Source organism: Fundulus heteroclitus, chromosome 4 (assembly GCF_011125445.2).
Source record: "Fundulus heteroclitus isolate FHET01 chromosome 4, MU-UCD_Fhet_4.1, whole genome shotgun sequence".
NCBI classification, from domain to species: Eukaryota; Metazoa; Chordata; class Actinopteri; order Cyprinodontiformes; family Fundulidae; genus Fundulus; species Fundulus heteroclitus.
This window is the reverse complement of record NC_046364.1, coordinates 5889882-5961159: the sequence shown is the minus strand read 5'-3', so window position 1 is coordinate 5961159 and position 71278 is coordinate 5889882. Positions and strand designations below refer to the sequence as shown.

Genomic DNA, 71278 nt, shown 5'->3' with positions numbered 1-71278 from the left:
CAAATGTTTACTGTATGCTTTTGAAAGATAATGGTTAGGCAACAGGAAGGAATTTATGGTTTGTTGTTCTTGTTAATCTTCTAAGTGAATGAAAACGGTGGAAGAAGAAAAAACTAAAATCTGTAAACAAAGAAAATTTCCAAGATGGCCGCCTTGTGCAAGTCATCTGCACTTTGCTCCTGTGCCGTGCCTTTAAATGTCTAGAAAATCGCAACATAAGAACAATTCATTATTAATTATTATTATTAATTATTATTATTATTATTATTATTATTATTATTATTATTATTATTATTATTATTATTATTATTATTATTATTATTATTATTATTATTTGGAGCTACTGATCTGTCCAGTATAGCAGAAAAATGTTACAAATTATTCTCAATTACCCTCAAAGTGCATTAAAAAAAACAGATTTTTACGGCGTCCCTAAAGTGACATTAAAGTTTAAATTTAAAAGAAAAAAACTGTACGGTCTGGTGCCCAGCAGTTATTCTTGTGTGGGGTGCACACAAGAAACGTTTTTATATATATATTTCCCTCCAATGTCTCTTTAGAGGCTCAGTAGTTTTTCAAGTACATTGAATATTTAAGTATTTTTTAAAAGAACATTCTCCAGCACTTTAACTCAAATAATAAATTGATTTGATTACTTTTACTGGACCAGTAGGATCTGTAGGTTAAAACCTGCTCCTCATTACCTGCAAACAGATTGTGTACATGTATACAAAAACACAATCTGAAGAAGTAAAATTAGCAAATAACATGTAAAACAACTGCATTACCTGAAGTTCGTGAAGCAATGTTTTCAAATGTATCTGCTACACAACTCTTTAATTTTAAACATTTTTATCCAGTCAAAAAATAAACTATCTTTCCCCACAAAATGCCAGAAACTCCAAAAAACAAACAAACTAACAACACCCTCAGGGACTTTTGAGCCACTAATAACCCTATAAAAGTGCTGTTGTGTAATAGTAGGAGCCACGGTTAACTAGGGCGGTGGACAGGAAATAAGTGGCCTCAGGCTACCAGGTTGCCCTACCTGTCCACTGAAAAAAGGGTGTGGCCCTAGGAGGAAGGTGGTCAGTAGATCAGTCGTGTCCTACTTATCCAGCTAAAAAGGTCTCAGAGGAACTCTAAGCAGGGTAATATGTTAGATTCAGAGGTCTTTAGAACCATAGCTAGTATGAGTTTTAACCCAAAATAGAAAAGGATGGAGGAGGGGGTTTAGTTCAAGTCCGATAACAACGAAGGTTACCTCAAACCAAAGCTGAAAGAGCAGAAACGTCACAGAATGAAGGTTCTGCACGACCACGGATTTGTCCCAAAAACTTGTTGCTCGTATTAATTCAGCATTGTTTAAAATTTCCCTTCAATAACTGAGCCTTTCAGAACACGATTAAGGTTTAGTGTTAACAGAGTCTGGGGAAAAGTAGAAAGAAACACCATCGTTGTTGGGGCTTTACAATCTTCCTACAATTTTTATACTTTTTCCTGGATTATTTTACCAGAGTTCTCATTCTTTACAACGTTTTAAGCAGAAATAGAAAAGATCAATGTGATTTTATAGCATCCATTTCCACGAGGTTTACGATTTAAATCTAAACCTACAAACAAATAAGAAGAAATCACGGACCGTAACAAGTTGAGAACAATATAAAAGTGATAAAAGTCTGAAAACTATTACTTTTCCATTTTCAGACCTGGAAAATAAACAACTTGATTCCAGGAACCAAGTAGACACCCTGAGAAATACTGGCCACATGAAAAGTAGGTGGTCATGCCATTGTTTTAGAAAAATATAGCAAGTTGTATAAATAACCTTTATATCTTCAATTTGGAAATGTTTTTAAAAATTTGCGTTTTTAATTATTATACGCGAGGTGCAAATGAAGAGCAAAAGACCTGATTGGTGTCGACAGTGGTCAAAAACGTCTAAATAACAGTAATAAGGGCATTTTTCCATAACAATGAACCTAAAGAATTAAAATAGGGCTCTGAAACTTTGCTGCAAAGAGAACAGTAGCTGTTTGGGATGGCTGCTAAGGCTCCAGCAGGAAATCCCATTTAAAGAACATTAGCAAACCTCCAGGCATCCCTGAAAATTTGATGAAGGAACTAAATTCTGAATCAAGCCAAAGCAGGCAGATGGAAAAAGAGCAGATAAGCAAGCATGATGAGATGTTCATTAGCTGACAGATGGCTGGATGGTGATGGATGGACCACATCGAAGCAAATATTATCTTTCGTGGAAACTTGTATGGAAATCCCAACGTCGCAAACGAGACCTGTACCATAATGTTTGCCTTGCAGGAGTCTAGTCCTTTCATAAGCAATTTAAAACAAGCCCCCGCTGATCCTGTATCCCATCTGCAGGTCTCAGCGGACCACTTCAAAGCTGGAAGTCACTGCAGTCTGGCAGCTACTAAAGGAAACTGTGAAGCTCACCATCAAGGCCTCACACCAGGAACAGGCTCTATCCTGGGGTTAAGGATTAGGTCCACCTTCTGAGCGAAATAAACAAAGCCATGTGAGTTTCCCACTCATCTGTGTCTCCCAGCTAATTAATGAGACTCTTACAGAATAACTCCAGCCCCCAAAGCCACTGTAAATAGCACATTATCCTGCAGGACCCCACCCAACCATATCAAACACTCCTTAACGAGCAGTCGGGGAAGACGGAGAAAATAAATACAGAATTTCCAGAGGCTCTTATTGAGCAATTAGCGTCAGATTTCTGTTCATTCCCAATGAGCTGAACCAATAATGGATTCCTTCACACGATGCCCTGCGTCACTCTCAGGGTGTCCTGTATGATCTGCCAGAAACAACGCGGAAATATCAAATATTCTGCTATTCTGGTGTAGTTAAAAACATATTAGCCCAGCTGCTTTCTTACAAAACATCTTACAAACCGTTGAACAAGAAAAACAATGAAATATGCCAACACTTATGTGAAATCTTACCCCGTGTTTGCCATTCGTGGGTCAATTCGATTCGGCTCTCATAACAATTGGTTGTATAAAAACCCAAAGCAGTTGAGTAACATTGGATTAAATCTTTCATTAGATCTCTGTCGGGGCTTTACGGGATCCCGGGGCACGCACAGTTCAGGCGTTGTTAAAGCTCAGCTCGCAGCAGCTTTTCTTGGCCTCCTCTCCAAATAAATTAATCATGTCCATTCAGACCTGAAGTCAAAGTTAAATGATGTAAATTTAATGAAGATTCGCTCATATAAACAAAAGAAAAAACATGAGAAAAACAAACTGATGGTTTAATGTGCTCAAAATGTGACTTTTTTTTTTAAAAGCTACATTATTGTGATTATGTACTTATGTTGAGAGAAGTTTCGACTCAAATATTTTCACGGCTTACATGTTTATGTAGCATATTTTTGCCCCAATATATTTTAATCTTGCATCCAGTGCCCTATGAGAAACCATGAAGCCACAAACGGCTACCTGCGTGTTCACACTGGCTTTTACTGTAGCTTTAGCTTTGCGCTACAATGCAGATAACGAACAGCGCTGATGCCAGAGAGGCTGGCTGACTGCTGACGAGGAAGCACACTGAGCGAGGATTCCCAGGATGAGGATGTGCCAGGAGACAGATGGGTAGCAGAGCTGTTGTATGGGAGCAGCTTAGAGATGGAAAACTGCTTTATCGCTTGTTTGTCCTCTAGATTATTCACAGACGCAAGTACATGGGCAGCAAATACAGCTGCAATTGAAAGATGGATGTTTTTTTTTTTGACCGGCTCTTTAGCAATGCCTCTGAATCCGGCAGGCAGCCAACATCCTCTCATCCAAAGCGGCTGGGAAGCCTATATCCTGATGCTGCGGCGTATTAAACGCTCATAAAGGTAGTCAAGACCAGAGCTGGGTAGTAACTAGTTACATTTACTTGAGTAACTTTTTGGACAAAATGTACTTCTAGGAGTAGTTTTACAGCAATTCTTACTTTTACTTGAGTAAATATTACGAAGAGGTGTCGCTACTCTTGCTTGAGTACAATTTCTGGCAACTCTGTCCACTTATTTCAATCAAAGATGCACCAAAGAGACATTCATATACAATTTATATTAAGGTGAGACTTCTTGTTTGTGTTCAGGCTTTGTTGTTTTAATATTTTTTTTCTATCTGCTGAGTTCATCGAGTCATTTACACGTTAAGTAACCTTACAGTAAAGAGAGGATATTGTTATTGGAAGTCCTTTGCACTGTCCTAACTTACTGTGTCTACATTAACTGATTGGTTTCGTACGTTTATGTTGAAAAACATTGTTTAAAAAAAATGTGTTTCTTCAGCCTGAGTTTTTTACTTTGCGATTGTTATTGTTTTTCCAAAAGTTTTTTGTTAGCCGTTAAAATACCATAATGTGCACCTAATTTAAATATTTTTCCTGACAAATTACATCTTTTTCAAATATTAAATCAGTTGTTATGCATATTTACTCATTACTGGAGTAGCCTTCTTAATAAATACCTTTTTCATTCTTACTTGAGTAATTTCTTGATTGGGAACTTTTAACTTTGACTTGAGTGAAAATATGTTGAAGTGGGACGGAAGCTGCTCTCCTCCCAAGTGCCACTTGATTCCCTGAATGAAGATATTTCCCTTTTCTATTGTTTCATCCAAACAATAGAATTAAAAAAAACATTTTATTTGAATGTATACTGTAATGCCATAAATTACTGCTTACTTGGTTGAGCTAGTGAGATCTGCCACAATGATGTAATCTCAGAGAACGTTGAAACACATTAATCATCGGTGCCGATTCTTCCCGAGCACATCCAGCGTGTTTTTATTTGACAGTTTCTCATTGTCTCTCAGTAAAGGCCCCTCTCAACCCGGCTAATTTTTATGGTGTCATGTCAACATCAAACCACTGCAGCTCCAGATGTTTCCTACAAATAAAGCTGTTTTTACAGCTTTACCCTAACTGTTCTGTTGTGGTTTATATCTTATGCCGAATACACACGACAACAAGGGTCAAAGTGCAGAAGAAGACGAGTGGAAAAAATGCACAAAATCTTTGGTTTGCAGTAATATTAGAGTTGGTTTGGATAAAACCCCCGATTATGGCAAACAACAGAGCATACATGGGAGAACTTCTCACTTTTCTTGACACCAACTTTACCTTCTTGGTAATTATTGGCGTTTCAGATTAATTTATGGACATAAACAAACAAAAGCTTTCGCTGAGAGGTTTTAAAGAGCCAAAAAACAACAAGAGAAGAAGATCTGGTTCACTTTATTAGAGAATACGTTAATAGAAAACCTTCAGTTCAGAGTTAGACAATATAAAACAAGAGCTGTATCAAGATCCGTCTGTGAAACCGGAAACCTCGCCTACAATCTCTGTAATGTTGCTCTTACTATTATTTCTCAGTCTCTGGAAGTTTATTCATTGGATTAAGACCAAATTTTATAAACATTTCACTCGCTACCATACAAGAAAACCGTAATCCCTGACCATGACAAGGTGCTGCTACACGTGATATTTGAGAACATATTTATTTATATTTAGCTTTGCTAAGTGTTAGGCTTTATGGTTGTTCATGCAGAAAGGCGGGATATGCTAACAGACCCCTTACCCATCTAGTGTTGACCTTTCTTCATTATAAATGTTTAAATAAGCTAGCTTAATTGAGATCCTTTATCTTATCTGCTGAAGGACGATTCACTGCACTAAAGATCTAATTCCAGAAAATCCATGTTTAATGAATACCATGAATATCAAAACGACAAATATGTGTCTCGCTGGTGGCAACACAGTCTGCAGTTCTGCCCCATCGAACACACACAACTGTGATGCTCCTCCGTACAATGCGACACATCCCTTTCAGGGCCGTTTCCATGCAGGTCTATGATTGCTACTCATTGAACCTTAATACACAGAGCAGCAGACGTGTGACAGCAGATCCACAAAGGGAACAAAATCCAATTATCTCCTACCGAGTGAGTATCACATGTAGGATCTCAAACTCACAAAGCCAAGGTAATTGCTGAAGGACGCTACATGGAAGCCTGCGGTAATACAATGGGAGGCCCCTGTGAAAACAGGACTACATCCGAGCTTTCAATTTATTTAAGTTGGTAGAAGTCCATTAAGAGGGAAGGTGAGTATTGGTCGAGTCCATCGCAGCCTCTTTTCCCCGGAGACCGCCGAGCGTCTGGACCTGTCTGGTTTCCAGCTCCTGCTGCCGCCGCGGTTAGAGCTGAAACTGAAGCTGAAATCTAGACGACTCGCTTCTCAGACCCTCCTCAGAGAGGAATTCGAGCTCTTTTCTTGAAGTTTTAGTGTGAATTTTTGTGGGGAGGTTGTTGTTTTTTTTGTCCTATTCAATAAAAGCTTCTTAAACTGAGCCTCCAAACTCAAAATCATGATCGGCCTCATCAAATCAATGCTCTGCAGAAACAAAAATCATTTTTGCATGATTGTTAATAAAAGGTTGAGTCTCAATCCTTTGTGGTGGACGCCTCACTTCAGTTTAAATCTACTCTGTATCAGAAATGTGAGAGCTCTCTGTGCCTCTGTCTCATAAGAAGGGAGTTAATTAGTCTCTGCCTGTTTCCCATTGAAAGTGCTATTGCTGCCATTACGTCTGCATACAGGCTTTGTTTTCCATAGAAGGTACTCCTCTGTCAGTGTTTCTGTTTTTAGTCGTGTCTGTTCCTTAGGCTAAACCAGGGGTCACCAACACGCCCGCGGGCACCAGGTAGCCCCCCCAAGGACCACATGTGGTGCCCACAAGCCTGTTCAAAAAACAAAAATAGCACAACCCTCCAGTGAGCTGCATCTAAAATGCTATTTTATTCAGTTGCTCTTTCTTTTTAATCATACCTGTATTTACTTAGATTTAAAAACGACAAAAGCATTGAAAACATTTATTTTACGTAGAGTTAAGGTGAGCATGGACTCTTCCAGTTCAAACGTCAGTACTGGTAGCCCTTCATATGACACAGTACCGATGAAGTAGCTCCGTTTTAATAAGGTTTGTGATCGCTGGGCTAAACAATTGCTGGAGAAAATGTTCTCTTCATTTGTCTGTCCAAATAGAAAGTTCTCCTGGCCCGGCTTGTGTTTTCTTTTTCCTTGCCTGCTGCTGGAGGACTTTTTGTTCAAAGGGAGTGGTTTCTTTCCACCGTCGCCACATGCTTGTGCAGGATAAGGGATTTCTCCAAAATCATGAAAAAAAACTACTTAATACAAACATCTGGGATTCTTGCAACTTGCATTGAATGGTCCACTAATTGCACTTTATCGTGCTATAAGTTGGACAGTATGTAAAGTACTCTTGTGCAAATTTAACCATGATTACAACGCAGTGGAAACTGTTCCGCTGTTTTAAATTTGGGAGACGACATTTGGTGCCGTTTGATATCAAAAGCTCTCAAATTACCGGTGCGACTACTTTGCGGTTCACCTGCCTTTGTGCTGAATCCCACCACCGAACACAAACTCCCAGGTCCTCCAGCCTCTCTCTGTGTCAATTAGCAGCCAGTGAGATGCTCGACGGTGTGGGAAATGGGAAAACACCAGCTGGGACTACGGTCGGGTGAATTAATATTCATGTTCTACATATTCCCAGGTGATTCATTTAACACACCTGATCAAATCAATAATTTATAGGGGAAAGGACCAAGAAAAGGTAAGAAAGAAATAATCTTTTTATAATCACACAGCAGGCACACACGTCTGGAAATAAATTTAAGACCAACTCATAGTTTCGGACGTATTAATTGATGCCCGCACTCATTTCAGACATGCGTCCATGTTGTTCTTCAGCGGTTTTTCCTGATTTGTTGGCGTTACCTCTTAAATCTGAGGCTGTTTTTGGTACATGTATAGTTGGCTTGCTTGCAATAAACAGGCTGCACTACGACGGAGGATCCCCAGAGCTTCACTAACTGGTGCAAACAAACGTGCATGTTCAAAGAAAGCGCAAATTGTCCCTCACGCAACTCCGGCACGCGTGCTGTGCCTTCCATGGCGTCGCTTAAAGCTCACTCACAGGGAAAAAGGGCTGAACTGACGTTTCTGATCTGTTCAGCTCACATCAATCTCATGAAATACGACGACAACAGAAGAGAATCGCCACCACAGAGTTTCACAAAACGTGCTCGTGTTCCACACAGATTGGAGAAAACAGGAAAGTGAAACAAAGCATGAATGCAGTTTGATTTATGGTCGTGTTTTATCAAACGTGACTGGGGTTGCTGTTGTTCTGCTCATTAGGGCCGTCCTGCATCTCAGCGATCACTGCAGCACAACTGAAGGATTTCCCCGTACCTCCGCGCCAAAAGAAGGAAGACTAATGCACTCTGAATCAGACATCCACTTAAAACAGCACGGCCTTGGTGTCTGCACCAATCTATCACAGCTGCACGCTGTCACCAGGAGGAGAGAAAAATCTGCTCGCTCTGAGCGACAGTGAGAAAAGCCAAAAGGTTCCCTGACATTTCTGAGCGTGTCTGCAAAGAGGGCAGAGATACAAAACAACACAAGACGACCAAACCACACCGGGGTCCTGTCCCAATGCATCATTCTGCATCCTGTAATCGGCAACAAACCTCTGGGTTGCAAAATGCAAGATGGAAAAAACAAAAAAGGCATGCACCGAATTTAATAAATAGAAAATAGCAAGGTTACATTTCAATGGAAAATTTTTGCACATTAAAAACGTGTTTCCATTCATCTAATAAGCAAAATACCGAGCACAGCCGACACGGGGAGAATGAGGTACGTTATCAAATATTCAATTAATCCTCCTGCAGACGGCTAATAAATTTCCACACACAAGCAGAAAATCATCAAAGAAGACTTTGCTGAGTCCGTCCACTGCTCTGAATCAATCATGCATGCTTCCAGGTTACCAGAAATCAAGTTGCAGGGAAGAAAGCTTAAGCACTTTGAAGGCAAGAACGAGCTTTACATGAATAAAAAAAAGTATCAGGATGAAAGTTGTGCTTGTTTCTCATTGATCCTGCGTCCAAACATCAAGCAGGAGCGGGAAGAGCGGAAAGAAGAGGTAAGAGGACCTGTCCTCAACTCACCCTTTTCTGGTCCTCCAATCCATGCAGCACATGCTTCCTCCTCTGGTGCTGGTGTGGGCTCGCCTCTCCTCCTGCCTCCATCTTTCCCCGAGCTTCACCGGGAGCGAAGGGAAATACCTGCTCAGAGTATTCCGGTCCCCTTCCCAACTATTCCCCAGTTATGGCGCATGAATGTCAAATCCAAAAGCAGGGAAGAGCCTCCTGTCCATCAACTTTGCCTCATTAAGAACGGGACTCTCAGTGTGCGGAGGGACCCGACCTCAGCCACACGCTTCTTCTCAGGCATAATGGTTCCTGATGGCTCCGGTTTGTGCTTGCCAGTCCCGGGGAGCAGAACTGGAGGGAGCATCAGGGCAGGGAGCCGGAGACAACCGGGAGGAGAGTTTGTCCGGGAAACATCACAGACGCTGCGGACATTTGATCCAAAATGACGCTGTGGTCATCCTGACCCCTGCCCTCTGCTTGGAGACTCAACCTGGGTGCTTCTCTGAAACACAAGTTTTAGTAAAATTAAAGAAATACGATCTTATAAACCACAAACACAGCTCACATGCGACATGTAAATAATTTAAAACTTTTTCCTGCGCGCAGTGATCGAGCGCCTGCCAATGACCGCCTGATTGCTGCAGGTGTGAGCCCCACGATCACCAGAAATCACGCTTAACGAGACAACTTTGCGCGTCTGAAAAACAGCCGTGATCTTTGCGGTTCCTTTTTTTTTTTTTTTTTTTGGAGAGAAATATGAGCAGCTATTCAGCCTTGACCTGACATGAAACCAACAGTTACGACGCGGAATAAAACTGACTGCGGAGACGCCGCAACATCCCTGCAGGAGAATCAGCGTTCAGAGCTGACGGGGGGGGGGGGGCACGAGCGGCCAGGTGTTCCCGCAGGTGTTCCCAGCGTCCTGCGGACTCCCCGTCACGAGCGAACACGACCAAAGACACGACAGGGGACAGAGATTAGAGCCACGGACGAAGAGATGCTCACCCAGCGCCGCTCCGGCTCCTTCAGAGGTCGCTCCCTGACTCCTGCGCGGCGCGCTGCGCTGCAAGCGGAGCAGCCCGCTGCTGCGTTCAGGGGCTGCCGGACAAGTTAGCTGCGAGGAACGATCGAGAAATTTGGAGTTGGTAATGCCTATCTGAATTTTTTTTATTGAATTAAATTTTATTTATATAGCGCCAATTCATAATACATGTCATCTCAATATTCTTTCCAAAGTCAGATTCCATCAGATCCTCCAGGTTGGTCAAAAAGTTTCCTCTCTAAGGAAACCCAGCAGGTTGCATCAAGTCTCTCCAAGCAGCATTCACTCCTCCTGAAAGAGCGTAGAGCCACAGTGGACAGTCGTCTGCATTGTTGATGGCTTTGCAGCAATCCCTCATACTGAGCATGCATGAAGCGGCAGTGGAGAGGAAAACTCCCCTTTAACAGGGAGGAGAACCTCCAGCAGAACCAGAACCAGCCTCAGTGTGAACGCTCATCTGCCTCCACCCACTGGGGCTTAGAGAAGACAGAGCAGAGACACAGAAAAGCACATTTGAGCATAGTTGATTTGCATCTAAAACTTAGCAACAGGTAAGTTAGGGGGAAAAAAAGTTTAACTGCATATTTGAAGAATATTTCTCTATAACTTGATACCATCCTTGTAGCATGAAGGGTTTGGAAAATGCAGAGAAAAATGCATTATCATCAGCATATATTGGTGACACATTTAAACTGGGTTAGACGTCATTCCCAGCAAGTTCCTAATTTAAAGCTAAAAGGAGCATAACAAAGCAGCAGCCATTAATTCGTGCTTCAATATCTTCATCCTCCGTTTGCACTGGAAGTTCACTGGAAAGTTTCTGATGAAGCAACAATCCATGTGGATAAACTATGGCTCCACATCACAGTTTATTGGTTTGCAATATTATATGCACCATTTTGTAATCCTGTCTTGCAATTTAAAATGTTTTAAATCTTGCGGTAGTTGTTTTATCACAACGGCGATTTAAAATCATAAAAAGTATGCATTTGACTTGTCATTTTTCCACTAGTGGTGCATGCCTAAATATTTTCTAGTTGGAGCTTTAAAGCCAATTTTGGTCATTCATCATAGGGCTCAAATTTTTATAGCCTTTGAACTTTTTTAGGGGGTCAGACTCGAGGTAAAAAATACCCTTTGATGATACTTTTCACAAATTATAGTTGCAAATCTTTTAGATAATATCTCTTGTTTGAACATATTGCTGAAGGACATTCTTGCAGATTCTTTGCAAAACATCACAAGTTTAGTCCGATTGAATGGTGAGGTGAGCGTCTGTGAATGTAACTTTTAAATCTCGTCTCAAATGTACAAATTAGATTAAGGTTTGGGCTTTGACTGGACCATTTTACGACATGCATATGTTTTAGTTCAAACCATTCCTTTTGTAGCTCGGTTGCACATTTAGGATCCTGTTGGAAGGAGAGTCTTTTGCAGCCTGAATCAGGCTTTCTACCAGGATGCGTGTAGTTGCCCCCATCGATCATCTCATCAGCTTTGGTTTCCTGTCGGAGCTCAGATTTGGGAGCAGCACCTGAAGGCATCACCGGGGTCCCGCTTGCCCTCTTTCTAGCAGCATCACATTACGTCACAGAGGGCTTCATGCTCTCTTCTCTCAGCATCCTTGAAGCAGCCCGCACGTTGCCGTGGTGATTCTGGATAAGGAGCGCTCTGCCGCCCCCTACCGTCGGAGTGGCGCTATGACCATTAAAATGCTGAGAGCTGTAGCAATTTTCAGGTATTAAAAAGGTTTTAGTCAACCTCTATCGTTACAACGTTGTGCAAAAAAAGTCTTCAGACAATCAGGATGTATTACGCTTTTTAGAAGCCAGAATTTCACCTTATCCTCAGGAGGAGTTCGCCTTCCCTTATTGACCATTTTCTCTTTCCCTGCAGACTGACATTATTTATCTAAAGCTTGGCTCTGTCATACATAAAGGAGCCTAAACCTAAGTGCATCTAAATGAACATATTCTGATACGGATCCTTACAAGATTTGTTTCTAGCAGCTGCCCTTTTGACCTAATTTGTTTCTGTTCCTTTGATTGTTTTTTAAGATTTTTGACAAAAAATGCACAGCCTTTAAATAGTGTTTTTCCAAATTGGATTCCCAATGAATTGTAACCCAAAACTCAAAGATTGTATTGTTATTTTTTTTTTCTTTGTCGCTTTTTTGACACTATTTAAATTTCCTTCGGGTTCAATAAAGTATTTTTTATTAAATTGAAGTACATGTCTATTTTTTATACATTTGTGCATATTTTTAATCTTTTCATCTCCTTGTCTAAATTCCATACAAATGTTAATATCTGTCTGTGAATAATAACATTAGAAGCTTTCTGTTTTACACATGCAAAACTTTGCCATCTTGGCTTTTAGAGTAGATGGCTAGGCTTTTCTAGTAGATTCAAACAACAAATTGAGACTAGACTCTACTGAAAACATCCCAACAGTTCATACTGAAAATTGGTTTAAGCTTTTTAATTGATCTTGAGCAAGGCAAATTAATTTATACAGCACATTTCAGTATAAAGACAATGCAACGTGCTTTACATGATTTAAATGTAGGAAAATAAAAGCAGAATAAAAGCTTTTTAATCCACTAATGGATAAAGGGTCAGACACCGATTCAAGCAGCCAAATTAACCCTCTGACATTCCTCTGTAAACTGGTCAGAAGCTGGACTGAAGTGGTCAAACGCCAAAGAAAAACTTTGAAACACCTATAAAAAGCCAGCACTACCATTCAATATCGCTCATAAAGATGACAAAGCTTGGCTGTTTAGACTTTTAGTAACAACAAACAGGGGACAATTAAAGCTTTTTGCACATTATTGTATAAAATGTATTAGAAATTACACTTATTCAAATTTGATCATATAGGTTTGAAAAAACATGTTACCCTTTTAAAACTTTTGTATATTTTAGTTTGTCACCAGATCAAAGTACAGTAGATATTACTACATATAAACGATACGTCCATTAGGTAAACCATACAGAAATATTATTTTTTAGGTCATTTAAACAGTAACAGAAATAAGAAAGACTATCACCTTAAAATTATTTTACTTAGCAGACAACAAATGCATTCATGTTAGTAATTTTACACTTTTATGTTTCTGCTTAATCGAGTTTTACTCATATGAGGATTTTTATACCATAGTGCACCTGTAATCAATCATATAAACATTGTAAAACACCTTTTTGTGCTAATTACCACTATAATAACACAACTACAACCAAAGCATTTGCACACAAACTCCCAAATTACATCATTGTGATGCAAATAGCAGATTTGTGCAGAACTACACCTTATTAATTCTTCTCCAGACAGAAAATAAGATAATTACTAAATAAAACAGCCATTAATCAAATCAAATAACTTTAGATTTACAACAAACCATGCATGATGTTTAACTGGAAGGTTGTGTTGTCATTTTATTAATTTCTAATCTGGTTACAACGTGCGCTCATGCGTGTAACAGTGAACAAGGGGGGGGAAAATAATTATCCTCCTCCGTGGAAATTAAAAGATTTGCTTAATCTGTGAAAGAAATTAATGAGCTCACACAGATCTACCTTGTCTGGACATGTAAATTGTTGTAGTCTTGCATTTAATCACCTGGCCCAACTGCCTTATACATATTTTCAGCACAAATGGACGCTTTTATAGGGGATCTCCCTGCCTCTGTGTTGTCAAATGTCCCAGGTTCATGTGATTTATAGTTGATTGTTTTCATTCACAATAAAAGAACATGTGATGAAACGTTTAGATAAGACCAAAGCTGAAGATTCTGCAGCATTGGCAACAGACTGTGAGCCTGATGAATAAATTTACTGAAACATACTTTGGAAGGGAACTGATTTAAAGAATCTTATATCTATGAACTAGTACGTGCGTAAAAACTCTGATGATACAAAGTCAGCCAAATTAACCACAGAGACCCAACAACAGGTGTCTGCTATTTGTTTCGTTGCCCAGATTGGACATTTTATTAGTCATTTTGCATCAGTAAAATTCATCTTTGTGTTCCTCTGCCATTTGATGTGTGACTAATTCTTTGAGACAAATCGCATTGTTTGTTGTTTAATTGTACAATATCCATGAGCCGACCTTACAGAAGTGGGTAAAAGATGGATTTGATTGGCATTACGTTGCATTGATTTTTTGGGTTTGTTTTTTGTATATCATTTATTGGGAGCAAGTGGCCTTTATTTGACAGTAAGCGGAAAGGATAGGGAGTTGAGAGGGAGCGGGAAAACATGCAGCAAAGGTCCATGGACGGCTGCGTGGAGGACGGAGGCCTCCGAAGATGTGCCTCCGTATATTTTGATCAAATCCCCTGTGGCTCTCATGTATGTCCTTTACATCTAGATGCCATTGTCTGATATAAGACATAGAAGGCCTGGAAAGGGCTTACAGTCATTTACTGAATTAATTACTTAACCTGCCTATCCTTATGTAAGAGATTATCACGCAAAACAATAATTACCTTTTAGATTTAAATAAAACATGAAATGGATAATGCCAACAATTTAACTAAAGTGTTATCAAGAACCTGTAGTTTATGCTTTCTGACAGTAACCAGACCTGCCTGTGCTGCTGCTCAGGCTTCATGATAAGGTCCCACAATTATGGGCCGCCCTCTCAGGCTTTTTGGCATCTGCCTGTTCTAAAAGGGAGAACAAAACTGGGTTAAAAGAGCTTTTAAATGTGCCGCCTCCTCTGCCAGGATTGTCCTCCAAACCAAATTAAAACGGTCTGGACATTGGGCAACGTTCAAAAAGAACAGGAACAGGAGAGACTTATCCATTGTGCTTACTTTTAAGTCTGTCTTAAACTTTAAATTTATTTTATTTAAAAAAAAAAATTGTTTTTGATTTTTATGTCTTATTTCATCCTATATGTATAATGTATTTTCATTGATCATAACTATATAGCTGGAGCCGTTCCCAGGTCCCCCTTGAGAGTTTTGTTTTTTGTATGACTTTTTTACCTTTTTGAAATGATTAGATAAATAAGTGGAAGTCCAGGAGAACTTTGTGTGCAAAGGGTTATTCTGCAGGAGTGTGTCCAGCGAGGCGTACCGCTGTTCAGGAATCAGTAAACAAGCACCTTTAAACCAGTGCCATGCAGAAAGGCGCCTGGATTTTAACTCAAACATTTCTTGCTGCAAGGCCAACTGCGCCATTGGAGAGCCCAGGGGACCTCAAGAAATATACATATACATATATAAAATTATCTATTTTAGGCCCCTGTCAGTCAGGGTCCCTTGTAATTATCCTAACTCCCCATAGTTTATGGACCATAATATTGTGTTAACCTGAAGATGCAGATGGAAAATGGGTCTGGTTACAAATTTGTCATATTTGCATTGTGTTCATTAAACATACGCTGTCCCTTTAACAGTTAAATAAATATAAATACAACAGGATTACGTCACGATGTTACAACCAAGGATGTTTTTTTTTAAGCCCTGCACCCAGATTGTGTTTATTACCCCGTTTTATAAGTACAAATAACAGAGGGTTAAATCTAGTCACTGTTTAACCGAGTCGGCATTGGCGCCTCATGCCGAGACGTGAGGAATGCGGGACTTGGGTTTCTCAATAAGCCCCGCCTCTCTCCGTTAGTGCGCATGCTCGCACTGGGCGGGTCAGATGGTGGTGGTCATCATCACAGAACTGGGCAAAGTTTCTCTAAAGTTGGTCACGACTCATCGGTGATTGGGAAGAGGAGGGAAACTCAGAGCCGCGCAGGTTTTTTAGTCTCTTTAAGTTCAACGGATTCCAAGTTTCTCTGATCGAAGAAGATCCCAAATTACCATTTAAAACACGCGTTTTAGCGGCTGTACTTTTTTTTTATTTGGAATAATCCTGTGACGATGGGGAGCCTTCTCTGACGAAGACGCTTCTCGGACAGCGGTGAGTATTTTTTTAAGAGGAGACGCGTCGTGTCGTTGCCCAGACGATTTGCGTATCCTCCAACGTCAATGTGTCCAAATCTGTGTAAAGCGTTGAAGTTTTAAGCGGTTCATGTCAGCAGACGTGACCGGATTAACTGGTTTCGCAAGCTTCCTGTGGTTTAATCCGGTCGCTTTTAAAAGTCGAGGCTCCTTCCTGGGGTTAAACCCCGATTTTAAAAGCCCTTAAGTGGCACACATGTCAGATTTTAGCGGAATCCGCCGCTGTTTCCACCCCGGAGATCTTCCGCGCCAAGCATTTCAAAATTAGGTTACCTGCGCGGGCCGGATTTCACTTCCGCCGCGCTGTCTCAGGCCGAGCTCCCATTGGCTGACTGGTGTGAAAGGGGCGGGGCCGTGTAGGCCGTTGAGCCCAGCGATTCGATGGAATTTGCGGTAGTTACCGCCAATATTTGTACAGTCTGTTTTATGGTTTTAAATGAACTTTTTCAGTATTTTTATCTGTCATGCGAATTAACAAAGGCAGGTAACGTTTCATCGATGATTTCTACGCTCTTTTTTAAAGCTTTTCTTTTCGAAAATAAATGTTTTCTTCTTTTTTTTTAAAGCTGTAGGAACCTCTAAACAACGTCTTATTTTAAATATAGCTGCACTAGTGCCAAAATATTCATACCTTTTTAAATATTTTTGTCATATTACAGCCACAGACTTGTGTTTTATTGGAATTGTATGTGGTAAACAACACATAGCTCATAATAGCAATATGGAAGGAGAGTTGTACATGCTTATATTTTTTAAATATTATTGAGCTGCATTTTTACAGAGATTATGATTCAGTATTACTAATTACTCATTTGTGTCCAAGTCCTGGACACAAATGTGCTGCCCATTTTTCATACTTTTACATGCTACTTTGTGTTGGTCTGTCAAATAAAATCCCAATAAAATACATTGAAATTTGTGGTTTTAGTGTGAAAAAGTTAAAGGGGCAGGAATCCTTTTTCAAGGGGCTACCTCTATAAATCTGCATTTTTTTATTTTAAGGAAGTTATTTGGTCTTTCTTTTCATTGTTTTGTGCTGATGAGAATATGTTAATGTTAGGATAAAATTTAACCTATAGGAAGGTTTTTAAAAGTGCTAATCAATGGGTGAGAAAATGTAAATACTGCTTATTAGGTTAGGTTATTATAAATAAGCTCTGTAAAATAGATATTTGCCAAAGTTAGGTGTGAATAAACAACTGTTTGGACATTTAAAAAGTAAACTTCTCAACAAAAATGTTAATATAAAGCATATTCATGCTATAAATGTTAGACAAAGTAATGTCTAAGCAATATATTGGCTCTTTTGTTGCCATTGTACCCCTGTTTAACCAACATTGCCGGTCACAGATGCCAAGATGTTTAAAAAAAACTACTTAGACCCCTAAACTGTGTTGATAATAAGTGAATAAATAGAGAAAATGTGTTTGGCCTATTATTATTATTATTATTTCCATGTTTCCAATCTGTGTTTTTCTTTTCTTTTTTTTCATTTTGCTAGGAATATGGTTTTGTTTGAGGCCGACTTTCCTTAAATCCTCCTAAGAAATCCGCTGGCTTGCATGGTAGAGACACCCGATGAACAATGGGGCCCTTCACAACACCAAAAAAGAGAGCGGAGGCTGGTTCCGTCGAACCCTGGACACCGACCTCCAACCTTAAAATGCTCATCAGCGCCGCCAGTCCCGAGATCCGGAACCGCGAAAAGGTGCTGTGCATGGACGGCGACGAGCGGGACGGCTTGGACCCCACGCAGGTAGTACGAGTTGCTACGTGGCTCCTCGGAAGGAAACAATGTCGTTCTAATCTGATATCTGCTTTCTCGCAGGACGGCGAAGAGTCGGAGAAAATGATCAGCAGAAAAGACAAGAGCCTGGGCTTGTTGTGCCACAAGTTTCTGGCCCGCTACCCAGATTACCCGGATGCAGCCCACACAGACATCTGCCTGGACGACGTTGCCACTGAGCTCAGTAAGTCTGCAAGTTTTAACCAGTCAGTCAGTCAGTCGTTTCGCCGCGTTTTAATTCATCCCTCTCGTCGTGCAACGCGCACAGCTGTGGAGCGCCGGCGCATCTACGACATCATGAACGTCCTGGAGAGCCTCCACATGGTGAGCCGCTCGGCCAAGAACCGCTACTCCTGGCACGGCCGCACCAAGCTGGCCGAGACCCTGGCCATTTTGAAGCAGGTCGGCGAGACGCACCGCTACGGCCAGCAGATGCAGCACATCCGGCAGCGCATCACCGACGGCGAGTTCGACTTCAGGCGGGAGGAGAAGGAGAACGAGGACGTGGAGGGCGGGGAGCAGAAGGAGCTCTTCTTTGTGGAGCACCCAGGAGTCGAGTTTAAAGCAGGTAGGTAGTAGGGCTGAACAATTAATCGCATTTTCAATATAATCGCGATTTACAAAAAAAAAACGCAATTTCCAAATCGCAGAGTCTGCAATTTTTGGCTATGTAACAATTGGGGAATTAGACACGTCCATTAGCAGGGTTCCCGCGGAACCTTAAAAAGTCTTAAAAGGCATTGAATTCTGTAATGTAAAACTAAGGCCTTAATTGGCATTAAAATGTCTTAAATCAGTCTTTCTTAGGTCTTAAAATTGTTACCAGGTCATAATTTGGATTTTATTTTTGTAATCCTTACCAAACAGAAAAATAATTGACACAATTAGATATTTTTTTTAATTTGCCGAACGGCTCAATGTAACCATTATTGGTTCCGTCACGATAGCGGAACCAATAAAAACTGTTGCGGCCGGACCATAGCTGGGAAAAAGAGTTGGCACTGGTTATGTTGTGGCTTTTAAAACTGATTTATAGTTTATTTTAGTAGGGAACAAAACAGTTTGTGAATTTAGTTCAGTAGTTGTTAAAAATATATGTTATTTGTGTTTTTTTATTTTTAGCTTTCTTCCTATATGGAATGTTTTTCAAAATTTTAAACATGTCTACTGGGCCACAAAGTAATGTTTTATGTTAAAATCAACATTTGGGTGAAGTTGTCGCAACCAGGTTTATCTTGTTTATCGTGACGTTGGTCTTAACTTTGTATTTCAAGTGGCATTAAAAAGTCTTAAAAAGTCTTGAATTTAACTTGCCTTATGCTGTAGGAACCCTGATTAGGTGTTGGTAAAATGTTTAAAGTGGGTTTGCCTCCACATGGAAGGGAAGACGGTTGCAGCAGTGAGATAATCTAATTTTATTACTTGTTTTAGAGTTTATATAATCATACATAGCATTAAGTAGAGCTCAATCAGTTTAATACGTAGACTTGCTTGTTGGTTGGACTTTATGTTCAACAAGGATTGATGTCCCAATCAACTAAAAGCTGTTCTCTTGAACAATATTCTGATTAATTGAAACATTAAAAGTTCTTGTTTTAAATAGTCCTTGTTTACAAACATCTTTATTTAGACGCCATTTTTGTTGCTTGTGGTTAACGCAGAGAAAAGTCAAAATTGCAATTTTGGTTGAAATATATTGTAGGCAGAACGCAATCATTTCTGCTCTGAGTTTAGATGCTGTGGGTCTTTTAGCAACTAATCTGCACAGCGAGGAAACAAAATGACTTGTTGTTTGTATATGTTTAAAAAGACATAATAAATTAAACTGGGGGAAAAAAACGCTTTAAATCGCAATATTAAGAAAAAAAAATCGCAATTAGATTATTTTCCAAAATGGTTCAGCCCTAGTAGGTAGCAGAACTGTAGATTTATTGGAATATTAAGCGTTTTTTTTTTTTGTTTTTAATCTTTCTCTCTGTGTTCTACCCTTCCTTTTGCTCCAGCTTCTGTTAATAGCAGGAAAGACAAATCTCTGAGGGTGATGAGCCAAAAGTTCGTCATGCTGTTCCTGGTGTCCAGCCCGCGCGTCGTCAGTCTGGACGTGGCTGCCAAGATATTGATAGGAGAGGACCAGGTTGCAGATCAGGACAAGAGCAAGTTCAAGAGTGAGCACAGAACCTAAAACCTGCGTTATTATTTGGCCAAACGGGTCTTTAAATCCTCAGAAGGCTTCTTTTCTTCTGAGTGATCGTTTATCTGGCTTTGGGCTGACGGCAGACAGTTTATCTGGTTGGTCCCTGTGTGTGTTTGCAGCCAAAGTGAGGCGGTTGTACGACATCGCCAACGTGCTCCGAAGCCTGAAGCTGATTGAGAAATTCCACGTGACCGAAGCGGGGGGCAGAAAACCGGCCTTCAAATGGACCGGCCCTGAAGAACTTCCACCGGTTAAAGGTACTGCCGCAAGTCTTTCCCGTTTTCTCTCATCTCTCCTTTTTGGTTCACATCTCATCTATGCTTTTCCTGGAGACATCGATGCCTACTGTGGATCAGACAGCTGCAGCTGATCCAGAACGCTGCTGCCCGCGTCCTCACCAAGACTAAGAAAGTAGAGCGCATCACCCCAGTTCTAAAGTCCTTACACTGGCTCCCTGTATCTCAGAGAATAGACTTTAAAATACTTCTGTTAGTCTATAAATCCCTGAATTAGCACCTAAATACATCACAGACTTGTTATCGGTGTATCGACCCTCCAGACCACTCAGGTCTTCTGGCTCCAGCCTGCTCTGCAGAACCAGAACTAGAACTAAACAAGGAGAAGCAGCATTTAGTTCCTATGCTCCACTTATCTGGAACAAACTTCCAGAAAATTGTAAAGGTGCGAAAAGCCTGAGTTCCTTTAAATCAAGATTAAAAACACATTTGTTTAGGATTGCCTTCAACTGTTCTAGTTAACTGAATCGCCACTTCTTTGTTCTAATTTCTATCTACATTTTATTCCTACTTGCTTTTATTCTGTTTTATTTTGCTATGTTTTAATCATGTAAAGCACTTTGCATTGTCCCTGTACTGAATTGTGCTATATAAATAAATTTGCCTTGCCTTGCCTTACTGAGTGTCCCTTTTCTTCAACTGTTGTGTTTAGATTTGGCCAAATCCTCGCCCGACTGCCCCGCCAAGAAGAACAGAGTACTTGAATCGTCTGTGGAGAACTGTGCCAAAAACCTCTTTCCTTCATCGGGGGCCAAACGCGGCTTCACCCGACACCCCTCCCTCATAAAGCTCGCCAAGAGCATCCAGGACGACCGCCGTAAGATCAACTCTGCCCCCAGCAGTCCTGCTAAGTGTGTCCTCGGTGCGTAAGGGTGCATTGTTTCACAGGCGACGGTCACTGCTCCTGCTTTTTGAACTTCCAAACTAACAAAAGGGTTTTTTTTTCCTCCTCTGCTCTCAGGCGATCCGGCTAACGCGGACTTTACGAGCAAAATGGCTCAACTTGCTGCTATTTGTAAAATCGAACTTGACCAGGAATCGAGGTGAGATTTAATCCCGCGGCGTTATCTGGGTGATTTAAGCTTTGTTCTTTTACAGGGTGCTTGCGCAAGTCTTGAAAGTCTTAATAAGTATGGAATTTTGAAACACTGTTTTCCAGACCTTGAAAAGTCCTGAATTTTGTGTGAAAGTCTTAATAAAGTATGGCAGGGCAGTCAAAAGTAGCCGGTCAACGGCGGCAAATCGCCGTCTATAGCAGCTCCTGCCGCCGCCTACTTTTCCCCGATTATACATCCCAAAAATCAGCTTAGCATCTGTCTCCACTTAGAGCAACTTTAACGAGTGATTGGGTTCCTTGTTCCAACCGAGATGCTACTTTTCCGATCAAAACACAGACCGGTGTTATGCCGAAAAGTGCAATAAAACCGTGAGAGCCGACGTGAGTTTTGAAACTGCAAAGCTTTTTAAGCGGAAGATCAAACGTGCAAAGCACCGCGTTCATAGACCAGTGTGATGCATTCACGAGCGTCAGAAAGCTATGGTGCATTCAGGAGCATAAGACATTTCAAACTTACAAGGAAAGAGGCATAAAACGGAATAGAACTTAACTCATACAATAATGTATTTATCCAGAAACAGCGTGGGCTTTCTTACAATACTGAATGCTCTATAATTGTATTTCTGATATTTTTTGATTATGCACATCTGTTAGCTTTTTATTCTGAAAAATCTATAATATTACATATAATATTACAGCAGCAAATTATTAAAGTTTTTCAGGGGATGCATTTTGTGTTCGTCTCTAGAATCCTCGCCGATGATATGATATCGTGTGTGTAATGAGTGCAAGTGAAGTTAAACTGAGATAAGAGATTTCGAAAAGAGCGATATGACTGAAATAAATTCAACATGTAAATTCAATTTCAAATTCCAACCCTGTATTTTTATCATAAAAATTCAACTTTGTTCGTGAAGAAATGTTACAATCGTTTTTAGAAAAGAACTGTGAATAATAATAAGATGAATATTAAGATGAATAGACCTCACCTAATCTGATCTGTTTTATGTGGTGCTAGTAATTCAAATTAAACAACTTTTATGCAAATGGCGATTACCTTACCTTGTTAAAACATGACGATAACATCATGTGAAAAAATTATGTTTTAAGAATAATAATAAAAAAGAAATGTTTTTAAAGAATTAATCAGTCACATTTTTTGCCTTTTATTGAATTTGAAACATGAACTCTGACTCTATTGTTTAAATAATCACCTGTCTTGAAAGCTTCCAAAATATATCAGGGAGACTCTATTTTTCAAAATTCTCCCCTCCGGGGCTCGGGCACCGGCATAAGTGAACCCTCCTACTTGATAGTGTGCGGCCTGCTACTTTAAAAAAGTTTGACTGCCCTGGTATGGGGAAAAAATGTATGGTAGAATTTTACAGTATGCTCAAAGGCATTGTGAAATGAGAAATAGGAAGGTAGGCTATAAAACTATAATTTTACTAACTGGTCACGTACTGTATTAGCCTAATGGAATCAAACACTTGTTTGATGTGAAATTCATGTACTTGTAATTTTCATGTTTTGAAACGTTTTCATCAGTAAAAGCATAATTTACTGTGAATAATGCATTTGTTCATTGAATACTAGCCTCTAAAAATTAACATTTCTAATAAACAGTTTGTACAATCTCAACCAATGAAAGTAGGCAGTAGGCACACAAGTATACAAGTACATAAAGTTAAGGTTTTGGGAAAAAAAATATCAGTTTAAAAAAAGTCTGGAATTTTAATTTGGAAAAAGAGCAAGCACCCTGCTTTATGTCAAGAGGGTTTTGAGTAGTGGTGGGTATTGCCAAAGAAGTCACGATTCGATTCGAATCACGATTCACATGCCACGATCCAATTCTATCATGATGCATCACGATACTTGAATTATTGCGATGTATCGCGATGCATTGCGATATTTTCCCTGAACACTGTTAGAAAAAATTACAGCCATTACCAGTGACTGACTGGCTGTGTATGGATAGTGTCTTCAATTGATACATAACTGAAAGCAACTGAATTCATCTATAGCTGTATTTATTGAAATGACTTTTGGAGGTATTGCCATGAAAACACATATTACTGTTACTGGACACAAATATTATTATTATTGGACTGGACACACTGACAAAAAGTCCTTAGGATTTATAAAACTTAAAATAACAAAATAAGGACGTCTTCAACTACGGAAAACAAGTCCAGTTGCTTTGTTTTTTACTTTTTTTTTTTTTGGAACAAAATAAGGATAATCAGTGCCGTTTACATGGTCTCAGTGGTCCTTTAAACCAATGAAGTTGTATTCCACTTGGTTTTTGGCTGATGTTCGCCAACCATTCATACAATTTTATTTATTAATTTTTTTAAATTAATAATCGATACTTGGCGTCAAGAATCGATGCAGTAGATCGCGAAAATTAGAATCGCGATGCATCGTCATGACGATTATTTTGCCCACCCCTAGTTTTGAGTGAAGTCTGACTCGGAGAAATATTTTGATTCCAATGGAGAAAAAAGTATTAGCTTGTGTTTAGAGTCGCCTGTTTCTCTGGCATAGTGGTTTTATGCTAAAATGAGAAAAAACTGGTCTTGATTGAGCGTTATATGATTAAGGGTCCTGTGTCTGTCCCAGGCCAAAGCAAAGCCCAGAGCCCACTGCTACAGAGAGAGGAACAGCAGCTGAGGCGCTACAGCCAACCACCGCTGGCCCCATGGAGCCGACTAAAGTGCCGATATTATCGCCGACCCAGGAGCCAGAAGTCCACCTGACTCCGCGCACGCCTCTAGCAGGACAGCCGGCCGGCTCTGTCGCCTTCGTCCCTGCGCAGTGTTCCCCCCTCATCCCCGTCCTCATCCCTCAGCATCGCGGGAACGGGCCCTACGCCGTATATTTCCACCCGTCCGCCCTCAGGTCAAACCCTCTGTCCCGGCCGCAGCCGACCAGCCTGGCGGTGCGCTCCATGACGTTTGAGGACAAGGCCGGGCAGAGTCCCAACGCCCCGTCTGCAGAGCGGAGCCAGCCGGCGTCCAGGGAGTCCGACGCCAGTCCGTCGGCTCTGAAACGGCGGCGTTCAGGTTCCGCCTCAGACAGCAGCCCCGCTAAAGCCAAGAGGTCTGACTTTAAGGTAAAGACAAACGCACAAAGGGAAATTCCACCATGCTTAACCCTGACATAGGGCTGGGTGATAAATCGATTTAATCGATTAATTCGAGTTTACATTTTTTTAAGAATACATTTTTGGAAAATCGGGATTTTATTTTTCCAAATTAATCATTGGGCTTCCGTGAAGAGATCAGCACGCAATGCTGAATATATGTTTAGGAATTGCAATTCATTATATAGAGGCCTGGATAAATCACAGATGCAGCGACTTCAAATGATCCAGAACGCAGCGGCTCGGCTTCTTACAGGAACCAGGAAGCGTGACCATATAAGGCCCATACTGGCCTCTTTACATTGGCTGCCTGTTTTTTATCGAATAGATTTTAAGATTCTCTTATTAACTTATAAAGCTTTAAAAGGATTAGCTCCCCCTTATCTTCTGGAACTTTTAAAATTTCAGCCCGTGTCCAGAACCCTACGTTCTAATAATCAGCTTTTACTAACAGTTCCTCGGACCAGACTTAAGAGGAAAGGATATCGGGCTTTTTCTGCTGTTGCTCCTTCTCTATAGAACAATCTACCTTTCCAAATTAGATCTGCCCACAGCCTGGATCATTTTAAATTGCTTCTTAAAACTTATTTTTATTCTTTGGCATTTAATTAAACTAGTGTTTGATACTTTGTTTTTATTCATTTGTGTTGTTGTCACTCTTGTACAGCACTTTGGTGCAGTTCTATGCCTGTTTTAAAGTGCTATATAAACAAATTTGACATTGACATTGACATTAGGAAAATATATTGTCAAAATAGTGTAAAAGGAAACCTTTTTTTTTACCATAATGCGAGGCATTTTAATTTATTCATTTACTTATTTTTTTAAACTTAGTTTGAAGTTACACAAGTGATGTGAAGCCTGCTCTTAAAAGCAGGTTTTTAAATTAATATCTTACATTTATTTTTATGAAAAGAAAAGGAGGAAAAAAGAAATCGATTAATCGGATTTGGTAAAGTAAAATCGTAGATTTTATTTTTAACAGGGTTCCTGCGGATCCTTAAAAAGTCTTAAAAGGCATTGAATTCTGTAATATAAAACTAAGGCCTTAATTGGCATTAAAATGTCTTAAATCAGTCTTAGGTCTTAAAATTGTTACCAGGTCATAAATAGGATTTTATTTTTGTAATCCTTACCAAACAGTCAAATAATTGATACAATTATATATTTTTTAAATTTACCGAACGGCTCAATGTAACCATTATTGGTTCCGTCAAGATAGCGGAACCAATAAAAACTGTTGCGGCCGGACCATAGCTGTGAAAAAGAGTTGGCACTGATTTATAGTTTATTTTAGTAGGGAACAAAACAAAGTTTGTGAATTCAGTTCAGTAGTTGTTAAAAAATATATCTGTAATTTGTGTGTTTTTTATTTTTAGCTTTCTTCCTATATGGAATGTTTTTCAAAATTTTAAACATGTCTACTGAGCCAGAAAGTAATGTTTTATGTTAAAATCAAAATTTGGGTAAAGTCGCATCCAGGTTTATCTTGTTTATCGTGAAATTGGTCTTAACTTTTTATTTTCAAGTGGCATTAAAAAGTCTTAAAAAGTCTTCAATTTAACTTGCCTTGTGCTGTAGGAACCCTGTTTAAGCCATATCGCCCAGCCCTACCCTGACATGACTATAGGAATGAGACCGATCGTTAATCGTCGTTATTCTGACATACAGTACATTCCTTCTTTCTTTCTCCTTATAGGACAGCTCCCCAAAGCTCTGTGAGATCCTGCAGGCTCGTCTGAAGGCACGCCCCGGCGCGCCCATCGTCAACCGACCCTCGCCTCGCGCGCTCCACTTAGACCCGGAGTTCGTCAACACCCCCGGGAGCGCTGCGGCCAATCAGAAACTGGATCACAGCTTGGAGAACCTCCTGGATGGAGAGGACAAGGCGGCGAACTCTGACAGCGAGGCCGGCTTCACGCCGGTGCGGGCGGTGCCGCTCACGCCTGGACAGATCCACTCTGAGGTGAACGCGCCGCCCGCCTGCTCAGCTGGAACACGTGAAGAACACTACTCCGATCCGCTCTCTGATTTAACACCAGTTTGTCTTGTTCCCTCCAGACTTTAGTGCCGGCTGGATACTTGATCCCAATCTCGCAGCAATCCCTCATCAGCTACAAGGAGTTGCAAAGTTCTGGAGAAGAAGGCAACAAGGCTTCCCCCTCGTACATCTACCAAACACCAACTGCAGGTTAACAGATTTTCCTTTCAGTTTCATGTAGGGCTGGACGATATAGAAAAAAAGCTTATCGATTAAAAAAAAAAATGCATATTGATTAGGGCTGAACGATTTTGGAAAATAATCTAATTGCGATTTTTTTATTTTATTTATTTATTTATTTTTTTTCTTAAAATTGCGATTTAATACGATTTTTTTTCCCAGTTTAATTTATCATATCTTTTTAAATATATACAAACAACAAATCAATTTGTTTCCTCGCTGTGCAGATTAGTTGCTAAAAGACCCACAGCGTCTAAACTCAGAGCAGAAATGATCGCGTTATATTTCAACCAAAATTGCAATTTTGACTTTTCTCTGCGTTAACCACAAGCAACAAAAATGGCCTCTAAATAAAAATGTTTGTAAACAAGGACTATTTAAAACAAGAACTTTTAATGTTTCTATTAATCAGAATATTATTCAAGAGAACAGCTTTTAGTTGATTTGGACATCAATCCTTGTTGAAGATAAAGTGCAACCAACAAAGCAATGTCTACTGTATTAAACTGATTGACCTGTACTTAATGCTATGTATGATTATATAAACTCTAAAACAAGTAATAAAATTAGATTATCTCACTGCTGCAACTGTTTTCCCTTCCAATGTGGAGGCAAACCCACTTTAAACATTTTACCAACACCTAATGGACGTGTCTAATTCCCTAATTGTTGCATAGCCAAAAATTGCAGACTCTGCGATTTGGAAATTGCGTTTTTTTAAATCGCGATTATATTGAAAATGCAATTAACTGTTCAGCCCTAATATTGATCGATATCGATAATTATTGAAAATATTTAAAACCATATTTTATGTGCAGCTCTGCCTGGACATTTTATGATATTGCTAAATGATTTAATTTGTATAAAGAACACAAACACAGAATTCCAATGAAATCTTTATTTAACAAACTTTTTTTTTTAACCATAACGGAGTTTTTTTTTTTTTAAAGAAAAATAACTTAAGAGACCTGAGTTATGTTATCAAATACTGACAAAGAATAAACTAAAGTGACCAATAAAATGACCAAAATAAATAAACTCTCTATATCGAAGTTTTATTGACCCTATTTTTTCCTATCGCACAACACGTCTATCGATCGATATATATCGTTATTGAATTATCGTCCAGCCCTAGTTTCATGTGGAATGTGAGAGAAGGACGCACGTAACATTTTCCTTTTTTTGTTTTCAGGCTCCCGACTTGCCACAGCAGTGGAGGTGACGCCCACCAACCTTTGTGTGAATAAACCCTCAGCTGTCGCCTCCGTCTCCTCGCCGCACGGCTCCCAGCAGCCCCATCGACTAAACAGTCCGAGTCCCGCAATCCTGAATTTCACGCTGCAAAATCTGGGTCTGATCTCCAGCCCCAGCCCGGGGGGCGCTTTCCCACCCGCACAGACCCCAGAGCGCTCCGGTGGCCTGCCAAGTCCGCTGACTCTGCAGCAGAGGGGTCTGATTTTCATCAGACCCGGTTCTCCGCTGCCTGTCCAGCAGGGGCAGCCTGGACAGGCACTAACGTTGATCAGTGTGCAACAGGTGAGCATTTCTTTCATTCCCCTCGGCGTTAGCATCTTTTGCTGCTTTACACCCAGTTTACGAGTCAAAGTGTTTATTAGCCGACTCCCTCTGACATGAAGCTGGAGCCAGAAGGAGATGAAGAAGAATACATTACCAAATCTCCTGCTATGGCAAGTATTCAGCAGGTTACAGGAAGTTAATCTTCATTGGTGCAGACAGAGTGAGTGCATAGCGTCGAGGTTCCTATTGTTGTGGTGACAGTCACAATGATAGAGGGAACGTTTGTTTAATGAGAGCTTTTTGGATATTCATACATTGACAGGTATGTAATGGTGGGTTACAGTGCCTTCCAAAAGAATTCATCCCCTCTTGGCTTTTTACCCATTTCTTCTCAGTCTAACCTGTAGATTAAATGTTTTTTTTGTCTTATTTTAGGTGCTGGATCTGCACAAAATAGTCTGAATTAGTGAAGTGAAATGAGAAAAATATATATGAATTAAAAACTGAAAATTGACATGCGCATATGTGTACACCCACTTTGCTGTGAAGCACCCAAAACGTTGTTGGGCAACCAATTACTTTAAAAAGTGAAATAAAAGTGCACCTATGTGCAACCTAAGTGTCACATGACCTATCAGGGTAAACACGGGTCATATGTGGGGGGTTATAAAAAAATATAAAAAGAGCCGCCCACCAGAACTCAGGGGTCCGTTCTTCGTACGTCAGTAGGAAGTTAGCTGGATTTGATGGTTGACGATTTGCCATGAAAGACATCCTGCACTTGTTGTCATAGCAACATGTGCGCTAGCTTAAACCTGCTCACGAGCAGGCTTATTTCATGTAAACAGGATTAGATCGCGGCTTTATAAGTGGAGGAGATAGGGAAGTCTGTCGTAGCCATGTCCATTTTTACGACAGCAACCTGTTGCAGAAGGTGCAAGAATAATTCGGCCACCTTTTCGAATTAATTGCGTATTGCGAGACAGACAAGATCCTTTAGCGGAGCAACAGTGTAATTGTAGAGAGATATCGTTTTTCTCATGAGGCTGTTATTTACATAATTAATTTGTTGGAACCACATTATAAGTGTTCAACACAGAGGAGTGATTGTTTTATGTTCATCCAAAGAGTGTTTTTTTTTTTTTGAGTGTATTAAAAAGTGGCTCTTAAAAAGAGGAAAAAGTGGCTTTTTAAAATACTGAATAATGATTAAAGGCTACCATTTTGTAGAATATTCTTGTATTTCACTTTTACTTGTCCCCATGTTCTAGTGGGTCCCGTGGAGGCTCTGACATAAAAGAACAAAGTAAATATGAAATTATTAAAATGCAAAAATACATACTGTAGAAAGTGATAGAAACATCTACCATGGACAGTATTTACGCATTAATTTGTCTGCTACTTTTTGCCAGCCCTCTCTCCTGGCTTTAACAGATTTTGAGGTGTTTTAATTAATGACTCAAATTCGGCATAACCTTCCCTTAAAAGCTCGTGTTCTGCTTGGGAGAAAAACTGAGGGTGTTCTTTGGCCATGCTGAACAGCCAATAGCAGCGCTGCTGATCAATGTTTCTACTATCGATACATTTCCCCTTTTAAACAAACGCATGAACGCGCAGTTATCTCAGATAACTCAATCCAGCTATACTAATCATAAACAACAGGTGTGTTCAAAGAACCCAATTACCCGGGTCATGATTAGCCGGATGAAATCATCTTGGATGTCTCATTTGATCTTGGATGTTTTAAGCAACGTACGAAGAACGGGCCCCAGGTCAGGAGTTTAAGGGACATTTAAATGTGTTTGAATGGCCTAGTCAAAGTCCAGACCTCAATCCAGCAAAGAATCTGTGGTTTGACTTAAAGATCGCTGCTCACAAGTGTAAACCGCCCAACACGGAGGACAAAGGTACTTGAAACTGTAATTGCTTCAAAATGCAGTTCTACAAAGTACTGACTTTATGGGGTGAACAGTTTAAGTTTTTTTTTAATTATTATTATTTTGTCCAATTTGTTGTCAGAAAAAAAATAATCCATATTCTTTTTCTGTAAATAAAATGGTGCAAACGCTCAAACAACCTATTTTGATTACAGGTTGTGAGGCAACAAAACATGAAAAATGCCAAGGGGGGTGAATACTTTTGTAGACCATTGTAAATGATAAATGGCTTCTGTTTGTATAGCGCTTTTAACTAGTCTGACGACCTCCAAAGCGCTTCACACTACTGTTCACACACACATTCACACCCTGACGGTGGTGAGCTATGCTAGCAGCTATGCTAGTAGCTATGCTAGCAGCTATGCTAGTAGCTATGCTAGCAGCTATGCTAGCAGCTATGCTAGTAGCTATGCTAGCAGCTATGCTAGTAGCCACAGCTACCCTGGAGCAGACCGACAGACACAAGGCTGCCATACAACGGGCCCTCTGACCACCGCCTAACCATTGTCGCCCCATTGTGAATACTTTTGCAGGCCATTGTAGGATGTTATAGCTTAATAAAGAATGTGTGGCACTCCTCTGGTATCCAAGCAACAACTGTTTGCTACTGGAAAATAAAAATAAAAAATGGCTTTTATTTTGAAAAAGGGGAAAAAAACTGGGGGAATTCCTCTTGTTCTACAAAGTGGATACTCTGACTGCAACAGGTGGGGGATGAGAACTGCAGAACTGTTACGATTCACTGAGTGACATGTGCACTAGCCTGGCGAAACAAAGCTGATTCTGATTCTTTTCATCTCATATTCTGGTTGTTTTAAATTAGATTAGATTCAACTTTATTGTCATTACACAGGTACAGGTACAAGGCAATGAAATGCTGTTTAGGTCTAACCATAAGTGCAATAGCAGCAAGTAATTATAAATAATTCTGGTTGATTTTGTTCTTGTTTGTTTTGTCTGACTTCCTGCTCTGAAACGTGAACTTTTTTGCCGTGCAGCCTCTGATGACCACCCCAAAAGGAGCGGCGCTCCCGCAGCACAGCTTCTTCCACACACCGGTGCCGCTCTCGCCTCTGGCTGCCGTGGTGAACGCCGGCGGACAACCAGCCACCAAAACTGTTTACATCCCTCAGCGGAAGCTGGACGTGTCGGCCGAGGACTCGTGATGGAGGAAGCTGTTACGACCGCGCTTTACGGGTGGAGGGTTCAGTGTTGTACATCATTCGTTACCTCGACATTTCACAGCATCCTTGTGGCCTTCTGTTATCAGTCAGTCGTAAAAATAGCTGCCGTGCAGACTTTGGCTGAGGCCCAGGGGACTTATGGAAAACCGATATAAACCCAGTCCAGATACCCAGGAACACTACTGCCCTGCACCATGTGATGCTGATAAACCTTTTCTTTTTTCTTTTCTCTTTTTTTATTAATAATTTAAAATGTACATCTTTGTGCTAACTATCGGCGCTCTTGCTTTTGATTTTAGCTTTTAATATTCTATTGTTTTCTGTCAGTCAGCAAGATCAGTAAAAGTTTCATCATTGTTGTGGTAAAAATGAGATCCTTTTCTTTCTTTTTTTTTGCACATATGTAAATGAAAACTGCTGCCCCTGAATAGAAGTCTTGAAAACAAATGAGCATCTAAATGGGTTTAATTTATAAAAATTAAAAAAAAAGATAATCTTTGGGTTGTGACCTGTTGCTATTTGTAAAATGTTGAATAAATGTTAATGAATTTTATGTAAAAACGTCAACTCGCATGCTTTCTTCTGACTTCATGAAATATCAGATCCTTTGCAGTTGAATCTAGTAATGTAGAGGATAGAAAGGGTCATCTGATAATCCGCGGTTTAAATTCAAACTTAAACGTTTTCGTCTGGTCATGCTAATAAGTAGATTTTTCTTGTCATAATTGTCTAAATGGGTTTTCTTCAGCTATAAATCACTGAACATTTGGATTGATACCTTTATGACCTAATCAGGTATGATTTGACATTTAATTTGACATTAGCTTGCATGTTATTCTTTAGCCACAATGCATCAAAATTAAAGACTTAAAAACAGATTAAATCGCAGGTCATTAAATCAATGGAGGAAAAAAAATTAACTATTTTCTGCTACTTTTTTTTCCCTTCAGAACTGAAGTGGGTCTACCACAAATGTCTCACTATATCACTAAATACGTGAACCTTCTCAGTTGTGTTCCTTCTCCCTATCAGGGGTCTGCAACCTTTGGCTCTTAAAAACTTAGGGGGGGAAATTGGTCAATGTTTCTAAATGTAAAGGTAATTTAAAATTGCTAGCTTTAGGATGCATTTAGTTCTGCAATATATGCAGAACATTTCCAGAAAGAAATAAACTAGTGGTGTATATAGAATATTTTACTATATATAAATGAAGTATATTTTTGTCAATAGGTTGCAAACGACTTGCTTTTTCGGCATTTTGATGCCATTTGCTATAAAAATCAAATGTCCAATTGAAGAAAATGCATTAAACCTACACATAAAAATATGTTTGGTTTAACAATAAAAACTGTTATATATATATATATAATATAGAAAAATATATATATTTCCTATTGCATACTATGAAACAAGCTTTTGTGTATGTATTTGTGCAGCTGGACCGAGGGGAAAAATGTCTCTGTGGGTTTTGATTGTCCATCCTCTAATTCAGACCATGTCCATATTCTCTCAGACCTAATCACGCTCACGAGGTTTCCCTATTATTCTTTATTTTATTTTTTGTCTTTAAGTCTTGGCCATTTTGGTCTTCACCTTTTTTTTAGTGCCACCATCTAAACACCAAGAAATGAGGTGCAATCTTGGAAACAAAATTGTTCCAAAAATAGGTGCTAATGTGCTAAGATTCATAGAACTGAAATGTTTCCTTTGGGGACATACGTCACAAAAGAGTAACCCAACAAATTACGCAGAAAACAACACACTGTGGTCATAAAGACCTATTGTAAAAGCTCAACTATAAATAAAAGCTTTAAAACGTCTTAAGCTGCTTTGTAGCAGTAATTAAAACAAAAATAAATCTGGATCTGATTTGCAGCCAGCTTAGCGACTTTAAAACAGGTTAAAGGAGTTCCTCTGAGCGAGCCGGTCGTCTGACAGCAGCGCTTTGGACAACCTGAAGACGAGTCAGCTCCTTTTTATTGAAACTAGCAAACAGAGCATCACAATAGCCCAGTGGTGTAAAAACAAAACCGTTAATTATCTCAAACTGACTTGTTGACACCGTCAATGCAATGTTTTGAGACACTTCTGAACTGAAAAAGACAAAATTATTTTTTAAATGATGCGTCAAAATTCAAAAGTACTGCGGGCGCCCAGTTCTTGTTCCTAAAACTAAAAGATGCTCGGTTGCGTGATCCTGTAAACAGAGCGGTGCAGCTGAACGATTAAGAGCCCAACCCTTCAGACATCCATGCCTTGGATAGGCCGTGGGGCATGCCAGAAATAGTTGCTTAGAAAATTACTTTTGTTGAACATATCTCAAAACTACAAAATGATAGTTGATCTTAGGTAATTTGAGGGTATGCAATGTTCCAGATGCTAAAGTTGCACATTAACCCTTTACGGGCCAAATCATGAGTGAAAATGCTAATTCTCAGTTTTTGCTCTTTACCATAACATACCTGTCTACAAACCAAACAAATAGATATGTAAAATACATTTAAGTGTTTCCTGATTTATACTGGAGGTTTCCCTTCAAAAAGTGAAATATTCTTATCATTAGACCAGTTTATTAACCCTTTAATGGACAGATGGATCCAAAAATATATCTTTTATTGTTTATCTCTCCACCTGATTGCAAACCCCTCGTAATCAAATGAACTGAAAAATTGGTTAAATGGATGGTTTCTATTCCAAACATTGAATGCTCCAGTTGTTCGATAAGCTCATTAACCCTTTACAAGCCAAATGTATATAGTTAACAAATTTCAAAAATTTGAAGATACTGCCGGTAGTGGTAGTGTGTGTGTGGTCAGCATCAGCAAGCAATTTATCACAGTCACTAGCTAAATCTTTTTCCACATTGAGACAAATCCCTTCCAAGGATAACCATTCTTTCGTACAATCATTTATTTTTCGAAAACTTGCCTCTGATAGTGATGCTCATTGTCCTTTTTCATTAGGTAACAAGTGTATGCAGCATTTTAATGGGGGCTGCCATCTTGGAAAACAGCGCCAATGTGGCCAAAGTAGGAACTGAGTCAACAGAAAACATGGCAGAAAATGGTTGGTCCACAAACTACTTTTAAGGGCTCCTATCTTACTAATGTGCAGCTTCTGTATCTGGAACATTTTGTTTTTGAAATAAACATACCATGAATGATAACTACTGTGAAAATTGCGTAGTTTTTTGATATGTTTTGTAAAAGTTAACAATTTCAAGGCATGCCCCACGGCCTAGGAGGAATGTGCATCAACAAAGAAGCTAAAAGATGTTTTTAGCTTCTCGGTCAAAAAACGTTCGCTTGTCTACATGTTGGAGTCGTGATGTTTAATCCCAGAGATGCCATAGAGGCTTCTACTTCATGCATGCTCAGTATGAGGGATTGCTGCAAAGTCAACCACCCAATGTGGCTCCATGCTCATCCAGGAGGAGCGATCTCTGCAAGCCAACGACTCGATGCAAACCTGCTGGATTTCCTTAGACAGGAAACCTGTAACCAATCTGTCTGGATGGAGAACTGACTTGAGATGACGTGTTGTGAATTGGAGCTCTATATAAATAAACCGAACAGAAACTGAATTGTGTGGATGCAGCTGTCAGAGCTCCCTGTGCGTCTCCGTCTCCAGAACAAATGTCTGAGCTCCTGGTGTCCAGGCCTCTTTGGGCCGGTGATAAAGGGTCGGAGGGCGCGACTCTGTCACGGGTTATTTTAGGAGGAAGCGTCACCGGCGGTCTGTGCTGATGGTGGGATGGAGAGTATTTAACCCGCCTGGGGGGGGAGTGAGCCGCCACATCCAGCACACAGGCTTGGACTCAAGGTAAGGATCCATTTTATGTCTGCAGGCAGCTCCCCGGACCAATCAGGGGAATGGCTGCTTCACGCTTCTAAAAGGTTCATGTTGGAAAGGAAACTTTCCAACATGTGCGAAGTTGTTTCTAAATACCGCATACCGGTGCTGTGAAGCGACGGGTGGAAACTGGAATGTCGGACAGGAGGCCCGTCTGACCTTTACAGCCTCTTCTTTAGGCTTTTTGGAAAAACACCCGGCATGAGGAGCCAAAATCAAAATGAGAAAACAATTTAGTGTCACTTTTTGTGGGCCTGTGCGCCAATCAACAGGTTTTTTTTCCTTGTTAAAAGAAAAAATTAAACTCACTAGTAAAAATGGATGGAAAGGGAGAATATGGGAAGGATATTTTCAGAATCAAACATCTTACCTTTTGAATTCCAGATTCTGAGTTTAAAACAAAATGTTGGATTTTCAGGGATATTGCTCATATGGTCGCTGACTTTGACTTTAGACCTGTGATAGGTGTTATTTGTGCTATGCTGGCGAACAAATAACAGAAACATTTGTGAATTTCCAGCCTCACGTTCAGGACTTTGTAGCAGGAGAGAAAGAAAATCCAGAGGAGGTCTGAAAGATGCCGAACTGGGGAGGAGGCGCCAAGTGTGCGGCCTGTGAGAAGACGGTGTACCACGCCGAGGAGATCCAGTGCAACAGCAGGAGTTTCCACAAGACCTGCTTCATCTGCAGTAAGGACGCCAGCTCTTTCTTCTCCTAACTTTAAGATCGACCTTTAGAAAAGTTAAGATGCATTTACCGAAGGGATAGTGCGTGTTAGGTGGAGCCAGAACAGCAGTAAAAGTGGCCATTATGAACAGGATTTACATCTAATGCACATTTTATTTTCTTATTTCTAATGTATTTAATCTTATTTAACTCTTTCTGTTCATTTAACTTCCTCAGTTAAAAAAAAATTCCTAAATAAATAAATATAAATTCTTGTCTTTGGTAATAATAAACTTTTCCTACTAACGTTTTTAAGTCAACATCTAATACACATTTAGAGCAAAGATTCTAACTAAGTAATTTTTTTTTCCGTCCTTAAAAAGCAGAAAAGAGGATTTAAATAAAGCAAACTCTAATAGAATCTGACCTCAACACCCCGGGTGTCTAAACTTATAACTTTCTGACAAAATTATTATTATTTCCCAGGTTGGAGCACGCTTTAACAATGCGCTCTGAAATCAAACTGTTTTCAGATCTGCGTTACTGACCCTACTGCTGCCTTCTCTCTATACCAGCTTTGTAAATCTGGAGATGGAGATTATTCCCTTTATTTGTTGTTGCAAAATAGCTCATCCTCAGTCAGATCGGGTGGAGAGAGTCTGCGGACATTAATGTTCGGGTCTGGCTGCAGATTGTCTCCTGGATTCACATTTGAACATAAACCCTTCCCCGTCCCTCTGGCTTTATGGTTGGAGCTGTTGTTCCTCCTCTTCAATCTCAAGCTGTTTCAAAGCCTCCAACCAGTTTTCTTTTGCTCAACTGGGACCCGACTCGGGGTCCTTGCAGTGGAAACGTGTCATCCTGGGGATGCTTTGTTCAGGGCGACGTGCAGCGTTCGTTTTCAGCCACACAAAGCGTTTTGGTCTCATCTGGGCAGAGCAACTTCTTCCACTTGTTGGCTGAGCCCCACACGGCTTGTGGCTAACTTTAAGCGGGACTTCTTGTGGCTTTCCTCCATCCCCAGCTTTGTTCTCTCCATTCTTTCGTAACGGGCCGATTTACGAAGAAGCGCCACAGACTGTACCTCCTGAGCAGTGAGCCTCTGCAGCTCCTGCAAAGCTACCTCCATGCTCTCTGTTTCCTGTCTGCTGAGTTTAGGTGGCCGAACCGAGCTCTGGGAGTTTGTTCCAAGCTTGCACTGTAAAAAGGGAACTGAAAGTAAATAAAATTTTCTTAAAATTTGTATATTTTTCCTTCATTTGAGCGGCTAAATAAGACTATTTGCCAATGGAATGAGAATTCTTACCCCTAAAATAACATAATCAGACATCCTGCAATTAAAATAAGATGATGGAGATGAATTGTTCTTATTTTAAGTGCAAAAATCTTGTTCCATTGGCAAATAGTCTGATTTACCAGCTCAAATCAAAGAAAAATACACACATTTTTTGTGTATTTTACCTACTTTTAGTTCCCGTTTTGCAATGAAGGTGTTTTCTATCCTAATCCTGTTGGAAACGTTCCCCCTGCTTTCTCTCCTCGCACTCCTTGGTCTTCAGGGTGCTTTCTGCTCACTAATATTCTCCAACAAACCTCTGAGCCCAGCAGCAGAACAGCTGTGTTTACACTGGGATAAAATTATTTATGCATGCACAGCATTTACTGATTAGTGATGCGCTCTCAAAACGCTGTCTATTGCACAAACTCCCAATATACACTGAAGGACGTGGTTATATTTCGATAAAGCGTATAAGTAAAGATGGCCTGAATCCATCTGCAAGGTTTCCTGTCCTCTGCACAAACTCCAACCCTCCCCGGCTTGTTGCCGTCGGTGTGACTGATGGATTATTCCACCGGGAAGCTCTGAAAGGCCTCTGTGATAAACTCATCCCACCTGCTAAGTGTTCATCTTCTCTCCAACATTCCCTTCACACTCCCAGTGTCCTCCTGAAAATAGCAACAGGAGACATCTGACTTTGTGTGTTGTCGCCGCTGACTGATAACCCCAGCTAGGTGGGAGCTTTATTTAACTTTCCCTCCTCCAGAACGACATTCAACAAACTGGATAAACATGGATGAAACTTAAAATAATTATTGTCTATTTTTTTTTTACCACAGTGAGCTGCAGGAAAGGACTCGACAGCACCACGGTTGCTGCGCACGAGTCCGAGATTTACTGCAAGTCGTGTTACGGGAAGAAGTATGGGCCAAAGGGCTATGGATATGGACAAGGAGCTGGAGCTCTGAGCTCTGATCCTCCGGGACAGGATGCAGAACCACAAAAGTACGGGTAAAACAAAAAAACAAGGGTGCTACGTGCTGATTCGTCGATCTAATACCTCAAACTTTAGTTCTATTCAAAAAGCTTGAAGCCCACCATACTTCAGAGGAGGCAAAACGTTTGGACTTTACCATTCTTCTGGGTTTCTAAAGGTCTTTTCCTTTGGTCTTAATCCTCAAACATCAAGGATTTAACAAGGGTTTTACACTAAATTGTCAAAATGATGCATAAACTTTAGATGAATAAATTAAAAGCAAAACATTCCTCTGAACAAGGCCCAGCAATAGCCTGAAAAGTAAGGAAATAGAGGCGAAAAATTCCCAGAAATTTATTTTTTTTGTGTTTTTATGTGGTTACCCCCAGAACACTTGAGGAATTGTTGACCAGGACCTCTTTAAAATTGTTATATATTTTTTTTTAGTTCTAAACCCCGACAAACCTCTTCAAATCCCAACGCCAGCAAGTTTTCGCAGAAGTTTGGCGTCTCGGACCGCTGCCCTCGCTGTTCCAAAGCCGTGTACGCAGCCGAGAAGGTGATGGGAGCAGGAAAGGTGAGAGCCGTCCCTGGATATTCTGGTTCTGAGTGAGGCTGGGTTCCTCTTTCCATCGGTTTCAAACACGGCCGCCGGCCTCAAGTGTCCGCTTCTCATCCCGGAGTCCTCGCAGACCGACAGCAGCCTTGGACCCAAACCTCTTCAGTCTGAATGATTTCCCGCTCCGGACCACACGCACAACTGCTCCGGTGTTACATCCAGAAGATCTGAGCTTTCTGGGTGCACAGGGAGAGAATAGAGTGACAAAGATCCTCTGCAGGAATTAGACTTAGTGGGGGGAACAGATGAGCTACAACACATCATTGAAACATGCTTTGAAAAATATCCATCAGATCCATTAAACAGCTTTCAATAATAAAATACTTAAGCAGGGGAATACACATTAGTTTACACCAGCAATAAGTCACAATAATGCATATTTTAACTTTCTGATGGGTTACCTTAACAGTAGAGCTGTCAAGCATAATGTTTATTTCTTTAACAGTTTATCAAGTTCCCCTAATAGTCATAAAAAAACTGAACATTTAATTTTAAACTAGAGGGCACAGAGCCAGTGACTTAAAACATCTCAACAAGCTCATAAAGGAGGCTGGTTCTGTTCTGGGGAGTCCTCCAGAACCTCTGGAGATGATTGAGCAGAGATAGATTCTTAATAAAATGAAGAACTTTACAAAGAACCCTGAGCATCCTCTTCATCAGACATCAGTCAGAGGTCTTCTTTAGAACCACTGAGATACAGACCGCTACAGGAGATCCTTCCTTCCTGCCTACAGCCATCAGCACCTACAACGCATTGAAGAAACCTGCATGAGTAACAACCCTTAATTTCCCTTAAGGATGGACCAAGTATTTTTTTAGCTGAACTGAATAAAAAGGATTAGTCAATAAAATCAAGTAATTAAAATTGGAATTTATATATATATATATATATATATATATATATATATATATATATATATATATATATATATATATTCCGGCTTCCACAGTCCAAAAACATGACTGTTAGGTTAATTGGTCTCTCTAAATTCTCCAATATGGATATTTATTACTTTCAAATTAATGCTCAAAGTCATTCAATCAACAAAACCAGCCACAAATATTATATTTATGTTCAACTTATTGAACACTGATATATTAACAGGAAAATAAAGTGCATTTGGTTCAATGCATTTAACGTGTCAGAGAAACCAAAAATGTGCCCAAACGTCTGATTTTAGGGACGAAGGAGCTTTTAAAATCCTGTCGGGCATTCCGCAAATTCGTCTCACTTGCACTTCTTCTCTGTAAACAGTAATGGCGGAATGTAATAACGCCCCTAGGGGTTAGGAGGTATTTCGAAATTGAAAGACAGATTTAAAAAAATTAAATATATATATATATATATATACATATATATATATATATATATATATATATATATATATATATATATATATATATATATATATACACACACACACATAAAGCCAGAATATCAACATCAAATAGTTTTTAAGAACATCAATATATTTTTTGCATCGATTTTTATACACAGTCCATATATATATATATATATATATATATATATATATATATATACACACACATATTTTCTTTAAATCACTCCTGGGATGGGACTTTTGATGGAAACCCATCTGACTACAATCCCCACTGACTTATTCTGTGTTCAGGCCTGGCATAAAACCTGTTTCCGCTGCGCTCTGTGTGGTAAGAGTCTGGAGTCGACCACGGTGACAGACAAGGATGGAGAGCTGTACTGTAAAGGTATGTTCGTACGTTCATCCATACATGCAAACACAGGATAGTAGGTTTGGTTCCACAGGTTGCCCCCTGGGGAAGGATTTTGTAATGTATAAAAACAGTTTTTCTTCCTTAATGAGTCACATATTCAGTCCTAATCAAATCATAAACTGATATATTTGAAAATTAGAAAAAATAGGTAAAAAGCTTTAATAAACTGACTTCTTAAACTAAGTGTTTTTGATTTAAGTATCACTCTTTGTTATTGTAGTCTACCAACATCCCATCATGATTTGATGCTTTGCTCGGACTCTTGTCCAACAGCTTCCCTGCAGACATGGTCTGAACTCTTAGGCCGATCCAAAGCAGAAGTCCTGCTTTTATGTAATAAAAATGTTTAGAAATGTCTCTTCATATCCAGTCTTGTAGCACAGGCTTCAAGATAGTTCAAAGCATTTATTAAGCGTAAATGCGTAAAGCATTTATTGTTTTAATTACCTGATATCTTTTCACATTGCCTCCTGCAAATCTATGGCTTCAGTTACAGGATGAGATCTTTGTATAACAGCTGGATTATTTTTCAGTTTATTCAGATTCAGTGCCATCAATGGCAATGTATGAGTTCAAAAAGACTAAACGATGAAGCCAGATTAAAAATTGCTTTCTCACAACCTAACAGATGTATCTGTAGATGTATCTACAGGATACCTGTCAAATCAAAGGTTATGATTTCACTTTCTGTCTCCAAAACACAGCATGTATGGGGTAAGATAACTGTATGCGTAGGTGTCTGAATTTGTACATTTAAATCAATAAACGTGAATAAATTAAAAATTTGTATTTGTTCCTTGTCAACTCATACATACATGTGAACTCAGCCATTTATATTTACAAATTCAGACACCTACGCATACATTTTTGACAGTGATCTTACTCCATAGCTGCTACAGCAGGGAGTGTGTAAACTTGGAGACCCACAGAGTAAAGTTTAAGATTCAACATTTTAAAGACACAGAAGCTACGGTAGAGCATAAACAAGTGTATGTTTCAATTTTCAGTTTGCTACGCCAAGAACTTCGGCCCTAAAGGGTTCGGTCTGGGCAACGAGGCCATGTTGGAGGAACGGGAGTAAACCGGGTGGTCCTGCTGAAGCTCGAACCCAACCACGGCTCCTCAACGCTGGAAAATAGGCGACCAGAGAAAACCCTCGGCAGCAACATTTAAAAAATTAAATAATGTTGAAAACAATGGGAAAAACATATTCATAACAATAAATAAAAGCATTTTGTTACATGATAAAAAAAAAAAACATCCTGAATGGAGGTTTATTTTAAAGGCGGCCATTTGTAATGAATCTCTTGGTTAAAGTTATTTTATGGTTACCTTGTAAATGCAATGCATCTTCTTTAATAAAAGATTATTAAGGTTATAGATTTTTCGTACATCCATCGTCTTCCACTTAGAATACGACGGATGTATGAAGGCACTCCGTTATAGATTTTTTACAAAGCTAATTAGTGAAATAAGCACTACCAGCAACAGCTTTAAATTAATCTCTCTCTAAACAATTAAGCAAAGGCATGTGGTTCAAATTAAAGCAAAAGCTGCAGTTTCATGCAAAGCAGTTTAAAATCTAACATAAAAACTGTTAATCCGGAATTTTATCCTCTTTTTTTCTAACCCAGACCTAATTAAAAGTAATTTTACCCAGTTAAAAAAGACAGACACAAGATTGCTTTATTGAAGAATATAATAGTGGTCATTTGTTATGAAACGTCATAAAACCGAACCGCTTACACATACAAAGATTTTTTCCTTTTGCTGGATGATAAAAAATAGGCTTAATGTGTTCATAAAAACAGCACAAAATGTCCAGAACCCTTTTCCCTCCCATCGGTGGAGCGTAAGGCAGCTGCAGACCGTACAGAGACCAGGCCGATCAAACCTCCGTTGTATTCTTCTGACCTCTGATGTCTTTGACTCTCTCTTCACAAAGAACTAAAGGAGGGAAATAAAAATAAATACATTCTTGCGCTTTTGGTCCAGAAGCAGAGTCCGACCCGGACCTGCGGGGTTGGAGGCGAGGTCAGACCATGTTGATCTGCTCGAACAGGTACTGGTCGCGTTGGGGCTGGAACTGCGTCGTCCAGTCGACGACGGCCGGCTTGAAGAGGCCGCAGCAGCGCAGCTGGAAGAAGGACAGCAGGTTCTGCACCACGCCCATGCTGCGGAGAGACGGGCCGGAAACAGACAATCAGGCGGGGAAACTTTTAGGAAGAAAGCCTCAGACTGACAGGTTGTTTCCAGCCTTTAGGTCAACAAGCAAGCGCAGAGTCCAGGTTTTATTTCCACCTGGTGTCCACACTGGAGCAGGGGATGAGGACGGGCCAGGACTCTCAGAACCGTAAAGAAACCGGTTCTAGAGGCGAGAAAATACCGACCACTGGCATTTACGTTTGGGTTGAGTTGTTTTCAGATGGAAGAAGACGTTTACCATATTTTATTCAGACCATAAGACGCACCGGATTATAAGGCGTGTTACATATTCTTCCCAAGTGTGTAATATCACTCCGTCCCTCCGGTAGGGTGACCAGATGTCCCCGATTTCTGTGAATCATGATGGAGTAAAAAGGTTTAACGCAACAAGAGGTATTTACTCGGTCCTGCTGCTGTCCTGGTGTAATAGAGCTTTGCTGAACGCATTATCCCCGCCCCCCGTCAGCGTTGCAGTTCAGACAAAACAAACCAACCCCCAGGCAGAGATTCTCTGCTTAACAAAATCAGAGACGTCCCCAGTTTTCATTAGAGAAATCAAATCTGGTCACCTTAAGGAGGAAATAAAATGAAAAGCTAAGCTAAGCGACTACACTGGCCTGTTTCTAACATAATTCAGTTAAAAGTTACGTTTATTTTGTCTTTAACTTACTAGGTTTATTGTTGCTAGCGCATACTCTAGGCTGCCTGACATGAATGCACTTCTAGTTTAGACATTACAGTCAGGCAGTCTGGTAGACAGCTCAGGGGTCCTATCAGGTAGTAACACAGTGTACCATAATGCTCCAAATATCTATTGAGCGGAGCAGCTTCGTTGCTAACCAAAGTCGTCCTTACACATTTTAACAGATTTTTGAGTGCATTGTACCACATAAAATCAGTCAGTAAACACAACAGTAATCAGATATAAGGCGCACCGTCAATTTTTGAGAAAGTTTAACGATTTTAAGTGCGCCTTATAGTCCGAAAATGGCTTAATTCAGGGATCTCCAACTGAAAACCATGTAACTAAAACTAAAAACAATGTCCAAGTTGAATTATAATAAAATAGATCTGTAAGTAAATTAAAAATATGACAAAAAAACATCTGTCCTCATATTGATGTTGCCTCATCTCGACCCATAAAACTTCACTCAGTCCCCCTCAGCTATCTATTATCGCTGCGGCGCTACAGTAACGCATGAAAGGAACATTACTGAACTCACTTGAAGGGATTTTGTCTCAGGGACACAGATTGTCTCATCCTCCTTTGCTGGTATATCAGATTTGTTCTCTCTGCTGTGGTTAATCCCAGGAATGCAATCTGCCCCAAAAAAGAAAGGAAAAGTAAAGAAATGAGGAAACATTTATTCCACAGACGAGATGTCCATCTAATGAACAAAAGCAGGAGATTAGAAATCCAGTCTAACTGGTTTCAGAGGTTTAATGGGTCTAAAGACCTCTAACGTAACCTGTTTTCTCTGAAACTACCTGCAGATATAAGGTTTTATTTTCCTCGCCAACTGATTAAAACCAATTTCAGATCAATTTGCAGTTATCTTGTATTTGTTAAATCAGTTTAGATGTAGAGGTTTTAGTTTAATGTGATCTTTACCTGTACTTCCAATGCCAAAGAGAGCAGGGTTTTTTCATTTACTTGAACATTGAGGAGTATTTTTTTGGTAGTGTGTGCAATGGCATTACAGCCAATCTTTTATTCTACATTTGAGAATTGCACTAATCTGTTCAAACCTTGTTGATTTTGTAAGGCATTCCAGCCTAGCAGTTATTTAACTTATCTTGAGGTATGTGAACGTATGTAATGTTAACAGTAGTGAATTTTCTGTATTTAGATACCTTGTGTGCAATGGCATTATAACCAATAGTTTTTTGTTTTTTTTTGAGAATTGCACTTTATTTTTCTTAATGTTTTTTGAGTGATTTATCCATTTCAATATTAACATCTTGAAAATGTCATTCAGGGAGAATGCACTTTTTCAGGGAGCAAAGCCACAGTTAATGGTTTTGAAATTTAAAATAAAATACATGTTTTGTATCTGTAACTGTTCAATCTGTGTCTAAATCTAGATAGATAGATACTTTATTGATCCTCAAGGGGAAATTCAAGTCTAATTCAAATCTAGACTGAGACTAAACTAAGACTAAAAGACTTAAGACTAGACTAAGACTCTTTTGACATTTAGTCGACAAAAACTAGACTAAGACTAAAAGATTTCAGATGACTAAAATATAACTAAAACTAAATGGTGTGTTACTCAAAAGACTAAGACTAAATCAGAATTTGCTGTCAAAATTAACACTGGAGGTTTAGAGTTTCCCCGCTAACTAAGAGGTATGCGTGGGCCACAGAAACCCGTCCGTCACCTGGTAAAGCTGCCCGATCAGGAACAAAGTGGACCAGCAGGTATGGTAGAAGGACAGCACGGAGATGGCGAGCACCCAGGGGGAGCAGCCGACCGCTGCAGACAGGGCGCCCCACAGGCCCTGATCCTCATAATGCAGCGGACAGTGTCTGCTCCAGTCTGAAAAAAGGCACACAGCGACATTTCTGTTCACTACACGGGTCTGTCAGCTCCTCTGCTCACACCGCGGTCGAGTCGCTCACATCGAAAACAGCCGTAGAGCATCCAGGACCCCAGCAGCGAGATGGAAAGGAGCAGCAGGACGAAGTAGTGGTGATTCCTCGCACCTAAAACACGATTAAGAGCATTAAAGACATCAGCTCATGCTCAGCATCTTAAGTGTTTAGTTTTTATTTACACTAATATTGAACAACGTAAATGAGAAAACCTAAAGTTCAACATTTAGGTAGAAAGTTGCATTTTAGGTTTTTTTTTTAGATTGTATTTAGCAAGTGATTGGGCCAAAACTAGGGCTGGACGATATAGAAAGAAAAGCATATCGATAAAATAGAAATCATATTGGTCAATATTGATAATTATCAACTAATTCTAAATTCTAAGTGCAGCCCTGGTCATTTTATGCTGTTGCTCAGCGACCTATTTTTACATACAGAACACAAACTCAACCCTTTATTCAACCAACTTTTTACCAAAACTGCAAGTTTTTCAAAAACGAAAATGATCATGTGCTCTCTGAACTCTTTGAAGGGGCGGAGCTTGGTGACGGAGCGTTGTGATTGGTTGAGAGGATGTAATGACTAATATTAACCTACATGGCTATAATGCAAAAGGAAGGAAAACTGTTATTTTACTGAACTTTTTATTGACCCTTTTTTTCTATCATCAATATACGTCTATATATATTGTTATTGAATTATCGTCCAGCCCTAGTCAAAAACCTTCCCTTTTAACACCAAGTTACATCAGGTATGTTTCAATAACTGATGGGGGGAAGAGAAGCAGAACAAAAGAAAAAAGGGAGAAAGGAAGGAAAGAAGGGAGGGATGAAAAGCAAGGAGGGAGGATAGGTAAGGAGGGAAGGAGGAAGAAAGGAGGTAGAGGTTTCCGTTGATTCTCTTCAGAATGACTAATTCTCTCACAAGCTTACTTTTCCTTCTGTTCTATTCATCCTAAAATTGAGCTAAATGTGAAACTGTCTGATCCCAGAGAAAATTAGTCTGCAGATCAGACGACCCAGCCATATTATACATGTGCTGGTCATATAATTAGAATAACGTAAAAAAAAAAAGCTGATTTTTTCTCAATAATCCCATTTTATTTCTGCACCTGCATGGTTTCAGTTTGCATGTGAGGAAGCAGAAGCTGCCAAATCTTCCCAATCTACCGCTGACCCCTGGTGGCCACTTTGATCACAGCGACGCACTCATTTCCCAGGTTGCCCACATCTAAACGAAGTTTGAATTATTGCTGCAATGGTTTGTATTTTCAATACATTGGGGGGAAAGAATTACCAAAACGTTTGTTTAAAAAAAAAAAAAAAACTTGTGTGTAGATTAATTATTTGGTGAACGGCAACAAGTTTAAACACTAAGCTTTTGGAAGAAGCATCTTTAATGACTAATTAATTGGATGCCTATTCTTAGAGAGTTGAAATAAAAGATTTGGCCAGGAAATGTGTGTCCCCCATGTTTGTTGCACCTGTCAAAACTCTTTTGCATTTATATAAAATATTTTATTACACTAAAAATGTAGCTGAATGTTTTTTTAAACCAACTAAATGCAGATTTGACATTTCCAGGGAACTGCAACAACCTTCCGAGGTAACTTTAAAAATTTTTTTAAAAAAAGCTGTGCACCATCCACCAGTTCAGCCGTACCTATGCAGGAGTTGGTCAACGTGGAGTGGTGGTCCTGCTTTGCCACGCACGCGTCACAGCTGAAGCAGTGAGTCGCTCTCATCGGTTTCCTTATCTGCAAAAACATGATTTTAGCTAGCTCAGATTACCGGCATGATTTAACGAGGTTTAGAAGGTCTTTGGGTGTAATGCCTCACCATACAAGAAGTGCAAAACACTCTGGTGTCCAAACAGCCAGCCTCAGCCAGCACCACCACGTTCTGAAATCCCAAACGCAAAAGAAAGTCTCATCAAGTTGTGGAAACAGTCCTACGGACGGCGGCTTTAACTGGGCGACAAATTTAAAGACCTTTCCCACCATTTTCTTCTGCTCTTCTGTGGCTTTGATGAAACCGGGGTCCGTCCTGCAGGTCCGAAGGAAGCAGTAGAGAAGAGCGGTGGCATTGAGGGTGAACAGAACCTGAACTGTCGTGCTGGGTAGATGTAGGTTTAGGTTAAGGAAAAGAAGAGAATCAAACTTGTTTGATTGCACGCTGAGGTTTGAGAGATGAACTGGATACTCAGAGGCAGGAAGAAGAATTCAGGGCTTCTGGATTTGCAAAGGCAGTTTGACACTTTCAAACTCTTTGCAACCCTAAATTAGCGTAAATTAGCAAACTAGAAACTGTCGAATCAAACGATAAACCAGTTTAAATCAGAGTAATGAGATTATAACATGTGGTACTTTTACAATGTTTGCACTACTGGCCAAAATGGATGTTATCTAAGCAGATTTATCCAACAGTGATGAATGGGTGTGTGTAAAACAATGGCTTGAGCTAAAGATCGACCTATGCAGGTTTTTTTTCAAGGCCGATACAGATTATTCTGCCATCAGTCAAACCGATACCGATATGTGCTGCCGATTTTTTTGGGGGGTCGATTCTTGAGGCCGATATTGTATTTTCTTCCTCCATTTACATGACAACACTATAATAAATGTTGCACAAGTATCAAAACTTGATTTTAAATCAGCTTCAGACCGACACCGATACAGGAAAAAAAAAAAAATATCGGCTGGGCGATATATATCGGTCGATTGAGCAGTTAATCATGATTTATTGGATATGTATAGCATGTAAATAAATGTAACTAGTTTTTACACTGGTTTATCATTAATTCAAAATCTCTGCTAAGTTAAATTTAATTAACATAATAAACAGGTGAAATGAGCATTATTACTACAACCTGCATCCTTCCTTTGAAAAAGGCCAATGAAATGTTGCACATTGTCTCTGTGTAAATAAAAAAGGTCATCAGCATCATAATCCCTGCATTAAAAAACAGATAAAACAAAATTAAAGTAGCTTAAGTCGTGAATATTGGGTGAACCACCTGAATGATGGAGCGTATTCAACGAAAAAAAACCCTGTTGTGTTGGAAAATAACCTCTTTTAGGAAAGGATATCTGGCAGGAACCAGAGACACCAGGTGACGATCATCCAGAACACCGAAGCCATCAGAGCCGAAGGCAGCAGCAGAGACTGAAAGTCTGGGTTTGGGAAATTCCTGTTTTAAATGCAAATAGTGGCGATTAACATGAAAACTCTTGCATTTCCATCTCCATCTGTCAGGCAGGTAACAGGGTAACTCACCTCGAGGCTAAGTTAATCACACCCACCACGCAGGCCAGCAGGATACTTTTGAGCAACCAGGACTCTGAGTTCATGTCAAAGATTGCACCAACACATCCAAATATGGCTGTGTTAAATAGGAACAGCACCAAAACCTTTAGAAATATCAGACAAAACAATGTTATGTTGTATTACTCGTTCTGATTTCTGCTCATGTATGATGTCGAGCTTTAAATCTGCACCTTGTATCGGACGATAAGGCGTAGACAGCGGGAATTGGAGCTGATTCTCTCCTTTTTGACGACGTTGAGCATGTGGATGAGCAGCGGGCTGTTCACTTGGTGGGCCAGGTCGATGGGTGTGTGACCCTGAGGAGGAAAGCAGGAAGTAAGGACAAATTCAAAATATCCTCATTTAATAAATATTCAGCACTGGACAAACGTTTCAGGCATGTGTGAAGAAATGCTGTAAACTAAGAACGCTTTCAACAATTAAAATGATGAATTGTCTGTCAGTCGAGGCAGATGGAGGTTTCTCCCTGTTAAAACAGACTTTTCCTCTCCACTGTCGCTACATGCATGCTCGGTTAGGAGGGATTGCTGCAAAGTCGTCGCCGCGCAGGCGTCAATGACTCGATGCAATCTGCTGGGTTTGCTTAGAAAACTTTGGACCCATCCGTCTAGGTTATTTACTTGAAGCACAAAGAGATCAACATTAAGTAATTCTACATTTAAAAGTAGCAAAGAGAGGCAAACCCGGTTGTCTGAAGCCCAAACAGTGCAGCTTTTTTTCCGTCTGTCCCACAGAGCCAGACAAAGTGAACCCTGCATCCGTCTCTGAAATAGGCCTGTAGGAATTTGCCAAAAATCTAAATTGCGATATATTCCGACCATAATTGCGATTTAATTTTGACTTTCCTCTGCATTAACCACAATCAACAAAAATAGACTCTAGATAAAGATGTTTGTAAACGAGGACTATTTAAAACAAGAAATGCAACAGTTTTTATTAATCAGAATAAAAGAGAAAACTTTTTGAGTTGGACATCAATGCTTGTTGAACATAAAGTGCAACCAACAAACAAGTCTATGTATTACACAGCTTTACCGCTACTTAATGCCATGGTGAGATTCCTGAAAGTTTCTGGTAAATAAAAAATATACATGAACTCTCAAACAAATAATAAAATTAGATTATCTCTCTGCTGCAGCTGGAGTGGAGGATAACCCACTTTAAACATTTTACCGACACCTAAAGGACGCGTCTGATCCATTAACTGTTACATAGCCAAAAAAATTTGAAGACCTCTATTTGGAAATTGCGTTAATTAAAATTGTGACTATATTGTAAAATGCGGGTAACTGTTCAGCCCCACTCTGAAATGTGAGAACCCGGAAGTTGTGAAACTCACGTTGACGTTTTCGGCGTCCACGCTGGCCCCCGCCTCCAACAGGATGTGGGCAGCGTCGACGTTTCCCGCGAGCACCGCGCAATGCAGCGGCGTGTTCCTGTTCACTTTGTCCACGGCGCTCACCGAGGCGTTGTTCTTGATGAGAAAGTTTGTGGGCTCAGGCCTGGAGCAGAAAAACAACACGACCCGTTATCATTAAGTCTGAATACCGACATCAGGATCCTGCTTTCTGCATATCTGAGGAGATTTTTCAGAAGACTCTGCTGCGTCTTACCCAATAATCTTCTGGGCTGCTAACATCAGGGGGGTTTGTCCGTTACAGTCAGGCACATCCACTTCCTGAAGATAACAAAGCGCCAGGAGGAAGAAGAAGATATGAAGATAAAAAAGGAGAAAAGACGGATTTGTGAGTGAGAAATGCAGCTGTGTGCGGTCGCACCTCTCCCTTAGCCATGAGATAAGCTGCGATGGCCATGTGCTGGAAGAGGATGGCCAGGTGGAGCGAGCGGTAGCCCTCCCCGTCGGTGATGGAGGGGTCTGCTCCGTATCTCATCAGCTGGATCACCATGGGGAGGTGGCCCTGTCTGACAACAGCAGAGACGGCTTTATGCGAGAGCAATGGAAGAAGAAGACGCAGCTTTGAAGTGAATACAGAGGTGTGACAAAGTGTCACACCCACTTCCTGATTTCTTTGTTTTTTTTAAGTGTTTCAGAACATCAAACTGATTTAAATATTAGTCAAAGAAAGCACAAGTAACTTGTAGTGAGTCTTTTCCAGCGAGGTGGAGGAATTTAGCTTCACTCATCTTTGCAGAATTGTCGTAATTCACCCTCATCGGAGGGTTTTTAGGCATGATCGGCAACTTTAAGGTCATGAAACAGCATCTTAAGAGGATTCAGGTCAGGACTTTGACTAGGCCACTCCAAAGTCTTAATTTGGATTTTCTTCTTCTTCTTCTTTTTTGTTTTGGATCATTGTTCTGCTGCAGAACCAAAGTTGGTTTGAGCTTGAGGTCATGAACAGATGGTCAGATTATCCCCTTCAGGAGTTTGTTGGTAGACAGCAGAACTCATGGGTCCATTTATCGCTTCAAATCTTCCAGGTCCCGCAGCAGCAAAACAGCCCCAGACCATCACACTACCACCACCATGTTTTACTGTTGGTATGATGTTCTTTTTCTGAAAAGTTATCAAATTCCCCTATGAAAAAAAACAGAAGAAGAACTTCCGTCTTTACTGAAAAAATAGTAAACAAAGCAGTTTTATACGAGTTTGTCTTCCGAGCGCCCAGGCTTGTACAATGTTTTAATTATGGTTGAATCCTTACTGAGGCCTAAGTAACAATTTTGAGCTCTTTTATTTTTCCAAACAGAAAGGTTTATCAGGAGCCCCGACAGTTTTGCTTCCCCGCGTATTTCTGCCACTCAACAATGCGGAAATACGTCACGTTTACGTTGGGCGCACTCGGGTCAGTTTGCCACATTCAGAATAACTTGATCCTGACCAACGTTTATAAACACGGTGATCGGATTACCAACTGACATGAACCACCTCTCTTATTCAGATTACAATTTTATTACAATTGAGCTGAATCCAATCACAATATTCTGATTGCCTTGTTTACATGACACATTTTTTATTCCGATCGGCCCTTTATTCTGATGACTTTGTCCATTTAAACGTAGCTACTGCGGTATGCTGGAGTCCCAAAGCTTTAGAAAGGATTTTGTAATCCTGATAAACCTCAGATACTTTCCTACTCATTTGTTTTTGAACTTCTTTGGATCTCGGCAAGATGTCCCTGCCTTTTAGGATCTGTTGGTGTTCTTTCATTTGTCAGGCGGGTTCTATTTAAGTGATTTCTTGATTGAGAACAGGTGTGGAGTAATCTGACCTGGGTGTGGCTAGATAAGGTGAACTCAGGTGTGATAAACCACCGTTAAGCTGTAACAGGTGGATCACTTTTTCACACAAGGTCATGTAGGTTCTGATTTTTCTTCTCCCTTAATAATAATTAAAAAAACTTAAGAAAAAAAATGCATTTTGTGTTTCCTTGTGTTGTCTTTGACTAATTTTTAAGTTAGTCTAATGTCCTGCAAAGAACACATGAACTCAAGAAGGAGCCTTTAAACACCACTACTTTACAGTAAATACACAGATATCTTACTTTTTCACAAGAAAATGTCGAGTTTCGCAACAAATGACTGAACAAAAGCTAAATTAAATCAGGAAATCCACAATTCTCCAACCTGATGGCCCAGTGGAGTGGAGTAGAGTTCAGGTCTCCTCCCAGCTGGTCAACAACTGCACCTTTGGACATAAAGTACCTGAAAGAAAACAGTCAAAGACACAAAGTTGGTGATTTATTACGGAGAAAAATCTCTGACTTTCCTGACTAGCTGCTGTGCTTTTGGTCTTGATTAAACGTGACCTGTAAACAGTCAGGGAAACTATATATATATATATATATATATATATATATATATATATATATATATATATATATATATATATATATATATATATATATATATATATAAAAAACACGTGGAGTGAGAATACTTTGTTTCTTTGACTGATTTATTAATTTCCATTTACTGGCTGCTATAATTTTTGAGAACAGGGGCAATGTGACGATATAATTATGTGACAGAAATGTCCAAAAAAAAAACCTGTTCAAAAAGTATATTTTAGATGGACACTTCAGCACATTAATTTCAATGTTTTTATTTTCAATAAAAGCTAAACTTGACCTGTTTTGGTACAGTTTTATGTCTGAATAGGAGAAGAAGATCAAGAGCTTTTTTGGATGGATCCTCTGAATATTGGTCCCAGTGATGCTCCATGAGCTAAAATCTTCAGAGAATCAAGCTCACAGTCGGCTGTATATTTTTATGATATAAATAAACATCACAAAACAAAAGGTTGAGGCAAAGCTGGATTGAGAAGGTCTTACTTGACCAGCTCCAGGCGGTTGTTGATCGCCGCCCAGTGCAGCAGGGTGACGTTCTCCTTGTCTGGCGTCCTGACGTCATATCCTGCTTCCACCAGCTCCTTGCAGCGCTCAAGGATCCCGAATCTGGGGGGGGGATTAAATACAGATTTAACGCACTTATTCCAGAAGTGACGCTTCAAGAAGTGAGCTACAGAAGTTTTTGACTAAATCCCGTAAACGGTTGTCAGTGCTGGTGAAACAGGTTCCTTTTATCAGATTTAGTGATTTAGTGAGGGGAAAAAAAAAAAAAAAAAAGGGCGAGGAAATGTGTCCGGGCCGGTTGGATCAGGTGGAGAAATGTTTCCGGTGTGACGAGCAACGAGTCGATCAGAGGGACGGGTCGCCATTATGTTAGATGTAGTGGAGGTGAAGAAAGAGAGGCCAGCCGGAGGCGATTTGCCGATTTTTGCAGAGGATGGGATGGTGACAACATCACTAGAAGGATGGAGCTGCCAGAGATCTTTTATGGGCGGAGTCAAAAAGGTCATGAAGGTAGATGGTGTGAGAGAAGAAGATGCAGAAGACGGGGTTAGATGGAGACCCCTGAAAGGGCACAGCTGAAAGAAGGAGCAGCAGTTCTAAGAAAGAGATCATGTATTACAACCAATGGGCGAACAAATAACCTGTAATAATAAAACCTAAGTTTTCTTAGATATGTATATTAAAAACAAAGACAAATTATACACCTCTATTAAAGACGGGTCGTGTTTTTTTGTCCTTTGGTTTCTTTAGAGCTCAGCTCTGTTCAGATGTTTATTAAACCTCTTCAGTTCTGTAACTTTCTTGGATTCATTTAAGCTGAATCCCTTGGGATGTGAACCTATAATTAGGACTGGACGATATAGGAAAAAAAGCTTATTGATAAAACAGAAATCATATTGATCGATATTGATAATTATCAATAATGTCAAAACATATAATATAAGTGCAGCCCTGGCCATTTTATGCTTAGTGACCTACTTTTAGATAAAGAATACACAAACGCTGAATTCAAACCCTTTATTCAACTTTTTTGCCAAAACTGCAAGTTTGCAAGAATCTGTGCTCTTTGAACTCTTTAAAGTGGGCGGAGCTTGGTGATGGAGCATGACTGTAGTATTAACCTACACGATAGGCTAGGATAGGGATTATTTGTCGCCATAATTCATCAAATTAATTAACCGCCAAGAGGGCAAAATTCTCAGACTGCAGGTCTGCTGGTGGTTCCTAGAGTCTCTAAAAGTAGAATGGGAGGCAGATCCTTTAGCTATCAGGCTCCTCTCCTGTGGAACCAACTCCCAGTTTTGGTCCGTGAGGCAGACACCCCGTCTACTTTCAAGACTAATCTTAAAACTTTCCTTTATGACAAAGCTTATAGTTAGAGTGGCTCATGTTACCCTGAGCTATTTCTCTCTCTCTCTGCTGAGTTCTCCTACTGTTCTCCATTTTGCATTGCTTGTTGTCATTTCAGCTTTTAACTTTTTGTTCTGTCATTTTGTTCTTTATAGAAGGTACACCTGGTCTGGCGTTCTGTTTTCAGGCATAGGTAAAGTAGAAGGGCACAAAATAATGTTATAATAAACCAATACCTCCAAACTAAATACAGACATCTTTGTTACACCTTGTTTTGCTGTTTTTTCTGATGCGAACAGCGAGACGGCGGAATCAGGAACGAACACCCAAAGCTCAGCGACCACTTACTGCGTCGCCTTCACGATGTCCCAGCTGCTGCTGTCGTCCATCTGGGAGCGCTTCTTCGGCTGCTGACTGATATCCATGACCGGGTCGGCGCCTTTTCCCATCTGTCCGTAGGCAGGCGTGTACATGTTGGCCATCCCACCGAAGGCCGCGGCTCTGGGCCCGTGGCTGTGAGAGTGGCCCGCGTGGCCGTGGTGGCAGGTGTCCCGCGCGTGGCTGTGATCCTGCAACACCAGCGAAATTAAAAACACACGCCCATCTGAGCCAAGACGCTTTGAGTGCAAAAGAAGAGAGATTAGTCGATCCAGAGATCTGCCGGTGACGCAATAAAACTACAATAAACAGCGTTTCCTCCTGGAATGAAGCCTGGCAGGGTGTTGCGAAACCTTTCCTGAAACACTCTGCGGGAGAGTGCGTTCACCTGTGTGTTCACCTGTCCCGTAAGTCTACAGAGGGAACGGAAACGTAGCGGCACAAACGTTTCATAAATGTATAGACAGGTTTTATACAGGAAAGGTGACCATATTGTGATCCATTTTACTTATAAAATAAATGTTATATAGTTAATAACTTGATCATCTAGAGCTTGTGTGTCAAACTCGAGGCCAGCGGGCCGAATCTGGCTCGTCGAAGCTGTTTATCCGGGCCATCAAGAGCCAAAAAAAAAAAAGCATACGTCATAAAGTAGAGGCATATATACTTTTAAATAGGGCTGAACAATTAATCGCATTTTCAATATAATCGCGATTTAAAAAAACGCAATTTCCAAATCACAGAGTCTGCGATTTTTGGCTATGTAACAATCAGGGAATTAGACACGTCCATTAGGTGTTGGTAAAATGTTTAAAGTGGGTTTGCCTCCACATGGAAGGGAAGACAGTTGCAGCAGTGAGATAATCTAATTGTATTACTTGTTTTAGAGTTTATATAATCATACATAACATTAAGTACAGGTCAATCAGTTTAATACATAGACTTGCTTGTTGGTTGCACTTTACGTTCAACAAGGATCATGTCCAAATCAACTAAAAGCTGTTCTCTTGAACAATATTCTGATTAATAGAAACATTAAAAGTTCTTGTTTTAAATAGTCCTTGTTTACAAACATCTTTATTTAGAGGCCATTTTTGTTGCTTGTGGTTAACGCAGAGAAAAGTCAACATTGCAATTTTGGTTGAAATATATTGTAGGCAGAACGCAATCATTTCTGCTCTGAGTTTAGATGCTATGGGTCTTTTAGCAACTAATCTGCACAGCGAGGAAACAGATTGATTTGTTGTTTGAATATGTTTAAAAAGACATGATAAATTAAACTGGAAAAAAAAAATCGCAATATTAAGAAAAAAAAAAAAATCGCAATTAGATCATTTTCCAAAATCGTTCAGCCCTACTTTTAAATTGTATAAAGTGGCTAAAATTGTGCCTCCTGTAGCGAATGTTGATTTTATTTTACTGTGTAGAAACAGCATCCTGCCACAACACATTAAAAAAAACAAAAAAACAGAAATGTCCAAAAAATTAAAAAGTTATGCGCCTTAGGTGGTACTTATATGTTACTGTGCATTTTTTAAATATTTCTATGTGAACTGAAATGAAATTATGAAATCAAAAGTATCATCTATACAGGTGCAACCGGCCCTTTAAGAAAGGACTGCCACCCCTGATCTAGAGGAGCAAAGGGGGTCGTTCTACGGGCGGGGCCGCCTCTAATATAACGACAGGGTTACTAAATAAACCGCAGAGTAAAACGGGCTCATGTTACGGCAGGTTTACAGCCGTCAAACAAACATAACAATCATTTTTCGCCCTTTTCCCCAGCACACCTACTGCGATTAATCACTCAACCTTCCCAGCAGACAACGACTCGGTGTGTAGAAGCTGTAAAGTTTAACAATCCAACAAACCAAAGTCAGATAACACTGAGATCTGCTCAATCAGGCCACAGTTATGCAAAAGGCGTTTTGAAAACTCCTGCAGACCGAATTATTTTAGGCCAACCCTGTTAAAAGCTCAAGAGTTAATAAGCCAGTTTATAGAAAGGAAGACTTGAATTATTGAGGATCATCTGCAATAAATTACTCATTTAGGCCACATTTATAGATAATATTCTGCTGTTTTAGTTTTATAAACACATTGAGCTGTTTTTTTTATTTTTATTTTATTTTAGCAGACATGACTGCTGGTTATTTTAAACAGATGCTTTAAAGAAAAAAGGACACTACAAGGAAAATAGACGTTTTTACTGAAAACTGATTCATGAGGGTTTTTCATCTGGTCCTTAAGAGTTTAAAAAGATTACTAACAAGAACAGAAACACAACAGTTGTGTTTTCCTGTCGTTAACGAGGTGTTAGCTTTAGCTGCGATTGTTCGGGGAACTAAACCTTTGTATTTACAGCGTTTTGGGACTTAAAACCTGAGAGAAGAATCACTTCTACGCTCTAGCTTGAAAGCACTTTGGAGGAGCTGGAGAGAGTTGCTGGTTAAAACTCTGATTTCTCCTCTGCAACCTGAATAATGAATTCGCAGAAGATCTTTTATCATGTACAAGTCAGCGACACGACCAATGGATTGGCTACAGGTCCCAATGTGGCTCTGATCTGATTGATTTCCTGTTCCTAGAACGCATCAAAACTGAAATCTCCCACCGTTTCAGGCTCTATCAACAAACCGCATCCTGTTTATTGACTTTGCTCTGGGTTAACAACAGAATTAGATTCACAAATGGCTTAATCTCGTCTATCTGGGAGCTTGAAGCCTTCTTTTTGTACTAACATTTGTGACATTAACTTGTTGAGTTAATACTACATTTACAGCGATAATTCTAAATGTGTTATATAGTCCTAGAGAGACGAGGAACTGGATAACCTTGAGCAGCTGGATCCAGATGAAGAGTAAGTAGCCTAATTGTTATATACTATGAATAATGAAGTAAAATATATCAATTCACAGTAAATTTGGATAAAACAATGTGTTACAGCAAGTTTGGCAGAGTTTATCCAAGCATTGTGCACCTAAATACAACGTTATGTGGATTAGACCATGTAAAACTCAAATTTCAGGTAGTAGTTTTTCTTTGGATACATTTATTTTTTTAGGTTTCTTTTTCACACCTTTGGTCTAAAAAAAGAAAATGGCGCCTATAATATTATTATAAGTCAATTAGTTTTACTTCAGTTAGTTTGACTGGCCTGTGTAAAAATATTGGATGAATTTTACATGTGAAGAACAAGAAGTAGCAGTACACACCCTGGAAAATAATTTATGTGACGTCCCCCCTAGGCCCTTTTTTTTAACTACCATCAGCATTAGGTAGAGACGAGTGTTTATTTTTCTATTGGAGAATAAACATATTTGTAGATATTTGAATGAAAAACAACTTTGCACATTGTTCTAGTAGACCACGTAGATCACAGCTTTGTTTCCAGCTTGTTCATTAGTGTTTGATGAGTGTTTATCGATAAAACTTTGAATAAATTCTGCCTAAAACTTCTCTTTGTATTTATGGGTTTATATCTTTTATTACATTCCTACGACCACTTCATGATTTTTATATAATAAAAATTCAGCTTATGCATGAAAAAAGGAAGTATACCACTTGACTGAAACGTTTAAGATGGTGTAATAAACATAATAGTTTGATTTTTAAAAAAAGTCCAGCGTTAAACTTTGATATGTCACACTTTCTGAGACAAAATAAACTTTTACAATGTTTTTAGGTGAGAAGCTGTGTGACGCTCAAATGACTCCTAGGTCTATCGAGATACAGTTTAATCATTATTTAATTTTATATTTGGTAGCAAAACCCTGAATAGTTTAACCCATTCAAGAACAGAGGAGGTTCTGCTTCTGCCAACAGCCTAAACCAACACTTCACACTTTAAATCCTCTTTTTAATTCCCCGAGATTCAAACTGAGCTGAAATATGACTTCTTTTATACAAATTGTTAAGCCAGCCAGCCTGTTTTGTGCTTAGCTATTTGTTTACAGCGGTGCTGTTTTTACTTCGTTTTATTTGCATATTCATGGGGATCAAATAACGTACAGCGCTTTAGTCAAAGTTGTCTTACTTTTAAACATGCCTGTAAATAGATTTTACTTTGACTACTAAAAAGAAAGTTGATATTCTCGTCTAAATTACCTAAATTTAAAAGATATACGTTATTATGAACAGAGTTAAGTCAGAGTCTTTGCTGCGGAGGATCCGGGTTCGAGTCCCGGTAGCGCCTGGAAGTTAAAACTCCTTCAAGTCTTTCTGTAAGTTGTAATTACTTTGTGTGGCGACCCCTGAGTAAGTAGGGTGAATTCAAATCATATTTTTGGCTCTCGGGAGGAAATGGTAATCATTTCCTGAAGGTAGTTTTTTTTTTTTTTTTACGTCAGGCCCTAATCTGCCATAATGGTCTCAGAGAGCTAACTTTCCAACATATGGAAACACATGAAGCGTGTTTGACCGCAATAAAAATATATGCTCAACACATGCAGGTCAGATTAGTGGTTTGTAAACGGATTAAATTGACAATAGGAGATGATGCCGAAGATAAACCGGGCAATTAAATGGTTAATCTGACCGAGCTGGCTGTCAGTTCATCTCCATCGTGTCAATATCGGAGCAGAAACGTCGCTGTGTTCGCAACAAGGAAACCAGCTAAACGTCCCCAAGTCGGGTGGGATTGGTTAATTAAATTGTTAGCTTTTGCTTCGGGTAACCAGGACTAGTTAAACTGCACGGAGTGAAGGTGCAATATTGTTTCTGAATCAGTCTGAACAGGTTATTCCGCGCCATGGCAACTCACCGCGGGCTAGAAATACACGGTAGCCTAGCTAGTCAATGCTAACGTTGCGCTAAACCGACGTCAGGTAAAAACAATAAGCGGGTCACGTCTGACCCAGAAAGACCCAAAAACCTCCCTGACAGCATAATAAAAAGCAGCTAATAAAGGTAAAAGCCACTTACATTATCGTCCTCGTCCCAGTCCATCTCGGTGCGGAGGATTGAAGCGAAAGTTCCTGCATCTGGAACACAGGTTTAACTTCCGCCAAGAGCTTTTCAAAATAAAAGCCAATCCTTCACGGCCGTTTGAGTTGCACTAAATTGAAATAATAATAATAATAATAATAATAATAATAATAATAATAATAATAATAATAATAATAATAATAATAATAATAATAATTAATAATAATAATAATTACAAGTTCTGATCACGATCATTTTAAAACATCTTTCTGTTTTATTTTTGTGGCATTGGCTGCCTTTATGCTGGAATCAAACCAGCGACAACTGTGACGAGGACAGTTGCCTCTGCATATGGTGTACCTGCTCTAAAACTGAGTCATGTGCTTTCCCCCATAATGGACTTAAAATATATGACTACATAAAAGGTTTTAAGGTAAAGGAAAACATAAAACCTCTGCAAATGGAGGACAGATACATTTTTCTTCTATGGGATGTTGATATTTGTGCAACACGATGTTAAAAAAGCTAAAAAAATTGATCTATCAAAATATTACTGGCACTTTTGCAGGACAATGCAGACGACTCTCCCTTTGGCTCTACGCTTCTTCAGAAGTGAATGCTGCTTGTTGGGACTTTGATGCAATCAACTGGGTTCCCCTTATATAGGAAATTGTTTTATCAATCTGTATAATCTGACCCAATCTTTGGAGGTCGTCAGACTACTTAAAACACTATACAAGTACAAGCCATCAACCATATGTTTTTTTTTTTTTTTTTTTTTTAGCATTAACAATCAGTTTGAAGTCCTGCAACAGAATAAAAACAAAACAACTGAACAAGTCCAGTTATATTGTTTTTTACTTTTTTTAGGAATGACCATGACCAGGATGACAGAGAATCTCCACCAGCATAAAACAATTGTTGTATTTACTACTTTTTCATTGTGGGTTAAACAAATAAAATAATAGTAATAAAATAAAATAAAGTGCCTCATCTTTGGGTAAAAAAAAAATATTTTTCAGAGTATTTTAACAAAGTATTTTCTTAAACTATTTGAACATTATGCCTTGTTTGTGTCTGTGTGTTACATGTGAATTCTGTGCTGGGGTCTCACCAAGATTTCATTATGGTTACATAATAACAATAAAGATTCTTGGTTTTAAAAATATATTCAGCATTTCATGCTATTACCAAAAACAAAAAAAGAAAATCCCCATTTTGGGGCTGATATGGTGTAAAGTTTCATGGAAGCCCATTGGCAAAAAAAAAAAAAAAAAAAAAAAAAAATCCACCATTTCCAAAAATTAAATCTTCATAAATTGTGATTTCAATAAATCAATGAAATTGATTTATCGCCCACCCCTAGCGCCACCAAACTCTATACTTGGCACAATACAGTCAGACATCAACCCACCAACTCAGACTGCTCCATCAGATTTCCAGATGGAGAAGCGTGATTCGTCACCCCAGAGAACGCACTTCCACTGCTTTGGAGTCCAGTGGCTGCGTGCTTTCCTCCACTGCATCCAACGCTTTGCTCTTGGTGATGTACGGCTGGGAAGCAGCTGCTCTGCCATGGAAACTCATCCCATGAAGCTCTCTATGCTCTGTTCTGAAGCTAATCTGAAGACCACATGAAGCTTGGAGGTCTGTAGTGACCGACTCTGCAGAAAGATGGCGACCTCTGAGCATCCGTCAGTTCATGTGGACCGCCACTTTATTGCTGTTGTTCTCATTTGCTTCCACTGCTGAATGCTGACTGGTGAGCATTTAGGAGGAAGGACATTTCACGACTGGACTTGTTGCACAGGTGGTATCCTGTCACAGAACCACACTGGAGTTCGCTGAGCTCCTGAGAACCACCCGTTCTTTTACAAATATTTATAAAAACAGTCTGTACGCCTAGGTGCCTGATTTTATACACCTGTGACCATGTAAGGACACCTGAGTTGCATTATTTGGCTGGATGAGCGAATACTTTTGGCAACATACAGTTGGATTCTCCTGAGTCCAACTTTGATAACCACTGCTTTAATCTGGATGTAGCAGGTAAGGCAAGGCAAATTTATTTATATAGCACATTTCAGTACAGAGACAATGCAAAGTGCTTTACATGATTCAAATACAGGAAAAAAAACAGAATAAAAGCAAGTAGGAATAAAATGTAGAAACAAAATAGAACATGGAAAAATAAAAACTAAAAGCAAATAGTAAAAGTTTAACTAGAACAGTCGAAGGCAATCCTAAACAAATGTTTTTTTTTTATCTTGATTTAAAGGAACTCAGGCTTTCAGCACTTTTACAGTTTTCTGGAAGGTAATGCTTTTGTAGGTTCAGGTCTGAGTCCATCACTACACCCAGGTTTCGGGCCTGATTAGTGGTTCCTAGCTGAAGCAGCTAAAGCTGTGTGCTAACTTTTGATCTCTCCTCTATTGGTCCAGAAATTATTACTTCAGTTTTGTTTTTATTCAAATGAAGAAAATTATGGCACATCCAGGCATTGATTTGTTCTAGGCATTTACTCAGTACCTGAACTGGTTCATGGTCACCTGGTGACATGATGAGGTAAAACACGTGTTTCACGAAATGTCAGCCATTTTTCTTGAATTTTCAGACCTAACTGGTTTTTTCGATTGAATTTATTTTGAAGGTTGAAACATGAATTTCAATTTTATTTCCTTCTTCCGCCATATTTATCTTCATTTTTGCTGTTGTTTGACTATAAGCCTAGACCTTTGCAGCTGCTGCTTACATGATTCATAAGTAAACATAAATACTTAAAACTTTAAGGAGGAAAAACAGCCACGGAGCAACAAAAATGCACAGAAATGCAATAAAAAAACAGGTTCAGTTTGGAAGATGGAAACACTGAACCTTTTACTGACAGCCTTAAAAAAAGCCAGTGGGACAGCAACTTAGATAACTAGTAGTAGCATCTTTATTCATATTTAAAATCTAATCAAATTAGATTTTTAAGACTGTTGATATGATTGAGTGAAAACACAACTCACACAAACCACCATCATTTACCAATTCCTGTCAAAGTGTTTGATGTCCAAACTCTTCTTGTTTTCTTTGCATAAAGAGAAGAAAACAATCCCGACTCATTAAAAAATGCAGTTAATCAAAAACACATATAGTTTAATTTAAATAAGCAAGTTTAAGATGGAAAGGCAATAATAGTTTTAAACGCAACTGCACCTCTTGCACTTTCACAAGAATATCGACAGATGGCGCTACTTGCTAATCTATAATCAGAACATTTTCTGCAATCTTGTTTGGTAAAGCGTCTTTCTTTCTTTCTTTCTTTCTTTCTTTCTTTCTTTCTTTCTTTCTTTCTTGCAAAATCAAAACGATATATTCAACCACAGTAAAATTTTGACCAGCAAGGACATTTTTTATGAACTTTTTATTGACAAAGCATATTAATTATACAACCGTATTACTTTATACAATGCTTTTGCTTTACAAGTTATAACTTTTGTTTCAAAATACATTTACTGAGAATTTACCAGAGCATTTAAACCAGTGCATCAACAGTGAAATGAAGCAGCGGCGTTGACTAAAGAGCAGACTTAACTGGTTTAACAGATTCTGTCCACTTGGACCATTTTCTGTAGAAACCGTCCCTCTGGACTCTGATGGAGTGAGACAGCTTTTCCCTTGTGTAGATCTCCTGCACAATGTTTATCCAGTCCTCCATTGTCTGTGGTTCTGGTTCGAGCCCTCTCCCTGTGAGGACCTTTTTACACAAAAGTTTCTTGTGTCAGCAGCTCAGATTGTCCATCTGTCTGTTTTCCCAAATATATGGGTATGCAGGCCAAATAAATTGTTTTCATGGACAAGGGACCATTCCTGACAAATGGCTTGGCAGTCCCAAAAAATATGAAAGTGCCTTCTTCATTGAACACATCAACAACTGGAAACTGCAGGATAGGATTTTCACTCTCATTCGCTACCAGAAAAGAAAAGCAGCTGAAGCAACCGCATTTGGATTGGAAAAGTATTCATAACTTTTAAACTGTTTTTTATTGCTGGATCACATCTCCACCAGCTTTTGTCGACGTTAACGCCGAATATCCTGACAAGTTTTCTCTGCAAAGTAGCTGTAGGTCATTCGGGTTGGATGGATAGCATGTTGTCTGACATTTTTAATTGGGCTTATGTCTGGATTGACAGGAAGATTTCGTTGTAGGTCTGTGCGTTTATGGTGACTGCCCTCCTGGAAGGTAACCCTTCATCTCGCATTCAAGTCTTTTGCAGCTTCTGACAGGTTTTCTTCCAGGATAGCCCAGGATTGAACTCCATCCATCTTCTGTCTCCTCTAACAAGCTTCTCTCTCCTTAAAAAAAAAAAAGCTTCCCCACAGCACTGTTACAGTGAGGACGTTGTGTTTAGAGGGATGTGCATTGTTAGGTTTGCACTTCCATGTTTTGCACGAGGCGCAGAAAGTTACACTTTGGTCCTGTCTGGTTCGAGCACCTTTCTTCACGTTTGCTGCGTCTCCTACATTGCTTGTGGCACACTGCAAACACGATTTCCTTCCCACAATGCTTTTCTTCTTATCATTCATCGGCAGAGGCACGATCTATTGGATGGCTGTTTACTCATTTTCATACTTCCTGGGGTGCTGGATTTTTATTTAAGGCTTTCAGAGGAAAGGGGGCTGAATACAGACACAAGCCATTCACCTCTGATTTTTTTTATTTGTTTAGAAAAAAATCAATAATATGTATAACTTTCTTTCAATTTTACAACTACTGCGTCTTTATGCAGGACTGTACTGTGGTGCAGGTGGTAGCACTGCTGCCTTGCAAGAAGGTCTTGGGTTTGAATCTTAGCCAAGAGTCTTTCTTTCTTCCATGTTTTCCCCTTCTTGCATGGGAGGGTGGATGGATGGATAGGTGGCTCTTAGTTTGGCTTCATATAAAACTGAAAAAGACAAAAGAAAAAACATTTGAGACATAGAAAATGCAATAAAATACAAAATAAGTTATGCAATAAAAATTTATATAACTAAGTAATTGCACATCAGAAACAGTTAAAAGCAGCAGCAAAAAAAAAACAACAAAAAAAAGCTGTTTGTGTGCACCTTTATGTAGAGCTAATGCACATGGAATACATTGAACATTGTCACTGTAACTTAATAAAACCTGAAAAATTTCAAGGTGCAGGATTGGTGTTGCAGCTTGCTGCAGATGAGCGTAAAAATGTTAAATAAACGTGTTGCTGAAATCCCAAAGGGTTTCTTGGACGTTTTACTTTAAGGGAGACGGGATCCTTGTAGTTTAACCTCGACTTTAACCTTTTATAACGAGCTGCAGACAACATGGGAATTAGTTGGAGTTCCTGTTAATTAAGTGTAATTCATTAATTAAAATGTATTGTCTGTCCGCAGAGACGTGCTACTGTTAATTAAAATAATTTCTTCCCTGTTTTACTTTAACACCTGATTTAACTATTTAACAGATAATGTGCACATGCATTTATTTTCTTTTTAGTTGAGCCCGTGAGCACATGTCAAATCTTCATTCCTGCATATTACTGAACAGAAGTAATTGAGCTGTCAGGAGGAAGTTCTAACAATGAGGGGGAGTAAAGGTCAACAAGAATATATAATTTGCAGGAGGCGTAAGAGAAGAGACAAAGCAAAAACGAATTTGCGTTTTCACAACAGGACACACAGTAACACCTGTGAGGGCTTTGTCTTTGTTGTGAGCTGGTGTTCTTCAGCGAGGAGAGCCTGGGGTCAGCAGTAATAGAGCCATCCAGGAAGCTGGGCCTTCCAGAAAAAGCATGTAGAGGATGTGTGTTGGAGCAGCTGGCAGAGCGACGGAGCAAAGTCCGCTCCCGTCGAAGCCTTTGTGGAGTTTGTTCATCTGATGTTGTGTGAAAAACTAGCAACCCCAGTAAGAAGTGTTTCATTAAAAGCTCAAAGGCAACACCGATTTCTTTATGTTTCGCTTTAGAGCCGTCAGACTTTCATGCTGCGGTTTCAGAGGTCGAGCTCAAAACTTCTACAGGCTTCATGATGGTCTTTTAAGAACTTTCTTTGGGACTTTATTTGCTTTTTTACTAATTTTCAGCCAAGGTTCCAGACAATTTCCAGACAAGTTCACACAAAAAATATTATCCTTAACTAACAGGATTAACAATATGTGTTTAGACGTTACAGAAAAGTGTTTTGTGGTTTAAACTGGACGTTAGGCACTTTGTGTCCGCAACAAGGAAAGCTAAAACAGAAGGATTCCCAAAGAGCTACAACTGAAACCAGATATTTACACATATTCTGTTAAAAAAAATTACCTTTTTACCTCACATTCTGACTTTAAATCACAATAAACATTCCTGGTTTGGTTCAGTTAGCATCACCAAGAGCTGTTGTAGAATAACGACTAAAGACATGGTTTGTAAATCAGGGGTCTGAAACCTCAGTCCTCGAGAGTTCGATTGTCCAGCAACATTTAGCTTCATCTCACCTAAATCAAACATTTAGCTCATTAACAGGAGTTTGTTGAACTGGATCACAGGCCGAGGATGTACTTCAACCCTTTGATGGAGGCGCATAGGACCAGGGACACGTCTAACTGTTGGACAACAGCCTGCAAGGGTTGGAGTTTGAGACGACTGACCCTAAGTTAGCCGGGCGCTCTACTGACTGGCGGCCATGATGGATGTGACCTGATTGGCCTGCAAAGACTGCTGGAACAGGTTTCAGCATGAAAATGATTAAACTGGTATAGAAAACATAAAATCTTTGTGTTGTTTGCCAGTGGAAGCGATAATGTACTACATAAATCTGCCCAAGGTCACTTGCATGCTGCTGGATTTTTAAGTCTGGTCAGTCCAGTCCAAGATCCTTTATTTGCTTTTTTTTTTTCATCCAGTGAAAGCCTTGGAAAAATATAATTTTTGGAAATAAATGATCGAATGTTTGTTTGCGGCGGCATTCTCTCTTGTCGTTACATTGTTATTGTCTGATTTTTCCATTAAAATATCAATTAATCAGAGTGGATGAATATTGACATAAAAATCAAACCAGTCAAAGACCAGCATGAAGCCTGACGGAAGCCAAAGAAGCTAGGACGTACACACACACACACACACACACACACACACACACTATCCATGTTGTACAATGGCCTAGTTAAAGTCTGCACCTAAATCTGATTGATAATCTGTGGCAAGGCTTAAAAATTGCTGCTCACAGATGTTGACTTGGCCTGAGCAGCTTTGCACGCTGTTGGAGAGACACCATAAAGGTTGCATTGGTTTATCACAAATAATACCCATCACAATACATAAAAAAAAATCTAAAACAGCAGTAATTATCAGGCTTTCCTCAACCTAAAGAAACGTTTGCTAAAGTGCACATAAAGTAAAACAATCAGCCTTTCAAAGCATGTGAACATCACAAAAAAAGCTCCTGAAAGACATGCATGATTCTACTTTAGAGGGCGTAACACCGATGATTTATGTAGCATTAAATCATTTCAGTGCAATAAAGCCAAGAGAGAACACCTTAAATGCATGAGCTGTGATCCCTCTCACAACAGGATTCCTTGATCATGAGCACCCAAAACAAACACACGGACCAGGAATTATTTCTATATCAAGCACTGCATTATGGCAATACATAAATAGCCCTCTTTGACATTTTAATGTGCGAAAATGAAGCACCATGTTAATATTCTCTGCATTTGCTGTCCCCGGGCTAAAAGGCACGGGCATCACTCAGTGAAAGAGGGCGTCGTCTTTCACAGCACACACAATCAAGTGGAAACCTGAAAATGAAGAAAATGCGATCAGTGCAGCTACAGGAAGAGAGAATTTAATGCCGTTTTCCCCCTGATGAGAAAAACTTTGGATGCATTGCAGACTCTTGAGAGCGCGTCTGATGGTGAAAGTGACACCTTCATTTTCAAGAGTTGACACGAGGAGAGCGAGCAATATGCTCAGCAACCCGCCGAGTTCGCAGCGAGGCCTGCTCCGACTCTCTGGAGACATCGCAGATATGAAAGTGAGAAGACCTCGGCTGAATGAAGTTAATTATGCTAATGAAGTGTGTTGTGGCCAGTGGGACCGAAGATTGAAGCACCTGATGATGCAGATATGAAAGAGGAAGAAAAAAAAAAAACGCGTCTCCTTTTTCCTTTTCGTTTGATGATTTCGAGATAGGAGATTAAATGTAGAAAACCCTAAATGTCTCAACTGAACCTGATACTGGCACATCAGGCTCTTCTTCTGTTTCTTTTTAAAGCTATTTGAGACTCTTTTAGTGGAGCTCTCCGTATGCCACATAAAATATGTGAGAATTAAAACAGACCCATTACTTTCTGGCACTTTTTATGCCACAACACATCAATTTAATAATTCTTCATGCCACACTTGGCCTAAATCTGACTGACAGACTCACTCTGCCCAAAACTAACTTTATTAAATTTTAAAAAGCAAGAAAAATTGGAAACATTTCAGCATAATGGAGCGTTTTTTTTTTCTTTAAAAAAAAAAAAAAAGGACTTTAGTATTTGAAAGTTGTATTTAAATCTGGGCCAAATCTGGCTATTAATTCAGATCATTTTGATGCAAAGGGGCTGCATGGTGGAGCAGCTTTGGAGCAAAAAGGTCCAGGGTTTGAGTCCCACATGTGGAATTTATCTGAGTAACATTTATTCAACTTGAAGAAGGTTTTACTCTGTAAAAATGAATCTTCTAGAAATGAAATTTCCCGTGCTTTCTTTATTTTTCGGACGTTCTCGTTGTGCACGCTTGGGTTCTCTCTGACTTCCTCCCACAGTCCAAACACAAGCCTGTTCGACTAATTGCTCTCCTTAAATTGTCCTTATGCATTAGTGTGTGCATTCATGGTTGTTTGTCCTATGTTCCCCTGTGATGGGCCTGTCCAGGGTGTACGCTGCTAATTACGCTGAAAACAGGAGGATATGGAGAGCGCTGTGTTCTGTAAAGAGACCTTTAACTGCATCCTCTTATGCTGCTGATGAGCTGATAAAAATACTCATGGTGTTTCCTCCTCTGCTGCAAGGCTGAAACTGACGGTGGAGGGAGAGAAATCTTCAAAACACAAGGGGAAAAAATCCATAGATTAAATAAGAAACATTTGGAAACAACTGTTTTGTATGTTCAGCATTTTATGCATTCATGAACGCATTTCGCACGTTGCCAAAAAGTGCAGCTGAATCAGGTTTCTCACAATATCCAGCACGAAATCCATTAAGTGAACCAGGAAGCGGATACATTTGTATCCAAGCCATCTATTTTTTTCTTCAGGTGTCCCCCAAGGTTCTGTTCTGGGCCCCATACGTTTTATTATCTATCTTCTCCCCCGAGATCAGGGGACACCAACCTTTTTCAAACTGAGAGTTACTTCGTCGGTTCTGTGTCACACTAGCACTGAGCTTTGAGCTAGAAGAGTCCACTCTCACCAATAAACATATTTGCAATGCTCTTTTTTTTTAAATATTGTAATTTTTAAATTTATATAAATGCAAGTGTGATTACAAGAGTAGAGCAACAGACTAAAAAAACATTTTAAACGCAGCTCACTAGAGGGTTGTGCTTGTTTTGGAAAAGGTCTGAGAGCACCACATGTGGTCTTTGGGAGCTACCTGCTGCCTGCAGGCACCATGTCGGTGACTCTGCCCTGGATCATATCTTTTGAAAGATCAATATTTAGCTCCACCATTCTTCCCATTTCCCTCCCCGGCTGTCTGTAGGAAATCAAATCCTGGTTTTCTTTTAAGTTTCTCAAATACAACTGTGATAAAATAGAGGTTCTACATACCAAATCTATCAAGTCAACAGTTTCCTCATCTCCATTGACGACTCTTCAGTCTCCTCCTTCCTTCAAGTTAAGCCTGGCCGTCACTCAATAAAACCCCCACATAAATGACGTCTCAGTCTTTCTACTTCTACTCCCTCCCTCACTCCTGACTGCAACCCTAACCTAGTTAACTACCTGCTCACTTCTCACCTGGAGTACTGCAAACTCTTCCTGTCTGGTCATTCAATTCAATTCAATTCAATTTTATTTATATAGTGCCAATTCATGAAACATGTCATCTCGAGGAACTTTACAAAGTCAAAATCAATCATATTATACAGATTGGTCAAAAATGTCCTATATAAGGGAACCAGTTGATTGCATCAAAGTCCCGACAAGCAGCATTCACTCCTGGAGAAGCGTAGAGCCACAGGGAGAGTCGTCTGCATTGTTGATGGCTTTGCAGCAATCCCTCATACTGAGCAAGCATGAAGCGACAGTGGAAAGAAAAACTCCCCATTAACGGGAAGGAAACCTCCAGCAGAACCGGGCTCAGTATGAACGGTCATCTGCCTCGACCGACTGGGGTTAGAGAAGACAGAGCAGAGACACAACAAGAGAGACAAAAAAGCACAGAAGCTCACAATGATCCAGTAATCTGTTCTACATTCCCGTCAGATCTATCCATGAACTCCAGCTTGTTCCGGACGCTGTCGCCCAGCTGATCACCAGAACATCATTTTCATCACTTCTCTTGTTCTTCAGCGGCTCCATCGCATTGACTTTAAAACACTTCTTCTCACGTTCAAAGCCATCCACCTCCTTGCTCCCTCATATTTCACCGACCTTCACATTCACAGACCAAACCAGACCCTCACAACCTCTTCATCTATCAGTCTCGGTGTTCCTCCATCTCGCATGTCCACCATGGGGTACCTGCAGCCGCTTTGCCCACCCAACACCCCTCCTTTCCGCCTGACATCCACAACATTGACTCACCGGGCATTTTTTTAATCCCACTTTAAGGCCCGTCTTTTTAAACTGGCCTTGAGTTTGTGACCATTGTCTTTTGCAGCTCTGTTAAATCTCTTTGAAGTGTTATTTCTTTGAAGTCTCCCGTTTCATTGTACGTCTCCAGTTTCTGTGTTCTGATTCTTATTTCTATGATTTATGACTTTGCTTTTGTGCAGTGACCTTGAGTGGCCTGAAAGCCGCCTACAAATAAAAACTATTATTGTTATTATCACTAAAAGAAACAAACGCCGTTGTCTGGCAATAAGCTCTCAGAATTCCTGCAGAAATGCTGAATTTTAAAATATTAGAAAAAACATTTGGAGTCTGGATGAAGAGAGTGAGAGTACAACCTTCTCTGTTTCCTCACACTGACTACTTCACATTTTCCCTAACTAATTAGGAATAAATTTATGACCACTAGACCTACTAAACAATACTTACACTGCGAAAAATAACTAAAAGTAAGTAACATTTTCTTGAAATCAGTGTATTTTACCTTGATTTGAGCAGTTAAATAACTCTATTTGCCAATGGAATGAGTATATTTACCTCTAAAATAAGATAATTAGATACCTTGCACCTGAAATAAGACAATAGGGATTAATTGTTCCTATTTTCGTAACGTTCTGTTGTGGTTCAGGTTATTTTTTCAGTTTAGCCACTTTTCTGTCTTAGGATTTATTGGTGTTTTCTTGTTTTGTATTGGATTTATGCTTAGCCTGTTTTAGTCTTTGTTATTAGTTTTTATTTCAGCTCGTGTCTGTTTAGTCTTTGTCCTGTTTTCTACCTTAGGTTTATTGTCTATTAGTCTGTATACTCCTTTTATCATATCCACCTGTTTTGG

At 39.7% G+C, this 71278-nt stretch overlaps 4 protein-coding genes across 6 annotated transcripts in view; 2 read left to right on the top strand and 2 right to left on the bottom strand.

The window, feature by feature from the left end:
* nav2a (neuron navigator 2a) overlaps positions 1–10121 on the bottom strand; it is a 252802-nt gene extending 242681 nt beyond the window's left edge. Inside the window, exons 1-2 of the mRNA XM_036135966.1 lie at positions 10056–10121; positions 9066–9552 (exon numbers count right to left, since the gene is read on the bottom strand). Of these exons, the coding sequence (XP_035991859.1) occupies positions 9066–9146 (81 nt within the window). The 5' untranslated portion in view covers positions 9147–9552; positions 10056–10121. The remainder of the gene's footprint in view (positions 1–9065; positions 9553–10055) is intronic.
* Positions 10122–15742: 5621 nt separating this feature from the next.
* Positions 15743–31962, top strand: e2f8 (E2F transcription factor 8). Of its 2 annotated transcripts, none has more exons than XM_036135959.1 (13): positions 15743–16013; positions 17557–17813; positions 17886–18027; positions 18112–18411; positions 19847–20008; positions 20157–20294; positions 20986–21195; positions 21295–21376; positions 24013–24505; positions 26235–26501; positions 26597–26726; positions 27949–28292; positions 31210–31962. In XM_036135959.1, exons 2-13 carry the CDS (start codon positions 17643–17645, stop codon positions 31375–31377), a joined length of 2607 nt encoding a protein of 868 aa, XP_035991852.1. In that variant the 5' UTR covers positions 15743–16013; positions 17557–17642; the 3' UTR covers positions 31378–31962. The 2 variants fall into 2 exon arrangements, with proteins under 2 accessions (XP_035991852.1, XP_035991851.1); XM_036135958.1 differs by having other exon boundaries at positions 15743–16016; positions 17559–17813.
* A 3137-nt stretch (positions 31963–35099) lies between these two features.
* csrp3 (cysteine and glycine-rich protein 3 (cardiac LIM protein)) lies at positions 35100–41800 on the top strand. The gene is made up of 6 exons (XM_012870770.3): positions 35100–35217; positions 35768–35936; positions 38032–38197; positions 38616–38745; positions 40422–40515; positions 41550–41800. Exons 2-6 carry the CDS (start codon positions 35825–35827, stop codon positions 41621–41623), a joined length of 576 nt encoding a protein of 191 aa, XP_012726224.2. The 5' UTR covers positions 35100–35217; positions 35768–35824; the 3' UTR covers positions 41624–41800.
* A 402-nt stretch (positions 41801–42202) lies between these two features.
* On the bottom strand, positions 42203–59741 carry zdhhc13 (zinc finger DHHC-type palmitoyltransferase 13). 2 transcript variants are annotated; one of them, XM_021320600.2, is made up of 17 exons: positions 59637–59741; positions 54684–54904; positions 52965–53087; positions 52258–52335; positions 50448–50592; positions 50283–50347; positions 50009–50171; positions 48840–48965; positions 48619–48752; positions 48432–48532; positions 47334–47467; positions 47182–47244; positions 47006–47099; positions 45371–45454; positions 45130–45287; positions 43971–44068; positions 42203–42716 (listed from the first exon to the last, which is right to left on the bottom strand). In XM_021320600.2, exons 1-17 carry the CDS (start codon positions 59658–59660, stop codon positions 42578–42580), a joined length of 1950 nt encoding a protein of 649 aa, XP_021176275.2. In that variant the 5' UTR covers positions 59661–59741; the 3' UTR covers positions 42203–42577. The 2 variants fall into 2 exon arrangements, with proteins under 2 accessions (XP_021176275.2, XP_012726233.2); XM_012870779.3 differs by having other exon boundaries at positions 47343–47467.
* Between the last annotated feature and the right edge of the window lie 11537 nt (positions 59742–71278).

Coding starts and splice junctions, on each gene's coding strand:
- e2f8 (XM_036135959.1), top strand. CDS start 17,643: ATGGGGCCCTTCACAACACCAAAAAAGAGAGCGGAGGCTGGTTCCGTC. Junction 18,028..18,111: donor CGACGTTGCCACTGAGCTCA/GTAAGTCTGCAA, acceptor CAACGCGCACAG/CTGTGGAGCGCCGGCGCATC. Junction 21,196..21,294: donor TCCTGCTAAGTGTGTCCTCG/GTGCGTAAGGGT, acceptor CTCTGCTCTCAG/GCGATCCGGCTAACGCGGAC.
- csrp3 (XM_012870770.3), top strand. CDS start 35,825: ATGCCGAACTGGGGAGGAGGCGCCAAGTGTGCGGCCTGTGAGAAGACG. Junction 35,937..38,031: donor CAAGACCTGCTTCATCTGCA/GTAAGGACGCCA, acceptor TTTTTACCACAG/TGAGCTGCAGGAAAGGACTC. Junction 38,746..40,421: donor AGGTGATGGGAGCAGGAAAG/GTGAGAGCCGTC, acceptor TTCTGTGTTCAG/GCCTGGCATAAAACCTGTTT.
- zdhhc13 (XM_021320600.2), bottom strand. CDS start 59,660: ATGGACTGGGACGAGGACGATAAT. Junction 52,336..52,964: donor AACCGCCTGGAGCTGGTCAA/GTAAGACCTTCT, acceptor GTTTTCTTTCAG/GTACTTTATGTCCAAAGGTG. Junction 50,348..50,447: donor ATCTCATGGCTAAGGGAGAG/GTGCGACCGCAC, acceptor TGTTATCTTCAG/GAAGTGGATGTGCCTGACTG.